This window comes from Manis pentadactyla, chromosome 4 (genome assembly GCF_030020395.1).
Source record: "Manis pentadactyla isolate mManPen7 chromosome 4, mManPen7.hap1, whole genome shotgun sequence".
Lineage (NCBI taxonomy): Eukaryota > Metazoa > Chordata > Mammalia > Pholidota > Manidae > Manis > Manis pentadactyla.
This window is the reverse complement of record NC_080022.1, coordinates 179,200,074-179,266,472: the sequence shown is the minus strand read 5'-3', so window position 1 is coordinate 179,266,472 and position 66,399 is coordinate 179,200,074. Positions and strand designations below refer to the sequence as shown.

Below are 66,399 nucleotides of genomic sequence, written 5' to 3'. Positions count from 1 at the left end.
CAATTTTGAAGTGATGCTGGGAAGCAGATCATTTAAATATTAAAATAATTCATGTATATGAGCCATTGAATTGGGCCTGCATATGGTCAATGTTAAAACCTCACACTGAAATTCAACAGCATGAAACCAGGGAGGTGAGGTATTGTTTCTAAGTGTATGTGGTTGCTGAGTTGGTTTTGCCTATCTTTTTGTGGTATTTTGGGTTTTTTAAATTTGTTTTGCATATATGTTGGGACAAGATAAGACAGTTAAACATATTCATCAAAGGAGATTGTATCTTTTTTGAGCATAGTGACACACACATTAAGCACATTGAGCATATATCCCTTTGTAGCTGATAGTATTTTACTGGTTTTCACCATACATTAAGAAACAGGTCACTCATGCAAACATGAATAACACTCATCTCAACGTGAATAACATTCTCTTGTGGTTGGCGGCACTTTCTAGCTCAGCATCCTGCACGTTCCCTCTGACATGCTCTTCCCATTTTTTGTCTTCTTGCTGCTCAGTGATCTTTTTGCTTGCTTGTCCCCTGCCTTAAGGAAATATGCAAAATACTTTCAGTCTGGTTCTGGAAGACTCACAGACTCTTCTTGAGAGCACCCTGGGTCATCATGACACACCTTTTGTTCCATTCTTTGATAAGCTGAGCACCTCAGCTTTCTAGGTCACGTGGCCAGTTGTCTCTTCTCTCACAGTGGCACTGTGGCCAGTAACAGCCACTATGGTTGGTGGTGTATTTCTAGTCTCCTGGGCTCCTCTTTGGACTCAAACTGCCCTTCCCAGCCTATTTTAGTCAACAAGTCAAAGCATTAACCCAGGTAGGGACAAACTGCAATGGTTTCTGGAAGCAGACCTGCAAGGGTATCTGCTCCCTAGAAAACCATAGGCATTTGTTACTATAATCTTCTAACACTTCCGTCTTCAAACATCTCATCCCCACTGCAGCTTCCTGTGGCTGTGCTGAATCTGCTAACAGCAAGTCATGTACAGGCAGGGAGCCTTCTAAGCATTGTTTCCTCCCTTTGAGTTCAGAGGTCATGAACTATGCCACATGTAAGCACTTTTTGTCTTCTCAAACATAAGCAAACTCTTTGGTATATTTTAACCCCTGACACACTCAGTCCCTGAATGTTTAGTACCTTATATTGTTCATTCAAGATACTTTTGTATTTGTTACTTGTTCTTTGTTGATTTTGCAGACCATCTGGATCTGAAAATGTGTGAACCCTTCAAACAAGTGCACCCTTTTGCAGTCAGAACGTCATCCTGGAGGAGGACACCTCTTGCAGTCCACCCTGGAGCATGAGGGTTGTATTTTGGTGATTAGACAACAGTATGTGAAAGTGATTGGTCAATAAAGCGTCTTCTTCCTACTCACGTGGCACTTTAGGAGGTTGCACAACATCCCTCGCTGTTTATTCCTTTCCCCTCTTTCGGGTTTTCCTGGGGCTCTCCAAAGAAAGAGGAGCTGGACTTAGATGACTCTGATGAGGAAACTGATCACCGAGTGACGTGGCTGCTCCTGCAGGGATGGCTGGCAAGCCCAAAGACCCTAGGATTGTTTAAGCCTCTTCTGCTTTGTAAGGGAATTATTTTTGTAGCTTTAATATTATGCCTTAATATTTAATAACCATACAAATTATTTGGTATAAGCTATTGTGGAACTCATGTTATAATTTTGCATAGAAATGCTGAAATGAGTCTTCATGCCAGAAGTACAAGTGCTGGGGTGGAGTCAGTGATGGCATTGCCAGAGATCGTCCAGTGAGAGCCCACACGGGGAGGGAGATGGATAGGGGGGTAGATGCAGGGGATGGATGGGTGGATGGACAGTTAGACAGGTGATTGACAGATGGATGACAGATAGATAGATGATGGATAGATGATATAGATAGATAGATGGATAGATAGATAGATAGATAGATAGATAGATAGATAGATAGATAGATAGATAATTGATAGATAATAAAAACAGTGGATATACAGATAGGTAGGTAGGTTGATAATAGACAGCAGATAGTTATTTTTGATAACAGATCAAACTGGTAAATATACAGATATTAGATATAGATTCTGGATGTTAAAAACATTGCAATTCTCACTTAGGCCAGCGTTGGATGTTGGATGTTGGCCTGATTCCTAAATTATCTCCCAATATAAAAAGTAAATACTAATTCCAATTATTTTCTGGACTCCTTTTAGGTTTATGATAAAAAATAAAACCAAACCAAAAAACATAAGACAGGCAGTCTGTATAGAGTATAGTCCTCCACTATCTATTTGCGAATATAGAAGGCTAAACATCTAATTTGCCTTGTGTTATTTGAGGAAGAGGTGGGAATTTGGAAGTCAGGTCATCTGAGACTGGACTGGCATCTTGCCTTTTTTTTTTTTTTTCGTTCTTAAGGGGCAGGTGTTTATAGGCAAAGTGGAAGTACACTCCTGAGAAGGATGGAGAGCAGGCTGTCTGGAAATCAGAGGCAGTCCCACCATCAGGGTTAAGGTTCGTTTTTAAAATGGTGGAAACTGGACTGGCTTCTTTCTAGCTACATGGTTGAGAGTAAACCTCGTGGCTTACTGAGCCTGGCATCCTCTTAATCCCACTTATCCACCAGGTCGTTTGGGACTCAAGGGAGAAACTGCAGGTAGGAGCTTTTGTAAACTGTAAGGCTCTTTATGCAGATTATCTTTAGAAGCAGACTGCCCTGAGTAACACTGTTACAATGTGCAAGGTTGATTAAGCAAAGTGATTTTCTACTTATTCCTAAACTCTTAATTGGTAAAGGGGTCATAGCCTGATGAGTAGCTGATCTGTTCCTCAAGGACAGAAAGCCCACACAATGAACAGCATTTTCCCACCGTTGACACCACTTCTACCATCGGGTCTGCAGATCATATCCCTCAAGCACACTCTGGGCCTGCTGGACAGCCCCTTCCGACTCCCTCACCTGAAGGGGGCATCCTTCCCTCTCACGCAGTTTATGAGTTGGAGCAGTATTACTAGATGCTGAATGTGTTGCCTCCAGGTTCAAAGAGACATCCAGGTACCATTCTTCTCATTGGTAGGGGATGCAAGATGTGGCAATTTGTCTTTTACTTGGAGGAGGTCTGCAGAGAGTCCCTGACCACTGGACTCATGAAACCTTTACTGAAGTGATAGGTTCCCAGATCGTCACAGGATTTATCTCCTTCTCTCTGGAGAATGTAGGTCTTACCAAGTCACCAAGTATACTAGTCATCTGTCATCCCCCACTTGTCCTGATTGAGCAGCATGATGTTGTCGGCATATCAGTGTGATGCTCTGTGAGATGTCCAGGTGCTCCAGATGTCTTAAGACTGTGAGAGAAGCAGGAGGGTTAACATAACCCTGAGGCAAAACCATAAAGGAGTGTTATAGTGTAACTCGCCTGAATATCAACTTCTTGAATACTGTTTTCTAATCAAAGTAAAAAAGAAGGCATCTAGCTAATCCACGGGTGAATCCCATGGACCTGCTTTAGGAAGAGATGCCATGTCTGACGAGGCATCGGTGACTGGGACCACTACCTGTTTGCACTCACAATAGTCTCGTCATCCTCCAGGAACCATGTGGTTTCTAGAGGGAGAAGACCGGCAAATTAAATGAAGATGTGTAGCCCCCACTCTTTGTATCCTTTATGTCATCAATGCTCTATGCTTTCCGCCTCCTCAAGATGCAATATCATTCCTAATTAACTCTTTTGTCTTGGGGTGGGGTTGAGGAAATCATAAGAGGTGTCCACTTACCCTTCCTATTTATAAGAGTTCTTACCCAAAGGCCAAGGACACAGTAGGAGGTTGGGATGGGTGGGAAGGGGATTATTCCAACTGTCAAACATATCAATTCTAATGATATACTTGTGTTAGAGAAATAACCACTGGATGTGTTCATAGACCCAGTGGGATCACATAAAGACAGAGTTTACTCAGAACCCTATTTATTACCTTGGCACCTTACCCCCATTCTAGCAGTGGGGCCATGGTGACGTTTTGGTTTTTCAGGTATAAGTGTTCACTTAGACCCTATGCCCAATAGCCCTTGAGATGACTGAGAATTTCTTTCTCCAAACACAGTCATCCAAGTAAATGGCTATACGTTCCTGCGAGTAAGGACTGGGGGATTCATCAGACTATACGCTTGTCAGAATGTTGCAGGATCCTTCCTTCTGGCTACTTCTTCGGACAATAGATTCTGAATCTGAAAATTAGCTCAGGACTGGTCACTAGGCAAGAGATAATAACTTTTATTGGCTCAGTGGTGAACTGCCCTTAGCCTCTTACTCTCTATTTTGTGACTCTTTCTGGCTGTAGCTATTAAGCAGCTCCCTGTTGGCTGCCTACCTATTTTGCTGCATATGATGGAAAGGTTTCTACATTCCACTTAAAGTGATAAAATATTGCTTCCAAGTAGACTATGTAAGGTTAATGTTTCTTTGTAATCCCCAGGGTAATCACTAATATACAAACATGTGTAGTTTAAAAATACATAGGTAAATGAAAGTGAATGCTAAAAAATGTTCAAATAGTGCAAAAGAAGCCAGGAAATGGGAAACAGAAGAATGAAAACCAGAGAGGACAAGCAGAAAACAGCAAAATGGCCGATCTGAATCTGAAAATATCAGTAGTTAGATTAAATGTAACTTATCTAAACACATCAATTAAAAGACATATATTGTCAGATTGGATTTTGGATGAACAAATGAACAAATAAAAAATGACTACACTATAGGCTGTCTTCTGAGGCTCACTTCAAATATAATAACAGATATCTGAAAATTAAAGAATGGAAAAATATACTATAAAAACACCAATTAAAAAGAGGGGAACTACCTATATTAATGTCAGACAAAGTAGACTTCAGAGCACAGAAAATTATTAGAGGTAAAGATGGACATCAATCACATCATGACAAAAAGGGGAATTCACAAAGTATACACGTAACACCGTAGCTTCAAATGATGTGAGGCAAAACCTGCTGGATCTGGAAGGAAAAACAGAAATATTCCTAATTTTTGTGACTATTTTCTATACTCCTCTCTCATTCACAACAGAACTAGTAGACAGAAAATCAGCAAAAATATAGAAAAAGTGAACATCATCAACCAGCTAGCTCTAGTAGATATTTATGTAATACTCCACTCACTCAATCAGAATACACTTCTTTTCAAATGCCTATTGAATATTCACCAAGATAGATTATATCCTGGGTCTTAAAAGAGGTCTAACAAATTTGATGCAAAAAATTAATTTGCTGAGTGTAATAGAATTGAGCTAAGAATCAATAACTACACGATAACAAGAAAATCTGCAGGCACTTGGAAATTAAACAACATACTTTTAAATAATTCATGGATCAAAGAGTAGGTCTTGAGGGAGACAGAAATATTCTGAACTGAATGAAAATGGGAAACAGAGATGAAAAACCCTGATTATCTGAGTGAAGATTTCAGTCAGGCAGTCCAGATATCTGTGTAGAGAGAGCTTTTCTCCCATTTAACTGTTTACTTCCTGGTAGTCTTTTGATACATTGAAAGATAGTGCGTTAAATTTTTATATTGGCCACAATCATCTTGGATGCAATATAGAAAAGCTTACAAATACCAGGTTTCCTCTGTAAGATGGCTCTTTATTATACAAAACAGCCAGGCAGCCAAGTATGAATGCCCTTGGGCAGCAGGAGCTGGCTGAACATCAGTTGAAAAGACAAACAGGCCTGGAGTGATCACGTGAACGTGATGTTTGGGAGGGCCGGCAGAACTGAGATCGCAACTGCCCTGCGAACAATCTTCACAGGAACTTGCACAGAAGTGAAATAGTTAAAGCAAATTCTAGGGATGTGGTAAAGACCACACAAAAAAATGCGAATCATTGTCTTCTAAATGAGACCAGTGGATAAATGGTGTTTCTAGATTCCTTGCTTCAGAGTTCTCAAAAGTAAGTGCATTGTATGTTTTTCTGTTTTATGTGTTTGGGGGGTTTCTTTTTTACTCTCTCTCATTTTTCATTTTTTCCTATCATCAATTTATAAATAAGGCTTTGGGAACTGAGTGTCAACCATCTGGGGAGAAATTACTTTGAAAATTAATGAGCTATTTTGATGTTTTTGAATATCTGGTGTTTAATATTATGTACATGAAAGCATTGAGTTAAAAATAGAAGTTTTCTTTTAAAAAAAATAGGCAACTAGTATATGGTTTTAAACCAGTAACTGAGTGTGAGAATAAGCTGAAATTTGCAAACAAATTGATAGTGAATAATTAAGAATCTTGAGAATCGATTTATAAACCTGGATTGTTTTTGAAATTATAGTTATTTACTTTTATTGCACAATGATTTGGGAGCCTTTTGGATAAACTGTTTTTCTGACTTTGAGGCTGTTTACCAAAAGCATGTGCAGAAATATTTTTATTGTCCCTTTCTCTCTCAAGCTATAGGAATTTTAGAAATGTAAGATGCTTTTCAGTATGTTTCACTTAGTGGACACAAATCAAACTTTATTTGATTTATTTTAATCAAAATAAATTTGATTTATTAAATAATAAATTTAAGTGTTTCCCTATCACAATATTATTTCAAATGCACACTATTTTCAGTAAATAGAACTTTCATGCTCTTATAGTGTAAGCATTTTGTTCTGAATTTAACAACAACTGTGGCACAGGAAGAAGAATCAAAGTTTTTACCATTGGAAGGTAGGTACTTCATGCATTGTTGGCCTTTTGATAAATTACAGAACGTACATGAATTGGGGAAAAATAAAGTAAATAATACTACTTGACAGTGGAAAATTTAAGGGGCTGCAGCCAGACTGAGGTTTCTATGCTACACTGGGCTGTGGTTGACAGCAATGAGGAGACCACTCTGGGCCAGTTTACCCTCCTGCACAGCCCTGCACAGTCCACTTCAAAACATCCACACTGAATTCTCTGCATTAAGAACAACCTATGGGGATCCTCAGCCCCTTCTTATTGGACACCTTACCTAATGCTTTTCTCTGGAAATTCGCATCCTCCCTCCAAATGTCATCTCCTGGCTTTGTAACCTCTATACCCAGTCCGCTTCTCCTCAGACTTGCCTCTCAGCCTCCTCAGGCCGCCATGTGGAGGCTCTTCCCCTTGGCAATGCTCTCTGCAGCTGTCTTGGCTAATATGCCTCCCAGTGGACCTGCCCCTGTACATCCTACCCGAGCTTTGCCTCTGGGATATGGCGCAGCCCTGGACGTTGTCCTGCTCTGGATGGAGTGAGGGCCTCGGGTGGGGGGCATACCCTCTCCTTATCACTACAGAGAGATCAAGGCAGCCGTGTGGGCAACATGGCACACACATAAGAGGAGCAGACTGCTTGCTCCAAATTCAGGATTTAGGAGCCAAATTCAGGGTGAAGCTATGCTCAAAAGTCCTGACCTGTTCTTCCAAGTCAGGTCTCTGTCATGCTGCCCAGGAAACTGGTGGTCATTCCACAATCTCTTTACTTTCTGTAATTCAGCTTAGATACTGCTTCTCCCTACAGCGAAGTCCTTTTGAGAACACTCCAGTCCCACAGGAAAGCCTCAGCAAGCTCAACGTGTATAGTATTGGTTGGTTGGGGCTATGGAATGATGGGCTATTATTATGTACTGAGGCATCTCCTGGGAGGTATTTTGGGTCCCTGTTGCACAAAAAGGTATGTGTAAGTGCCCCTACCTGATCCTCACCACCACCACCACCACCAGCACCACACACCCACACACTCATACATGCTCTCTGCTTAGGGTTGCTAAAACTGAGGCTTGCTGCTTCTGTCAGGGGAAGAGTGTGGTCTACTCAACTCCTGCTCTCTGGTTGCTGGTGCGGTGTCTCTTGAAGAATAATGCTGCTCTCTGTAGGCCATTTTAGGTCGAGTCCATGGGATGTTTCACAGTGAACTAGCCTACACACGAGTCCTGGGACCCTGGGTTCTTAATCCAGCTAAAGCCTGGCTGAGCCAGTTCCGGTGGAGTTTCTACCCTCCACTCAAGCACAAGATTAGGTACATCACAGTCTCCCCATAGTGTCATGTAAAAGCCATTGCCAAAGCTAATTAGCTATAGGTGGTAAAGGCAAATCTATTTTGTGTACACTTTAAATTAAAGTTTCAACCAAATTTCTATATAGTAACCAAAATGACCAGGATTGGAATTCAGCAGAGAGCTAAAGTATCTAGAAAGTCTTTGTAAGAAGAAGATAAGTATAATAAATGATGCGATATTTCCGTTAAAAAAAAGAAAGTTTCCTAGGAAACATAAATATATTCTCAGAGATGGGAACAAGAATGTCATTTAAGATGTCATTTTAAAATACAATCCTCTTTATAGTCTGCCAGGTTCTAAACCCTGATGACTTTCCTATCTTAATGTTCTAATTCTGTGCAGAAGGAAAGTAAAAATTAAGAGGTTTTTCAGAGGGAAAAGGAAATGAAGTCTTCTCACAACAAATCAGTATAAATTGTAGTGACTTCTAGAAATAACAACCATCCTATTGAATCATCTTAGATAAGTTCCTAAAACTGATCATTTACTCATGTTCTTAAGTAAGTATTACAGAGATGTGAAGTTAGGTGTGTAAGGATGTACTCGTGGAAGCTAAGAGGTGTGCATATATGCATTGCTCTGAGTGCAGTCAGAAACCACACAGTAATTTAAACAAGGTGGGATTTAATACAGAGAATAATTACACAGCTATAGGAGAAGAGGTGTACAGATGGACTGAGAACTCTAAAGGGCATTCGAAGGCTGAGGGAAGAACAAATCTGAATGGGGAGGTAGTGTGTGGAATAAGGCAGGTTTGGAGCAGGTGTGCTTGCAGCCCAGCAGATGGCAGGGAAGCCTGACATCCCGCGACGAGGATGAAGACTGGAGGGCCTTGTCTTGGCAATAGGAGCCTCATGAAAGCAGAGCTCTGGGGACAGGCTTTGCTGTCTTGGGCTCCCAGATACACTACTGCTCCTGAGTCAAAGACTATTGAAAACGCACAGTAAAACCTGCACAGTCCAGGCACTTTGTATGGGAGAAAACCATTCAATCTGAGCATGGAGAGAGAGAGAACAAAAACAAAAAGTGTTTCCTAGAAACCAGGAGAGTGAACCACACTGACACGAGGGGTGCCTCTTCTTCAATGTCCTCTTGCAATGTCCCTCCCAGTGGGACTCCCTCCAGCGTCCCTCCAGTCCTCTTTACCAACAAAGTTTTACACCATGTCAGCTGGCAATGGAATACAGCCAAAGGGCCCGTATCCATTCTCACAGGGCAGGCTGCAAAGGCTGAATTTGGAGCTGAGAGGCAAGAAATACATTGACTACTGACACAATGCATAACCAGAAACTGATGGAGTAAAGAGTTTGGAAGTGGAGAGAAAAGGGAAGCAGGGGAGTCGTAAAATGCTAACGTGGGAGCACTCAGATTCTAAGCACTCCTCTGGAACTTGAGTCACCTGGCTGCTCTTGTTGTATATTTGTTTGTTTATTTGCAGAGTATTTCTTCTCATTAAGATCTTCACATGTACTGAATCTTCTCCCATTCTTATCAAACAGGCAAAATGACTGAGAGAGAGATAAGTGTGTGTCAGCAAACATGGGCCTTATTATGCAAGAACTTTCTTAAAAAATGGAGAATGAAAAGAGAGTCTTCAATGGTATGATTCAATATCTATGTCACTTTGTATTTATGATAGGAAAATGTACATTCCTCCAGTGGTATCACTGCTTTGTTTATCTCTCAAAAAAAATAAATAACTATACAACAGAAGAAGTTGTTCTTTGAACCACAGATCTGTCTGAGGACATTTCATTTGACGCACCTATTAACTGAGGTTTAAGACGCTGAAGCTGGTCTGCAGTGGAGAATCCTATGAAAGTTTTGAAAGTCAGTAGTCATACATTTTGCTAGTGTTCCCACAAATAGATGCTCAGGTGAAGATACTGGTACTCTGAAGGTGCAGATAAACAAATCAGCCCACAGAAATAGGTAACTGGCATCTTCTCTTCGAATCTCTTTCTCTTTTTAAAAATAAATCATTCTCTTCAAAAACAGTAGAAAATTTGGAAATGTAATCAGATCCAAGAAAAAAGTAGCATAAGCTCCTATGATCTTACCACATAATAAAAAGTCCTGGTTAAACTTTGATGTCTTCTAAATATTCAGACTGCTGAATCTTGTACTGAACATATTTTCAATGGTTCATGATGTGGGATATGATGAAATTTAAAAAGTGAACAATGAGACAAACTGTATGAACAAATGATTGTGGATGACTAATTTGAAAAAATGTAATGATTTTCTTATTCTTTTGGATTGTGTAGGAATGGTTGAACTCATTGCTCCTACTGCTCTGCTTATACCTCTATCCTAATAATCATGAAGTGAATGATTTTTCTTCACTTCCTATCATGGACCTGGGACGGGTAGATTCCTTCAGAGACTCTTCGTTTGTTATTGCTTACACACCTGTCACCAATATGACCCAGAAGATAATGACGAAAGTAGCCTCTGCCTCCTTCATGAAAGGTGAGCCAAAACTGTGCATGTATTTCTTGCCAAGCAAAGGATTACCCCTTGGAGCACCCAGTCTCTTAACAGAGAAATCTGCTGAGCTTCTGTAGGGTTTGGAGAAGCATGAAGTACTCTGACTGGCAGGCTTTGAAAAGCAGAAGTGTTGAGGGATTTGTTGACATGTAGCTGAAGAAGCATTGTTACTTGAATGAGCTTGTTGCTCTGGTATTTTTTTCACTTGCAATTATAGACCAAAAACAGGCAATTTTTTCTTTTCTTGCATTTTGTTATAGACATTTTATCCCCATCTTTTACTACCAAAAAGATTGTCTTACCATATTTGAAGCTTCTATTGATGAATATTCTGTGTTTCAAATTTTCACTCTTCAATGTGAAGGCACCCATCAATGAAAACTAAGAAGAGCATTATTGTTGTTCAGATCACTTCTGAACAATTTCCTGAAATTAGAGGAGAAGCCATCTAGGGCTTCTCAAGAGAACTGGACTTGGGGTCAGAGAGCATTTGACAAAGTACTTCTGCTATTGTGCTTATAGTATATTTTGCAAGTCATCCGCTTCTCTGTACCTCATTATTACCACGTTCAAAATAAGATGAACAATATTCTATTTTTCATGAATATTTCACTTGGGAGTGAGAGAATCTCAATTCCTCTTACCCCAAGGAAAAAATTTTGCCTAGCTGAAAGGAAAAGAGTATGAATAGAGGTGTGTTCATAACAGATGAAGAAATCCATCTGCAACTTCTCAGGACTATGGTATTGTGTGCTGACTTCATTCAGAGGCTGCCTCTCCCCAGACAGAGGCAGAGTTGGTTGGTAGAATCTCCAGGTTTAAGCCCTACCACATAAGCAGCTCCAGAGAAGGGTGTACAGATCTTTCCCAACAGTTCAAATTGATGTCAGAGATTATACTCATTGAGACAAATGGTCTACCTTGGGTTAGTGTTGGTTTTGGTCCACCAAGACCTAACCTCACTGGCTAGGGGAGGTTAGTATATCAGGGGAGGTTAATGTATCATAATTGCCCACTAATTGGGTTCCTAGGTCATCCCGTGAACCACATCCAAACCACACTGCTGTGTAAATGAAGACAGGCAGTATCCCAGCTGAGTTTTAGGGTGTCTGCCAGAAGGAGGACTAGATGTCAGGCAAGTAAAAACAATAGCTGTTCTTTGCAAATACAAATGCATGCCTTAAAGGGAAATCTCTGGTGACTGCCCCAAAAGGGGGTTGAGTTATAATTTAAAAAGCAGCTTAGAGCTTGCACAGCTTTGTGAATGTACTGAAAACCATGACATTTAGCATTTAAAAGGATGAATTTTATAGTATGCAAGTTATATCTCAGTTTTTAAAAAGAATATTAAAATGTCACTTAGGCGGTTCTCAGTTTTAATTTTAAACACCACAATTCCCCACCAAGAGTGTTATTGTAAGGGAAACCTGTGGATCTTGCTCCATGCAGTCACTGGAATTCTATACAATTCTCTTTGTCAACCTCTGTCTGTAATTTACTACAGCTTAGGTGACCATTAATTTCACGCTTGGATTCTGACCTCTCAACTGGATTTGTTATCCACAAGTCCACGGCTGTTGTCTATATTCAGGTGCTTGCTATTTGGAGTTTCTGTGGCCACAGTTGCCAGATTAGGTTGGACTTTTCCTTCCTGTGCATGGTTCACTGTGCACTGCCAGGCTAGGTGGATGTAAATCATCCCAAACTTGCCCTGTCATGGCACCTCACCAACCATTACACCATTACTTCCTCCTGAATCTGAACGTCTGCCCTGTGGATCTTGACTACACACACTGAATCCAACTCTGATTCAAGACGGCAACCTGATCTGAGCTGTTCCCCAAAGGCCCAGTCTCCGATCTATCCTGGGACATGGAGGCTCTTGCCCTGTTCCACAGATGTCCCCCTGATGTTCCTAATGCCACAAACATGTGCTTTGCCACACCAACCTGATTCAAAATCACAAGCAATTGTGATAATGAATATTTATTAAATGACTGCGGTGTGTAAGGTCCTTACATCAAGTTTAGCATTGCAATAAACATGTTATTATCGTTATTTTATAAATAATCTAATTATAATTATGATAATAAGTATTCATTAAATGTGTTCATGTGCTAGATTTGTATAGATAATTCATTTGGTACTTAAAGAATATTATTCTGCTTTAATAATATGATTATTCTGTATTGTACTTTTCTGTATTCTGTATTAATATTCTGTACTACTATTAGATATCATGGACTACTAACAAGATCCACAGGTTCCCCTCGCAATAATACTCTTGTTGGGGAATTGTGGTGCTTAAAATTAAAGCTGAATTCCCCCTAAGTGACATTTTAATATTATTTTTAAAAAATGAGATATAACTCACATACTATAAAATTCATCCTTTTAAATGCTACAATTTCATAGTATACTCACAAAGTTGTGCAAGCTGTAAGCTGTTTTTAAATTACAACTCAACTCACATTTCTGGGCAATCACCATAGAGTTCCCTTTGAGGCACGCATTTATATCTGCAAAGAACAACTGCTGTTTTTATTTTCCTGACACCTAGTCCTATTAATACTCTGTAGTATTAGATATTCTGTACTACTATTAAAATTATGGACTACTATTAGATATTAAGTTTATTTTATAAACATGGAAATTTAGTAACAAAGATGAGGAGATTTACTCATGATCACACAGATTTAAGGACAAGATTCCACAGGGAAAAAAAATTCTATCAAAATATGTGCTGCCTGCTTCCACCACTTGGATATCTTGAATGCTCCTATCCCAGTCCAGAACTTTTCTTATATCCCTTTTCATTATTTGGTCATAATATGGCATGGAACACAATACATGCAGGAAATAGGGTTTATTTTAGTGATGTCAAACATAGTCATTTGACATGTTTTTAAATTTTTCACTTTTCTTTCCAGCATATTAACCATACTGTTGGGGCTGTTGAAGGAAATATAAATTATATAGTCATTTCTGCTTGCTAGAAAACAGTGCCTAATTGTGATTTTCATTATATATATTTTTGCTACTATTGTAGATTTATTATAATGTTAATTCTTCTATGAATCGTTGAATTAGTATGGTATGATATTTTATGTGATTGAAATTGGTTCAGTAGCTACAACATGTGAAAATAAAGTAACTAATTTTCATGTATTCCTCCTGATTGGATCTAGATGCTATTTTAGCAGTGTCTCTCCCTAACCTTTTCTTTACTCTGCCTGACTTGATTGATGTTAATACTTGATTTCACTTTATTTCCATAAAGAACTCTAATAAAAGCATCCTGAAGTTGGTCTGCTAGTCAGTTACTAATGATAATATTCCCTTCTTGTAATGGCAGGTAAAGAAGTCTTGGGACTGCCCGATGAAGAAAGTTTTAAAAAATTAAGGGAAAATCATGCTGAGGAAGTAGTACAAGTCATCTTTACTAATACTTTCTCATATCATTTGAAATTCTTGCTGGGACACAGAATCCCAACAAGGAAGGAATTCAGGGCCCACACAGGTAACTTTCCAGCTACACAAGGCCACTGCTCTGTACTTCACTTATGGTATAAGCCATATGTAGGAATAGATGTTAGTACGGTAAATTTAAAAACCCTACCTGCAACGTGATGTCAAAGGCCAATCAACACATATAAAAAAGGTACATTGGTTTTTGGGTGTATTAACATATTGTATTAGAGGGATGTTTTATATGGTATATATTTACACATGTGCACATATATATGTATTATATATATGTAAATGAGGTTACAATGTATTATTGTTAAAGTAAAATGAAGTTGTTTTTGGATAAAACAGAATAAACTTCCCTTTAAACGTCAAAGTATGGGAAATTTCCAAGGCCCTAAAATGAAGAGGGCACCAAATCTAAAGTGATTGACTACTCTTAATGCTATAGGATTTTGCCAGTCATGGTAACCTAGAAGTTTGGGTTTGAGTAGGTATGTGAGGGCAGATGAGATGATCTAGGTTTTACATGAGGTGAAGACTCCTGTATTAATTTGGAACCTGGAGAGTTCTAGGCGAAAGGGTAGACAAGAAGAAAAAAATCACCTCTAGGCAAAAGAGCAGGAGCTATTTGTTTATCTCACCATGCATGACAAGGAGAGAACTCCCCTCTGAGAATTTGTAGCTTGCAGCCTATCTTCCTTTCAGTTTGGGTTCTTATTTACCTCACCCACTTGGTCTGGGAAACCCCAAGAGCAAATATAAATAAAGTGGTCCTGGGTTGGTCAGGCACTTGAGAGCAGAAGAGATTATAAATCTTTTTTTTTTTGAAGAGATTATAAATCTATAGAAAAGGGCAGCCACAAAGATAAAATATCTCTGAAAATAAGTTTACAGTCTAATATGGAAGATAAGTCATCATAAGTGAGAATCAGAAGACCCAACAAAGGAGAATACATCTTTCCCAGTGGAATTATAAAACTGAGAATATAAAATAAGCCTATCTAAAACATTTAAAAAAATAAAAGAATCAAAAACATAAAAAAGGAAAAAAGATATAAAAAACAGGAAATGCTAGTAATGATTAGTTGGAAAACAGAATTTTTTAAAAGATACAATCAACCAACTGATTCAATAATCTATAGATAACAGCAGCTAATAATTTACCTGGGAGGAAAAAACATTCTGAGAAAGATAAGATTACTATTATGAAAAAAGTATAAAACTTCAATTTAGAAAGACTCAAATAAATGGGAGTCTATACAACATCCTAGAGCCTTATATGTTATCAGATGTTACATTATGTTATATATGTTATAGATCTTACATTAGTTTCCCACTACTGTACAACAAATTATCACAAATGCTCCTTTAAAACAATAGTCACTGGTGAGTTCACAGTTCTATAGGTGAGGCGTATGGACAGGCTTGACTCTGCTTAGAGTCTCACAAAGCTAAAATAAGGTTATTGACCAGGCTGAATTCTGATCTTGAGACTTGTGAAAAGAATCCACTTCAAGCTCATTCATGTTGTTGACAGAATCAATTCCTTGCGGCTGTAGGACTGAGGTTCCTCATTTCTTTCCTGACCGTCAGGAAGAGGTCACCCTCAGTAATCAGAGACCACCCTTTGGTTTTTGCATGTGAACTGCTCCATCTTCAAAGCCAACAATGGCACCATGAGTCTCATTCTGCTTTCAAATTTTTCAGTTCCCCTTTTGCTACCAGCTGGAGAAAATTGTTTTTAAGGAGTTTATGTGATTGGATTAGCCCACTTGGATTATCTTCCTCTCTAAGGTCAATTGTACCTTAGGGCATAACATAATCATGGGAGAGATATATCACCATATTCACAGGTTCCACCCACACACAAAGGAGGGGGGATTACACAAGGGTAAGAGTCAGTCAGGGTTATTTTTAGAACTCTGCCTGCTACAGATATGAATGTGGCCCAGATTTCTTCAGGGATTGATTAGAATTCCAATCAAAATCATAAAAAGCTTCTCATATAAATTGATACATTCATTCTAAAATTTTCCCTGAAAAGGGGCACAGAATAGTCAAGATGCTCTTTATTTTATTTATTTGCTTATTTATTTATTTATTTAGGGGGCAAAATACAACAAAAGCAGTTCTAAGAGGGAAGTTTAGCAATACAGGCCTACCTCAACAAACAAGAAAAATCTCAAAAACTGTCTAAGCTGACACCAAAAGCAACTAGAGAAAGAAGAACAAACAAAATCCAGCATTAGTAGAGGGAAGGAAATGATGAATATCAGAGAGGAAATAAATGAAATAGAGATTAAGAGAAATAGAAAAGGTTAGTGAAACTGAGAACTGTTTCTTAGAAAAGAAACAAACTTGATAAACTTTTGTCTAGACTCATCAAAACAGAGAGTGAAAGGACTCAAATAAAAGAAAATCAGAAATGAATGAGGAAAATTTTAACTGACACCACAGAAATACAAAGGATTGTAAGAGACTACTATAAAAAATGTTATGCCAATAAATTGGACAACTTAGGAGAAATGGATAATTCCTAGAAACGTGCAAGATGCCCTTTAGAAAGGATGAAGTTATAAGTAATTAAGACAGTGTGCTATTTTCATAGTGATAGATGGGTAGTCCAATGAAGCAGAAGAAAGAAATATAGAAACCTCTTACCTAAACAAGAAAACTAACTATGACTGAGAAGACATTACAGGTCAGTGCTCAGAACATTGTCTCCATAAAGAATCAAATGAAATTATCTCACACTAAACAACCAATTCTAGGTAGAGTTAAGTAAGAAGAACAAGCCTCTAAACCTTGAGAAGTCAATATAGGAGAATATCTTTTTAACTGTACAATAGAAAAAAATTCCTTAAACAAAACAAAACAAAAAAACATGTAAACTATAAAAGACTGATAAATTCAGCTATGTCAAAATAAAGGTATCTTTATCAAAAGACACCACAGGCATAGAGAAAAATAAAAACAATACCTGTGGTGAGATATTTCTAAAAAAACTGACAAAAGGTTAATATCCAGAATATATAAAGATTTCCTTTGAATAGGAAAATAATGAAGAAATATAAGTAGGAATTTCATAAAAGGAAAAACATTGATCAAAGAATAAACACATGGAGAGATACCTACTTGCATTAGCAATCAGGGAAATGCATTTTGAAACCACATAGAATATTTCACACTTACCAGACTGGCAAAAAAAACAATAAATAGAGCAAAGTATGCATAAGGATATGAAAGAGAATGTAATATTACAAAATATTTTAAATTCCACAAAAGCTGAGAAAATTTATTTTTAAGTTGAAGATGTGTATAAGCTATAACCCAGCGTCATAGGAATCTTATTAGTGAAAGTCTCACGTCTGTGTTAGACTTGCAGCCTATTCTCCTCTCCTTCCTGAGGGCACTCATTAAGTTTGTAGCTATAATCAGATACCCAAACTCAATGCATTAAAGAGCAGAAGTGAGTTCTCTACAACTTTTCCTCACCTGCATCCCTGAGCTAGGTAGTTATGCCTAACAGATAATGCAGCTACGAGGTGGAGGGAACTCCATCATCCCTGGACTCTTAGTTGGATGTGGAACAGGGGACCCCCTACCTTCCTTCCAAAGACCTATGCTGAATCTATAGTCTGAGTGAGAAACTTTTGCTGTGATAAACCATCAAAATTTGGGGGATGTTTGTTGCTAGAGCATATTGTAGACTATCCTGACTGATACACATGTATGCACGAGAAGACATACATAAAGACGTTCATAGTAGTAGCTTAATTTTTTTGTAATAATAAAAAGAAAAAGAGAACTAACCAAAATATCATCAATGGGAGAATGGATAAATACACAGAATCATATTCTTTCAATGTGATTTTGTACAATTATAAGAAGAAAAAATGGGGCCATTCATATAAATTTCAAAATAATAATATAGAACAAATGAAGCAAAATGCAGGATGATGATGTAATGATATAATGACATATAGGATTTAAACAAAGCTTAACAACTTTTTTAAATTACATGTGCAGTTTGGAGATACATATAAAAATTCAAAGGCATACAAATAAAAACAAAGTTCAGGAAAACAGCCAGTTAGGGGCTTGGTGCTCAGAAAAAATAAGATCATAGACAGTATACAGAGGATTCCAATTTAAAGTTATTTATTTATTTTTAAAATTTGGCCACAGGTACATAGGTGTTTATTATATTGTCTTGTATCATTTGTACATGTGAAAAATTTCAAAATGAGTTTTCAAATATTTAAAATTTTAATGGAGCATGCATTTGATTCCGGTACTCAACTTTAATTTTTCATATTAAATATATTTTTTATGTGATTTAATACTCAATGGGCTGGTAGGTCTTTTTTTAAGTAAACTTTTTTCTTCAAGAGATGTTCTGATTGACATTATTTAAGCACAGTAAATTATCTCATCTGAACTACCATTTGCCCATTACTCCTGTGTTATATCCGATTTAGACAAAGCTTTAGTTTAGTGTTTCTCAATCTATATTAGACCCTACCAACTTTTGAAAATCATAAAAAGGTATTGCTTTCACAATACAAAATCAGAAAAGAGAACTCTCAACAAAATTCTTGATTGGTGAAGAAGCACAGAAGATAGTGTGAAAAAGCTTAGAGAATGTATTATAATTTAATGTAGAACATTCTCTAGGAGTGCTTTGCCTGCCTGACTCTGAGAATTATTACTCTAATTAATGTTTTCATAGGCTTTGAATCAAAATGAGAACACTTGGAATTTGGAGCCATTGTAAAATCCACTGTTTCTTATAACCACGACTGCAACAATCCATAATGATAATTATGGCTCTTTTTTTCTTAAAGCTCATTGTTATGAAATGACTGAAGGTGTTAACTGTGGAGTTTCTGAATTTTGGGAGAAAGGTTTTGTGGCTTTTCAAGCTTCCATTAATGCTGCTATTATAGAAGTGAGTATAAAACATCCAAAACAAACTCATGTTCAATGCAGATTAACAGTATTAGAGGCATCAAAAGTTTTGTGGAAGAAAATTTAAATGGAGAGCCTTGCTCTTTCATGTACTCAGCATAAAGTTAACTTAAGAACGAAGTTTACTTAAGTTGCTATATGCTATGGGGGATATAGGCATAAATAGAAGAGAAATTTTCTCATCCAAGGATTCAACTTGTCAAGAAGCCAGGCATATAATAAGAAAATTGTTAGAATAGGAGAAATAGGCTGTCATGGAGGTATAAATAGAGTCCCTGTAAGAAAATGAGCAAAAGCTTCTCAGCCTAGAATACCATGAAAGAATCCCTAATTGAATAAAATTTAAACCTGAAGCTTGAGGATTTGCTGAGCATTTCAGGTCATAAGGCATTTCAGACACATTGCAAGGCAGGCGATAAGAAGCACAGTAAATTTTGAGAACAATAAGCAGCTCAGCATGCCTGGAGTCAAGTCTTCAAGTGGACCAGTGGCAGAACACAAAAATGAGTAGCTAGGCTAGCCTCAGATGTAGACAAGCCCGTTATGTGTCTGAATCTGAGAAAAAGAGATGATGGAAAGAAAACAGAGCATCCAAACCATTAATACACAAATTGTGTTTGTTAATATCTTCAGATCACAACGAATCGTTCAGTGATGGAGGAATTGATGTCAGTTACCGGAAAAAATATGAAGATATATCCCTTCATTAGTCAAGGAGGAATTATAACTGATTTTTTCATTTTCTTCTGCATTATTTCCTTTTCCCCACTTATATACTATGCATCTGTTAATGTTAAAAGAGAGAGAAAGAAGATGAAGGGCTTGATGACAATGATGGGTCTGCGAGACTCAGCGTTCTGGTGAGCAGAGTGCAGCACAATGACATAAATGTAGGAACTCAGGAAAAGAGGGCTTCCAACCATCATTATTCAAACCTAAGGATTCTCTAACTTTTCCCTATGAGTGGAACAAATTGCTGGTGTAGTGCTTGCCAGGCTAAGGCAAGCTGGGAGTTATTCTTGCTTCTCTGACTAAAGAAAGAACATCAGGTTTGGGTTTTCTGGGTGATTGTGAGGCAACAGGAATGGGAATGGCCATCGAGTGTCTGGTGGAGTATGGTAGGTATGGTAGAGTTGGGTGTCTAAGCCAGACTGAAGAGGAATTCCAGCCAGGGTGGGATGGAAAGGGAGAAAAGGAGGCCATGAGTCAGGAGCTCTTGGGACCCCAGGTCAGGAATGATGGGTATAATCAGGGAAACAAGCTGGCAGAACGGTGTGAAAAATGGCTGGGTAGTTTGAATTGAAAGTCTCAGAGGCTGAGTAATTCTAAAGATGGACAAGGTCCTGTGTGAGAACTTGTGAATGTTCTCAGGCCATGGAGGTGATGTGTCTAGTAAGCAGGAAGTAAAATAACAAAGAGGCTAGGGAGACACGTGGAATACGCACGAGGTCAAAAATTAGCAGTCTGGAAGACAATCCTGTAAACTGCTATTGACCTCTTCACTGAGTTCGTATTGGAGGGAAGTATAGAAGAGCAGTGAAATCTAAGGGCTCTAGAGCAAAAATGCTTGACTTGAAACATAGTTACTTAAATTAACATCCTTCTAAAGACAAAAGTGACAGAATTACAGTAAGGAAGAATTTGTTTAGATCCAAGGAAATTCATGGAGCTCCTCATCCCCAGAAAGCCCCCAGAGAGGGGGAAAATTTCTGAGATTCATAGAGGGGTTACCATGTGCAAGGACAGGATCCCACACAGTCATGATCTCATTGAGTCCTTTCTGGAGTATCGGTTCTATCGTCCAGAGCAATCAAAGAACTTGAAGAACTTGCAGATTATGCTCAAGCTCACAGACAAAGAACAAAGCAGGGACAATGTTTAAATCAAAATATATCAGATTAGAAGCCTATGTTTTCCTTTTTTTCACAATGATATGCGTATGCATGTGTGTGTGTTTTTGGAATTAGTTTTAGGAAAACAAATGCTAGTTCCAAAAGAATTCATTCCCAAAAATATTGTCCTTGTATTTACATATCCTAAACACTAAATAAATACCTCCTGAATGAATGAATGATGTTGGAATCCATTCTAGGTCCTCCTTTTCAGTTGAACGTGAAATACTAAAACAACGTTTTCTTTCCACCTTAGGCTCTCCTGGGGTTTGTTCTATGCTGGTTTCATCTTTGTTATGGCTCTTCTCTTGGCTCATGTTATAAAAACAGTCCAGTTTGTCATTCTGACTGGCTTCCTGGTGGTCTTCACCCTCTTTCTGCTATATGGATTGTCTTTGGTGAGTTGGTGGATTCAATTTCTTTCCATACAGCTCTTACACTAAGGACCACTCACTGGTTTCCAACACGTTACTACTCCTTTTCTTCATTGTCTGCTGGGTTTACATGAGGAAATCTGCAGACGGGTACCATTGGATCTGTAATGTTTTGTGATGACAATTCACAGTGCGACTTGCAGAACATGGTATTTTGTATTATAGACAAAATAACAATTGAACCCTAATTTTGTAAATTAAGTCCCTTGTTTTATTATGCTAAAAATAATTCTTAGAAAACAAACCAACTGGATCTTCTCTCATTTCAGATAGCTTTGGCTTTCCTAATGAGCGTCTTGGTCAAGAAATCCTTCCTCACTGGCCTGGTGGTGTTCCTTCTCACTGTCTTTTGGGGGAGTCTGGGATTCACGGCCTTGTATAGGCATCTTCCTGCATCATTGGAGTGGACTTTAAGTATTCTTAGCCCCTTTGCCTTCACTCTTGGAATGGCCCAGGTGAGAAGCAATCTAATTGTTTATTAATGACATTTCTGAAACACCTCCCCTCTCTGGAATTCAGTTGTCTGTGCTCATTCCTATGCTCAGTGTTATGAGGTTTAAACCCCGAATGCAGACTATTGTAAGGTTGCAAAGATGAACTTTTAAAAGCTTTAGAAGCATTTAACCCAGCAAAATAAGCCATTTGGTGAGTGAAAAAAAAAATGGAAGACTTAATATTCAATTCTTTAGAGACAAGGTAAACTGTTTTTTTTTGGTTGCCAATTAAATTTGGACTTGATGTTGCAAATCTGATAATAAGTAACGATTCGGTTTGTATTTTGTCTTAGTAATTGAACAGCACACATGATTGTAAAACCCACAAACTGAAAGGAAATTAAAAGCTAAAAACTCCCAAAACACATTGATTGGTAAATTACATTTCAGTTCATCAGATGTCATTTCTCTTTATCTGATTCTCACATTGAACTCACTTTGCCATTCCTCCAATTAAATGATAATGTCTATCATTACGTATACATTATTTAGCACTTAATAAAAAGATTATTAATTATAAAGTACTCATTAACTTGAATATTATAGACCAGGCTTCTTTTCTACTGGTTCTCCTTAAACCAGTGTTTTTTCCCAAGAAAATAAATTCTCTCTCATGCAGCCATTTTCAAGGAGGACCTTACCTTTTTCCTGGGTCCTTTTTGGTAAATATTTTTCTAAGATTGAGCTCAAATATCATCTTTTCACATACTTCTCTACCTCTTCCTAAATGCTCCAGTTTCATTTGGAACTTATTTTAATCATATAAGTTACTAAATTTCAGTATAATTGGTCACATGTCCACGCCTTCCATAGATCTGAGGATTGTGAAGTAGGCAGTTTCACTCAATTTTGTATTACCAGTATAAGTAAATAAAAAGTAGTTATTTTATTTTTATGCTAAACCTAACTATTTAAAATTTATCATAAACCTCACTTCCTTTAATTACTTCTCAATTTTCAGCTTTTACACTTGGACTACGATTTGAATTCTAATGCGCTCCCTGATACGTCAAACTGCTCAAATCTACTAATAGCAACGAATTTCATGCTAGGTCTTGATATCTTCCTCTACCTGGCATTGGCGATTTATTTTGAAAAAATTTTACCGGGTGAGTAGTGGTACCATTAAAATCAAATATCATTTTAATTGTTTTATCTCCAAAATAGAAAGGAAAGAGTGAGGGCAAAGATTGTGGAGCAACATCTTGAATACATGAATCAAACATGTTTTAGATGATCCCTTAAAAATAACTCTCTCTGCTTTTAGAAGAGTCAAGAATAACAGATACCAAGATCGACAATTCTAGGTGAATGCATTTGTTACACAATTGGAATTGCAGTATTTTATCAGCCATTCCTCAAGCCTGAACTGAAGTCTGAATTTGAACAAGATGACTTTTTTCAAAATTCTTTTAAAGATGAGAAATCTGAATGACAGGAAAATTAACTGGGTATATGACAGAATTGTGTAATATTAAATCTGGTTGTAGAATGTATCTAATACAGCTACATGTTTTTATTTGCTTGATTTCCTAACCAAAGGGAAGAGGTGAATACTAACTAATAATATACCATATGCAAGGTACACAGAGAGTGTTCAGTAAATATTTACTGCATGAATGAATGAATGAGCATGTGAAAACCTATAAATTTTACCATGGAGGTCAGTTACAGAATATTAGAGAAATATAATTTTTCCATTTCATAATGTTCCCTAACATGTAGGAAAACAGAGGTGGCAATTCAGTACAGATAAACTGTGAATGAATTTCCAGAAAGAGATTCCTGGATACTAGGTTCTTAAAACAGATAATAAATTTGCTTCAGAGGAATGTTATTATTTGAGGATGAGGTGCTATAAAGTAGATTCTTGAAAAGTTCCACTCTGTTAAGTTTCAATAAATTCTTTTGCCCCATTTTCTCCCTTTCTTACGATGTTACTTATTTTTATTAAATCCTATTCTATCCTCTCTTGGAATATTTGTTTTATATACCTAGCAGTCATTTCTCAATCTCTTCTTCCTCTGCCTGTGTAATGACCCCTGGACCACTGACAGAATTTGGCATGCCTGACACATCTTTCATTTGTGTTCCAATATCTAGCTTTCTTGAAGTTACCAAAAGTTTCAATATTTGTTCAAATTCCTCCTGAATATTTTAAAATCACACAATCTCATGTCTTCCTACAGGAACAGTTACTATCATAGAGACATCTCAGTGATTTTTTTTCTCCTTATGAAGCTGCACATACCAAACCAAACATTGGTTGCCTTGTGTCTACTATGTGTTCAGGTTTATCGGCAAAAGGGGGTGACATTGCTATGCTGCATTAGGGCTATGCTCTCCCTTACCATGGTGACTGACCCGATATTTAATTGTCTCCTGGTCATGTAGATGAATATGGACATCGGTATCCACCCTTGTTTTTCCTAAAGTCCTCCTTTTGGTCCCGACAACGAAAGGCTGATCATGTAGTCCTTGAAGATGAAATGGACTCCAGTCCATTTAATGACTCTTTTGAACCTGTGTCTCCAGAATTCCACAGAAAAGATGCCATCAGGTAACAAGGATGCAAATGAGAGCAGGCCAAAGACTGAGAAGCTAACAGAAGCTACAGCAAGCAAAGTTCTCCTTTGTGCCCTGTACACCGCTCCTACCTAACGGCCACGCCATACCCGTCACTTCTCCCTCCAAGTTTAAGGAAAATTCCTTGAGCCCTCCTTGTCTTACACTGCTGACATGTACATTACATGCAAACTCAGATTCAACCAACAAAGACAATTGAACAAAACCCTTCCTGGATTCTCAGTCTTCTTTGTTTCTCTTTTCCACCCTCAGCCTCACTTACTTCTTTTTCGAGCCTCATTTGCTCACACCTTGCCCACCCACCTCCTTTACGATCTTTTTCTCTCAGTGTTTGGAACTTCTCTTTCCTCTTCTGTTTATTGCCTTTTCAAAGAGGGTGAGAGAGTAAGAAAGAGAAAAGCAGAAAAGTCTTAGAAATGGACACAAAGGGAATTGAGGGAGATGCACCTTTTAGAGTGCGTTCACACAAAGCTTTATTCTGTCTGACAACAAAACGTGTTGTTTTGGTGCTGGTAACTTTTATTTCCAGATAGGAAAACAGGAAGAAAATCCTCAAGGTCCCTGACTCTTCAGATCTTACCTGTCCGAGAGTGACCCCACACGTGAGTCCCCCGTGAGCTTCCTCAGATCATTCCATCCTCCTGAGCCTCTAGAACCTGTTTCAACTTTTATTGGAGCCTCCTTCGTATTTATTTTCCAGGCTTATATTTGTCCTATGACCTGAGCTCGATCTGACCCCTAGCAGAGCAGCTTGGAGCAAAACAATGGCTTTATTTGATGTGTTTATGTGTCTCTTTTTCTTTTCTTCTATCTCTTCAGCACCTCACCAGCTGTTAAGTACTATGAAATGATAGTAAAGTGGTATTAAAACAGAGATGAGAAAATCTAATTAAACAGTTCAGTAGGAATGGAGCTTGAATCATCTGATGAATAGTAGATGACAAAATAAGAAGCATAAATTTGATTCAGATTATAGGTCATCTATTTACCCATCAGAAAAAAACAATGAAGTGCCTAGGACTCTGGATCCTCAGTAGTGCCCAGGCTATGCTAATGGAAGTTCCTTCTCTTCCATTACCATCTTCCATTACCATCGTCATCACACCCCAGCCAGTATCGTCTTAACATTTGTTGAATATTGGCCATGAACCAAGCACGATGCATGCAAGATGAAACATTTTACTTACCCTTCAACAAACCCTATAACCCTCCAAATTTTCTCCAAAATTTCAGGTTGCAAAAGCTGAAAGTTACCAGGAATAAGTACATTGGTTAAGGTCATAGAGCTACCAACTGCATAGATGGGATGAGCTCAGTTAGGTAGGCCTGTACAAACCCCTGCTCTCATTATTACGACCTTTGCCTCTCTTCCTTACACCGCCCTTGTACCTCTTAAGCAACCTCTGGAGACCATGATTCAGAATAGCCAAAGATACCCCCTAGCAGTGAGGCTGTGAGCAGCCTTCACTAGCAGTTCACAGTGAGCCTTTCAGTATTGAATGCCCATGTTACCTCTTGGTCCAGTTTCTTGGGCGTTGCAGTTAAGAGCAGATCCCAGTTCTCAATACCAGTGTCATGCCACAGCCCAGTCTTCGGAATCAGAAGATAGGTGCCAGGCACAGGAAAATGTTTCAAACTCCTCAGGTAATGCTGATGTGCAGCCAGGGCTGGGAAGCAGTTTTCTAGCTGATTCTCTCACACAAGCATGACTGCAGGAGAATGAAATCTCCCAGTTCTTCCCATACCCTGGAGATAAGATTCATCTTATCCTGTGAACCAAACCTAGAATTACAAACTAATGAAAATTGACATATCATGAAGGATTTTTTCTCTTTTTCAGAATCAGAAATGTTACCAAAGAATATAAAGGAAAGCCTTATAAAATTGAAGCTTTGAAAGGTAAAAAAGGAAAAGAACATTTAGTTACTATATTGATGTTGGTCTCCTGATTTCAATTCAGTTTTTTTTTTGCTCTTGGTGAGCAATTACTGGCAGTATTTCAAATTTAAAACAAACTATTTGAGCCACATAATGAACTTGCCCTTCCAATACATTACTTCTGTCACATAAAGGTTACAAACTGTTGACTAAGTTTTAGAATTATATGTATTTGAAAGATACATGGTGTAATACAGAGGTGACCTAAAAATATTCATTTTTTTTCTATAAACTCAATTTTTTCTTCTGTGATTCCAAAGCTGTTGTAGATTGTTGTAGATATCATATATTTTTCTTTTGTTCAAATAAGTCAGTTACCTCAAAAGATTTTCAACACATGATAATTTACTGAACTATTAATCTTTCCTTCCAGTCAATAAATATCAACATCCATCCACCATATGCCAGACAATTTCAATGAACCTGAATATAAGACATGTTTCCTGCCTTTAAGCCAAGTAATTTCAAATTTTCAAAACAGGATGAACATATAAATTTTAAAAAGAGTATTCTATTATTTTTATTTTGAATTTAGCATCCCAGGATATTCACATTTAGAAAACATGGCCATTTAAAGAAATAAAAACTTGGTTCATTAGCTCCTTAACAAAACTTCATTTGTAGCTTTCTTTTCCTTCCTTTCTTTCTCCCATTTTTTTTTCCTTTCCTTTTTTCTTCCTAGATCTGGTATTTGATATATATGAAGGGCAAATCACTGCAATACTTGGTCACAGTGGAGCTGGAAAATCAACACTGTTAAACATTCTTAGTGGATTATCTGTTCCCACCAAAGGTAAGAGGTTTTTCTTTCCCAAAGTCAGGTTGAAATCAGCTGTTAATATAAAGTCCTTCTGATCATTAACACAAACGCAGATAACTAGGGAAAACTGGAAGTTAATTTATAGTGTTAGTCTATACAGATAGGTAACATTTAAATTGGTATATACTTGTATCTGTTAGCTTTTGCTGCATAACAAGCATCCCCAAAAATTAGAGGCTTAAAATAAAAGTGTTTTATTATTTGTCGTGGTTCTGTGGGTTGACCAGTTTTTCTGTCTGGACAAACATGGCTGATGCTGGATGTTCCACAGAGCATCAGTCTCAGGTATGGGATTTCAATTAGGACTGCTGTACCTGTCTTCCTACATGGGTTTTCATCTTCCTGGAGGCTTCTGGGATTCCTCTGTCAGTGTATCACATTTGTTAAGATTCCATTTTTTTCTATAACCAAGCCTAATGTAAGGGTTGGGTAAGTAGACTGCATCTTAATGTGAAAAACTGAAGATGGGACTTTTTTTTTCCTAATATACCATGCAAGTGAAATGGAAGTTCATAATGCCTGAATTGTATAAACCTTGAAGGTAAAATCATATATCTAAAACATAATTAATGAATATATAGTGATTTTTCATGTAGGAAAGATCTTAACTTAAGCATTATCCTGATGTTAACTTTTAATCTTTGTTATAGGTTCAGTCACCATGTATAATAATAAACTTTCAGAAATGGCTGACCTAGAAAATATCAGCAAGCTCACTGGTGTTTGTCCACAATCTAATGTGCAATTTGACTTCCTTACTGTAAAAGAAAATCTCAGGCTGTTTGCTAAAATAAAAGGGATTCAGCCACGTGAAGTGGATAAAGAGGTACATAAATACATTAGAACTAATGAATTGGTCAAAATGAGATCTAACTCTTCACACTAAGTTTTTGTGTTTTCATTAAATTTTCTTTGTGCAAATCATTATATAAATGTTGAGCAAAAAAAAAATCAATTATAGATAACATCTAACATTTATGTATAATGTACAATGGGCCAGGCATTATCCTTGACTTTAAATGTAATATCACTTATTCCACACAATAATCATGCAAGGCAGGTAATATTATTATTCCCATTTTACACATGTGGAAACTGAGGTTCAAGAGAGCAAGTAACTCGATCAAGATTATGCAGCTAGTTAACATGGAATGATATTCAAATCCAGGCAATGTGGCTCAGTACCCATGCTTTTAACCTTTACACTTCACAGCTTTATATTTATAAATTTGAAAATAAAAAAAGAAATCTTGGTTCATGACATAATTGTTGTCATTTGGTTAGATACAAAGAGTTTTGCTGGAGTTGGAAATGAAAAATATTCAGAACATCCTTGCTCAAAACTTAAGTGGTGGACAGAAAAGAAAGCTAACCTTTGGGATTGCCATTTTAGGAGATCCTCAGGTGAGTCACACAAAATTTAGAGATGAATTCAAATTTTTTTAAATGAAACTTTCTATAGTAGTTCAAATCTTTTGTTTGCAAACGACTTCTGTAATAAAATATTCATGACAGAACATTCATTAGAAGACCATATCCTAACCACAATGCCCTCTTAAACATGAGTAATGTGGTTTCTACATGTTTTCTGGAAAAACTGCACCTTACTAGAAAAGCCTGCTGTATGCATCCCTCCTCTGTAGATTTTCCTATTGGATGAACCAACTGCTGGATTGGATCCCTTGTCAAGGCACCAGGTTTGGAACTTCCTAAAGGAGCGGAGAACAGACCGTGTGATCCTCCTTAGTACCCAGTTCATGGATGAGGCTGACATCCTGGCTGGTACCGCTGGCTTCCTTTCTGGGTCATGATGAGGACTGTATGAGGTTTGGGAAATAAGGTTTGGTATTCTGAGCAGCTGTACTTTTTAATCTGGACATTTAGCTGGATCTGGCAATCTGAACAGCTGGTAATGATATGAGCTGTGCCCAGAGAGTTTTACTTCCAACCATTTACATGAATTTTCCATGAATTCTCCTGGAATTTTGTATCATTTGATTACACAGGGGCATGATCTGCCAGGAAACTCACTGTGAAATGAGAGCCTAAATTCCAAGACATCAACCCTTTCACTCAAAATTGAGGTATATCAACTTGATATACTCAAGTAATTTTGATGTCTGGTCTATTAAAATATGTAATCTGGTGATTCTCTATATTAGGAGATATACCCACATAACTTCCCTGACTGGTGGATGGATAGCCTAAAGTATATAAATAAGATTATTTGTATGTGTCTGTTTTTATGTGTCTGTTTCAGTGAGTCTTCCTTAAACCCTGTATTTGAAAATGTAGATGCTCCTGAGTTAGACTTGGGTCACATAGACAGTTACGGGTCTTTTCTTGGAAAAGAATGGGCAACTCGTTAACAAACTTTCTTCTTTGCTCCTTCCTTTTCAGATAGGAAAGTATTTCTCTCCAAAGGGAAGCTGAAGTGTGCAGGCTCCTCTTTGTTTCTAAAGAAGAAATGGGGGATTGGCTATCACTTAAGGTACAGCCACTTAAGGATACTGGGAAAATGAGAAATCCACTGGAGGAAGGCATGAGGCTTGAAGCAACACATCACAGCACACAAAGACACCTGTTAATACTACATACAGATGTTGTGTATACATATACACACACATGGAGATATATGTATCCATATGTATGTATATGGAATTAGTGTGTGTATATGAGAGATATTGATTGGTAGATTTTAGAGATTGGGAGTACAAGATAACCTAACAAAAAAGTTTAGATAAATGTGATAGTAGAAAATATTTCCCCAGCACATTTTTTTGTGAAGGAAGGTATCTATTAAAGGAACTTTCTCAGCTGACACATTGTGCTTCATGCTGTCATCACCTCTCACCCAGGGTTATAACATATTTTATGTAGGCTCCTTGTGTCTACTCCTTCTAACAACTCTCTCCTGTGCTTCCTCTCCTTTCCATCCTCTTCATTTATTTTTATCATTATTTTGAGGAGCAGCATATTTTAGCTGCTATGTCTTGTGTGATTCAGAGAAAGAATGTTTAATGTTATTTAAATTCCTCTATTTTTTGAGATAGAAACTGTTGTTACCTTTACTCTACAAGTGAAATTATAGGCTTCCTAGGTTAATAAATGGTACAGCCAGGAATTGAACCTGGGTATTTTTAACATCAATGGCTAATGTCCAAATCCATATTGTAAATTACTTTTTAATTTGTATGTGTATCAGTCAGTTTGTTAAAAGAGTAGCTCTGACAAGGGGAAAAATTAATGAGGATGTTTGGTATCTTGATCAGGGTGATGGTTACATGAATTTATACACATGTCAAAATTCATCAAGCTGGACACTAAGATTGGTGCATTTTATTGCATGTACCTCAATTGTAAAAAAGGATACAGGAAATAGTATAGTTAATATCAAAAAACTAAAAGCATATGACAAGACAAAGCAAACCAAAAAACTTCAATGATTCCATTTTACCTCCCAAGACCAAACTATGTAACCAAGTAATGCTGGTTTGAACCCACCCAATCATGAGTCCTGTTCTGTTCACCCATACCCAATTCAATACCCTCTAGTTAAAATCAAATTAATATTCTTTGTTCCTTCTACACGGCCAACATTTCCCATATTGTTTGAGGTTATTTCCTGAGGCTGGCAGTTTCCTTGAACCCATTTCCCCCTGTTCAAGTCCCAGAGGTTTACTTGAATAGCACCTCATGCAGCCTTTATTAATCTTCCAGCTCTGTGTATTGCCCCAATATTCAGATTTCCTAAGGCCCATTGTTTGGATTTCTTCTTGAAAATTAAATGGACTCTTTGAAATTCAGTTTTCTCACAAAGTAGGCTTAATAATTCCTATGCAAGTAAATGTAGTAGAACACTAAATCACATGCTACTTAGCACATTGCATGGCAACCTAACACGGTCCCGAAATAAAAATTGCTAGTCGGGATCCCTGCCCAATTCATGAGCCTCTTTATGGGCCCCTGTGATATGTGTAGTTGCCTTATTTCTTCTTCTGAGTTGGGGTCAGCAAACTCTGTATGGCACGTAAGCCAAATCCAGCTCACTTCCTGTTCATATAAGTGAAATTTGATCAGAACTCATCCGTCCCCGTCTGTTCAGGTACTGGCTATGGCTGCTTCATGCTGCAACAGCACATTCAATAGGGGCACAAGGCATCTACTGGCTCACAAAGCCTAAAATGTTTACTATCTAGCCATTTACTGTAAAAGTTTGCTGACCTCCACTTCCAAGCTGTGAAGTCTTCGAGGCAGGACATGTTCTGCTCATGCGGTCCTCTCTGAGGTCCTGGACAAGTTCTTGTGAGTGGCCCAGAAATATTTCTTGTATTTCAGGGGGCAGCACATTAGAGAGCAGTTCTATTTTTTGCTTCATTCCTTCAGTGAGTTTCACTGCTTCTAAAAATGCCATATATCCTTGTATTCTTGTTCTTAATACCTTATGAATAAGTACAATAATTTTGATAGAAGCATTTGATCAAACAGTCGTTTTTTGGGGGCTTGCAAGTGCAAACATCACTATTTAGTTCTTAGAAAACCCTAGATGTTAAAAATCACTATTCCATTTTACTAATGAGGAAATTGTTCAGAGATTAAATAACACACTTCAAATGGCAAAAGCAAGTTTCAAGGCTAAGTCACTAATGACATTTTATCTACTGTATATATTATAACCTTGAATAGTAGATTTTTTTCTACATTGAGGAAGTATCTGCAGTATATTTTAGATGGATGGGCTGATTTTATCAATGACACTTTGCTCTTAGTCGAAGTTCTAGGGTTAGCACTACAGAGAAAGCAAAAATTAGTGATCCCACTATCATCAACTCACATTCATCCATGATCAGTTTCTGTAAATCCCTTTTCTTCATAGCATACTATTGGTAATTATTTTATTTACCTGTTTGTGTACTGTTCATTTCTTCCTGCCTCCCGTAGTAGTCAGTCACCTCCATGGAATAGGACAATGCTGTTGTATTCACCATTGTACTCAGCATTTAGGATATTTTTTGTCACTTAATATGTTTGCATTGGATGTCTAAATTGAAAAAAGAACTTAATATGTTTGCATTGGATGTCTAAATTGAAAAACTAAGCCTGTTTGTGCCTGTGCCCATCAAAACTTCTTGCCCAATACAACAATCTTACTTAACCAATTTAAACTCCCTTTGAAAAATATTCAACATTTTCTATTCTGCATAGACTTGATCTTTGCTATGTCATGTACTTGTGATCTCTATTCTATAGCTATCTTCCCCGTAGGACCTCAGTCAATATCAAGTTTCTCTGGCATAATCGCCAAATAACCTGACTAGTAATTCTGATGAACTCCTTCTTTGCTTTCCCCAATCACATTTATATGATCGGCTTCTTTTGCGCTCTTCTTTCATGTTTAGAAGAGTTATTTCTTGCATTACATTTTAATTGATTCTTCTTTGTCCCATAGAAGCTAGTACTTTTCTTCATGCTGTTGAAGACTATGTCAAATAACATCTTTGTTTTTTTTTTTTTTGGAACACCAGTTTGCAGTTGAATGAAATGTGTGTTCAAGAAAAAATAACATCGCTTGTTAAACAGCACATCCCTGATGCCAAATTATCGGCAGAAAGTGAAGGAAAACTTGTCTATACATTGCCATTAGAAAGAACAAATAAATTTCCAGGTAATGTACATGAGCACTGTGAAACGAAATACATGAATATTCATAATAGCAATAAAATAATAATAATAATGGTAATTATTATAACTAACATTGATGAAGAGCTTACAGTGTGTCCAGGTATTTGAAACATGATACAAAAATAGTATACTAACTAGATTATTTTATTTACAGTGGGAAATATTATAGTTAATTTTATAACTAATAGTTACATTATAATGCCTGGGTATTCATGGGGGCTTTTTCAGTCCTTCATTCCTTTCAGAGTGTGTCACAGAATATTCTGGTATGCATAATGATGGATGAACACAAATGTTTGAAAACCTCTGGCTTACCCATCATGTTAAACAGCCCTGTGATAATGGCTGTTTCTTCTTTTGACAAGACTTTTGTGTTAACTCTTGGTTTTTCAGGCCAATACATAAAAGTTTATTTTGTGACAGCTAATTTGAATTCTCTGTCTGATAAATCACAAAGTTCCATCTCATTAGGGTCAGTTTCTGAAGGTTTATCTTGTTCCTCTTTTTGGAACATTTGGAACTGAATTTTCCCTCTTCATGATGCCCAGTGGTGATGTCTGTCCACTAGATAAAGCAGGCACCTCTCCAGTCTTCCCATACTGACACTGTACAGGAGACCCCCACAGATCAGCCCGGTCAGAGTTTCTGGGGGCCTCTTCAGCTCTTTTGCTCCCCAGAAGAAGCAGGCAGCTGTGGTTTCTGCCAGGTCACTCTGGGATGAGCCAGGGGAGTGAGTTACAGCATTATGCAGCCTATAATAATCAAGATTGTGTGGTGCTGGCAGTGATAGACACATAAGTAGAACAGAATAGAGAATCCAGAAATAGACCCACACAAATATGCTTAATTGATTTTTGACAAAGGTGGAAAAGCAATTCAATGGAGGAAAAATAGCCTTTTCAACAAATGGTACTGGAGCAAGTTGATCCATAGGCATAAAATGAATCTTTACCTTAGTTGTATGCCTTCTACTGATATTAACTCAATGTAAATCATGGACTTAAATATAAAATTTTAAACTATAAAATTTTTTACAATAAACAGGAGAAAATCTTCAGGATCTACAACTGGTATATGCCATACAACTGAGTAATTGCCCTACTGGGCATTTACCCTAGATTGAAAACATGTTCACACAAGAGCATGTACATGAATGTGTAGAGCAGCTTTATTTGGAATACACAAAAACTGAACTCCTCCCAGTTGCCCTTTAAAAATAAAAAGTGAATGGTTATCTTAAGAGAAATTAAAGAGGACACTACTAAATGGAAATTCATCCCATGCTCTTGGCTAGGAAAAATCAATATTGTCAAAATAGCTATCCTGCCTAACGCAATCTACATATTCAATGCAATCCCTATCAAAATACCTACAGCATTCTTCAATGAACTAGAGAAAATAGTTCTAAAATTCATATGGAATGACAAAATACCCTGAAGAGCCAAAGCTATCCTGAGAAGGAAGAATAAAGCAGGGGGAATTACGCTCCTTGACTTCAAGCTCTACTACAAAGCCACAGTAATCAAGACAATTTGGTACTGGCACAAGAACAGACCCATAGACCAGTGGAAAAGAATAGAGATCCCAGATATTAACCCAAGCAAATATGGTCAATTAATATATGATAAAGGAGCCATGGACATACAATGAGGAAATGACAGCCCCTTCAACAGTTGGTGTTGGCAAAACTGGACAGCTACATGTAAGAGAATGAAACTGGATTATTGTCTAACCCCATACACAAAAGTAAACTCAAAATGGATCAGACCTGAATGTAAGCCATGAAACCATAAAACTCTTAGAAAAAAATATAGGCAAAAATCTCTTGGACATAAACATGAGCAACTTTTCCATGAACATATCTCCCCAGGCAAAGGAAACAAAAGCAAAAATGAACAAGTGGGACTATATCAAACTAAAAAGCTTCTGTACAGCAAAGGACATCATCAGTAGAACAAAAAGGCATCCTACAGTATGGGAGAATATATTCATAAATGACATATCCGATAAGGGGTTGACATCCAAATTATATAAAGAGCTCATGCACCTCAACAAACAAAAAGCAAATAAGCCAATTAAAAAATGGGCAAAGGAGCTGAACAGACACTTCTCCAAAGAAGAAATTCAGATGGCCAACAGACACATGAAAAGATGCTCCACATTGCTAATCATCAGAGAAATGCAAATTAAAACCACAATGAGATATCACCTCACACCAGTTAGGATGGCCAACATCCAAAAGACAAACAACAACAAATGTTGGCGAGGATGTGGAGAAAGGGGAACCCTCCTACACTGCTGGTGGGAATGTAAACTAGTTTTACCATTGTGGAAAGCAGTATGAAGGTTCCTCAAAAAACTCAAAATAGAAATACCATTTGACCCAGAAATTCCACTCATAGGAATTTCCCCTAAGAATGCAAGATACCAGATTCAAAAAGACATATGCACCTCTACGTCTATCAGAGCACCATTTACAATAGTCAAGAAATGGAAGCAACCTAAGTGTCCATCAGTAGATGAATGGATAAAGATGTGGTACATATACACAATATAATATTATTCAGCCTTAAGAAGAAAACAAATCCTACCATTTGCAACAACATGGATGGAGCTAGAGGGTATTATGCTCACTGAAATAAGCCAGGCAGAGAAATACAAGTATCAAATGATTTCACTCATCTGTCGAGTAAAAGAACAAAGAAAAAACTGAAGGAACAAAACAGCAGTAGACTCACAGAACCCAAAAATGGACTAACAGTTACCAAAGGGAAAGGGACTGGGGAGGATGGGTGGGAAGGGAGGGATAAGGGCTTTATGATTAGCACACAGAATGTAGCAGTTGGGGGGAACATGGGAAAGGCAGTACATACAGAGAAGACAAGTAATGATTCAATAGCACCTTACTAAACTGATGGATAGTGACTGTAATGGGGTATGTGATGGGGACTTGAGAATAGGGGGAATCTAGTAACCATAATGTTGTTCAAGTAATTGTACATTAATGATATTAATGATACCAAAATAAAATAAAATAAGTGAATGGTTAAATAAATTGTGGTACATGCATGACATGCAACATGCAGAGGTCTTAAGCTTGATACCAAAATTATAATACATAAAAGGGAAAAAGTTATAATTGTCCATAAAGATAAAAAAAACTCTTGCTTTGAGAAAGACCCTGTTAAGACAATGCAAAACCAAGACTGGGAAAAAATATTTGCAAACTATGTATCTAAAAAAAGGACTAGTATGCAGAATATATAAAGAGCTCTGAAAACTCAACTATAAGAAACAATCCAATTTGAAAATAAGCAAAGGCTACGAGGAGACATTTCTCTGCAGAAGATATATAGATGGCAAACAAGTACATGAAAACGTGTTCAACATCATATGTCATTCGGGAAATGCATTAGATTAGAACCTCTGTGAGGTATCACTGCATAGTTATCAGAATGTCTAAAAATTTTTTTAAAATAATGATAGTATCAAATGCTGCTGGGATGTAGAGAAAATGGATCACAGATACATTGCAGGTGAGAATGTAAAATGGCACAGCCACTCTGAGAAAGAGTTTGCAATTTCTTTAAAACACTACACCTGCACCTGCCATACAACTGAGTCATTGCACTATTGGGCATTTACCCTAGAGATAGGAGAACATATTCACTCAAGAACATACATGAATGTGTAGAGCAGCTCTATTTGGGATAGACAAAAACTGAAACCACCACCCAGATGCCCTTTAACAAGTGAATGGTTAAATAAATTGTGGCGCATGTGACATGCAATACCACTCAATAAAAAGGAACAGTCTACTGGCTGGTACATGTGACAACCTGTATGAATATTCACATAACCATGCTCAGTGGAAAAAGCCAGTCCCAAAAGGTTACATACGTATGGTTCAATTTATATCCTTCTTGAAATAAAAGTATAGAAAGAGAGAACTGATTAATAGTCACCGTGAGTTAGGAGATGGGATCAGGAGAGATCTAAGTGTGGCTATAAATGGGTAGCATGATCTTGTGATGGAAATGTCTATACCTTGATTGTATTTCTGTCAAAACTGTGGTTATGATATTGCACTGTGGCTTTTAAAGATATTACCAGTGTGGAAAACGAATGCAAATCTCTCTGTATTATTTTTTTACAACTACCTGTGAAGCTAAAATCATCTCAATACAAAAAGTTTAATTAAAAAAAGAGAGAGAACATTTACTAATTATTTTTATCTTTCAGAGATTCTGCTCCTTCATAATAAGTCCTGATGAGGGCCTGCACTGGGTGGCTGAAACAACTAACTTTACCATATGTGTTGTTAACAAAAACATAAGTTACCCCCCAAAGTCACGTTAATATATATTTTATGGTGACAACACAACTACTCCTCAGAGCCATTAGACAAAGTGTTCACTGAGCCCTAGTTAATATGCTTTATAATAACTACAACTTAGAGAAAGTTTGTAAAATTTTTGGTAAAATGAAGGATGACACGTAATACTCTTTAGCAATTTATATCTTATTTTTCTGTTTTTCTGTATGCGATACCCCAATCAAGACATTAAACTTCTAGGCTGAAACCTGAGGACTTCTATAAACATAGTAGGATTTAAAATCAGGTTTTTACTTAAGCTTCATTTAATTAACCATTATAATTCAAATCCATCCAGGCAGGGCCATTGATTAATGTTTTAAGAACAATGACTGATGCAAAAGTATTTTTGGCAAAAGAACTAAAGAATAACTGGATACAGAATTGCTAGAGGAAGTACTGTCATAATTTCACTATTCTGAAAATTCTGTGAGTCAATTCTCATTCTCTGTCTATGACATCCTGTGAACTTTTTAAATCCATAGTCAAGAGTCAGTAAAAAAAAGAAAATGAAATTTTAATAAAAATATAAATGAAAATACATTAATAATTGAGCAAAAGAAATTAATATATGGGCTGTAACACAATATAAAATTAAAAAATAATCTATAGAATTTGAAAAATTAGGTTACTTACGAGAGTTAGTTTAAAAATGTCTGACATGTCATAAGTATAATGTCATACATTTGCACATTTTAGTTTGGAGCATTGCCCTCAGTTCACTTGTGATTTTTGTTGTTTTCATTTGCTACTGTGTATGTGTTCTTTAGGACTTTACCAGGATCTTGATAGTTGTCCTGATCTGGGAATTGAGAATTACGGTGTTTCCATGACAACCTTGAATGAGGTATTCCTGAAATTAGAAGGAAAATCAACCATTGACGAAGCAGGTAAATGAAATGCATGAAAATTATGTAAAGGTATTCACAACATCTGGGGTAGTATATATTTCAATAAGACACTGTTTAAAAGATATGGTTGCCAAATGTGGGGTTCCATGATTAAGGCCATTCTTAGACAAATGTAAATAAAGATGAAGTGCACCCCTGTCACTTTTCTTCACCTCTATAGTCAATATTGTCTTGTTATTGAAGATGGCCTATTTTTCTATCCAAGACTTACTGTCTACATCCTGTTTTCCAAGAGCAATTTCACACAAACCACACATTTATCGAAACCTCTCTCTTCAAGCACTTTGAATATATCATCTCACCTCCTACTAGTCCATGGCTCCTAATGAGAAGTTGGCTTTGAGAACTTCCTGTTTGATTAGTTTTCTCATGCTGCTTTCAAGATTCTCTTTTTGCTTCTGACTTTTGATAGTTTGACTATGATACTTTGACTAAGGTGTTGATATCCTCGCATTTGTCCTGCTTAGGGTTTGTCGAGCTTCTTATATGTGTTGGTCAGGTTTTTGTCAAGTTTGATAAGTTATTAGCCATTATTTCTTTGACTATACTTTCTGACCCTTTTCCTCTCTATTCTCGTGTAGCTTCCATTATTGTATGTGATAATGTATATTAGTACGCTTGACAGTGTCCACATCTCTCTGACACTTCATTTCTCTTTGCTCCTTTTTTTTGTCTATTGCTCAGACTTTATAATCTCAACTTATCTTTTGACAGGTTCACTGATTCTTCCACCAGATGAAATCTGTTGACTTTTTCTGTTTCAGTGAAATTTTTTTCAGTTATTGTAATTTTAACTCCAAAATTACTACTCGCTTACTTAAAATAATTTTTACATCCTTAATGATATGCCCTATTTGATGAGACATTATTGTCATTCTTGGTGATTTACAAATGTGTTGTTTAATGTACAAATATTTGTGGATTTCAAAGATGTTATTGCTATTTACATTAAAATTTTTAGTGTGATCATAAAACAGCCATGGTTTAAAATCTTTTAAACTTATTGAGAGTTGTTGAACCAGCATTTGTCTATTTGGTGAATATTTTTGTCAATTTAAAAGTATCTATACATATACACATGCATAATGCAAACATACATATAAATGCATGTATATGTATGTACGTGTGTGTATGTATTTCTAGAACTATATGTGTATATGTGTATATATACATATATAGCATATGTATTTATATATATAACCTCAGTTATTGTGTGGAGAATTGTATAAATGTGGATTTTTGGTCAAGTTGGATGATAATATTGTTCAAATATTCTATTGCTTGCTGTTTTTTTTCCTACATTTTCTATCAGTTATAAGTGAGGAATAGTAAAATCTCTAACCATAGTTCTAGATGTATCTAGGTTTGCCTTTTTCTCCTTCAGTTAGGGAAGTTTTTATTTCATATACTTCCCATCTCTGGTATTAAGCACATGCACATTGAGGATCAGCATGTGTTTCTATGAATTGCCTCCATTATCATTATGAAAGGTCCCTTTTAAGTCCTGGTAATGGCAGTTATACTGGAGCCCAGTTTGTCTAGTACTACAGATGCTTCCATTTTAACGTGATTTGTGTTTGCCACTTTAAAAAAATTTTTCAATTCTTCTTGTGCCTTTAAATCAAAATGCATTTCTTATAAATAGCATATAGCTGAATCTTGCTTTTTACTATATTTTACAATATGTATTACGTAAATGGCATGTTTAGTCCATTTTTAATGTAGTTATTGCTCTAGTTATGCACAAATCTGTCTTTATGGTTCCATCTGTTCTTCACTGCTCTGTTCCTACCATCTTTTGTTTATTATTAATAAACCATTTTATTTTCATATTGCCTTTTTAGCTGTAGTTATTCTATTATTATTTTTCATATTCACTACATAAATTACAATAGGAATTCTTATAATAATTTATATTCCAACATTATTATACTACACACAACAATGCAAATACCTTCAAATGAATACACTTCTATTTTCCTCTTTTCTTTTTTGTAAGTTTGTTATCATGTGTTTTACTTCTATATATATTATATATATGTTATTCATTATAATTGTATGTTCTCTATATATATATTCCACTTCTTCTAGGCTCCATCTATTCTGATATGCTGTTACACATTATCCACATCATTATTCTCATTATTCTCCTGAATATAATGTGTCTTCTTCTCTGTTCTTAACATTTTCTTCTTTAATACTGGTTTACAGGACTGTGTAGTTTCATGGTTTTTTTCTGATTATTTCTTGGAGTTCCTCAAATTTTTCTATCATGGATTTAATATTTTTTATCAGTTTTGGACAATTTTTTTCTAAATATTTGTCCTTCTGTCTCATTGCTTTCACCTCTGTTTCTGGGACTCCAGTTATACTTTTGTTAGACATATAATACTGTCCCACAGTTCTCAGATACTCTATTCAGGTTTTTCATTCCTTCTCTTTGTGTTAGAAATTGCATAATGTCTATTTATGTATCTTCATGGTCATAGATACCTTTTCTCTTGTGTTTAGATAGTTTTTTAGTCCAACAAATAAGCTCATTTCTGATAACTTATTTTTCCATTCTGGTATTACTGTTTGTTCTTTTTTATAGTTTCCATTTCTCCATTGAAATTCTCCATCTGCTCATTCATAGTGCCCATACTTCCCACAAGATATTTTAATGTATTTATCATATTTTAATGCCTGTGTGTTAATTCCAACATTTGAGCCATGTGACAGATGATACATATGAGTGACTGATTTTTCCTTCATCCCTATGAGCTGCATTTTCCTACTTCTTTACATGTCCAGTAATTTTTGCTATATGCTGAGCATTGTTGTAAAAAAAAAAAAAAAGAATCAGTGAACACTGAAATAAACACTGCCTGAAAAATGGCATGACTCTTACTTTGTCAAGTTGCTGATAAAGATATCTGATTTGGTCTAGTTTGTATTGGCAACGGTCTGGGATTTGCACAGCTTTTATTAGATTTAGTTCACACCCAGGTCCAGATGTTTTGAAGGAAGAATCAGCTCTTTTCCTTCAGCCTGACTTCATTCTAGCACAGCAAAATTCTAGTGACCTCACTGTGTTATACAGCCCTGCTGCCAAATTTCTGAACAATAGGAGACACCTCCCTGATTTTCAGCTTGCTATCATTTTTATGTTTTAGGGGCATTTGGTTTTTTTTTTTACATATTGGGGAGTTAACTGACTCTCCATCCTTGACCAAGGCTTACTGGTCACATCCTGGATCCTTGGGAAACCTCTCTACCCTACCACCCTACACCCAGAACTTCAGCATGTGAGTGAATTATAGTGAGCCAAGGCCCACTCTACCCCAGCAAATCTCTCTGCTTCCTTGTCCAGTGACCAGCCCTTGGTGGACTTCTTTCACAAAGGAAAGCTCCATGTGCCTTGATGGTGTCTTGTACAAGTGAAGACTCTGTTCACCTTAGCGTGGTTCTTGCTCAGCTTTTCCTTCCTGTCTCTAGCCTTTGATAAACTGTTTTCATGCACTTAGTGAAGTTCTCATGGGAAAGAATTGTAAACTCATTTTGTGACGTGGATATTACGTGGCTATAGTCAGTCATCCCAGCCCAAATGTGAGAAGAAAGGGTTTGTTTAATCTGGGATGCTGTCTCTTTATTTACATCTAAAGTTGTTCTTTCCTCCTTCTGCCATGTTTCTAAAGATGCAAGCAGGCGTAGGTATCACCTTCCCTAGGAATAACTCATCCCTTTAAGAAAGTTACGCTTTTTAGCTTCCTTCGTACCCTCATCTATCTGATGGATGAAAAAATAGCTTTTCTCCTCTTGGTGAAAAGGGTGACAGTCTCTTTCAAGTAGGTGCACACAGAAAATATCTGAATTATTCTTTTAACATTCTGTTAACCATTATCTTGAATAAGATCTTTACAATTTTATTAATAAGTGGAATGGTGTGTTTCTGTGTCTGTGGTTCAGTGTGCACATGTATAGGTGTATCCTTTTTGAGGTTTAAAATCAGGCTTATTTTAACATCATACAAAGGACAACATCCTGGGTACCCAGAGGTTACAGAGAATAAACAGCAGTGCAGCGCCAAATAGTATGAATAGATTTGAAATCCCTCTAGTAACAACAATTTACAGTGAACCCCCAGTTTGTTGCATGTCAATTTGTACTACGTCTCTAACACCTGAGAAAACTGTTTCCTTTAAAGTTTCTAAGTCACACCTAGGCACTATAATGATTATATTTTTCTTAACCTCTTTAATGCATTGTCTGTATCCAGATTATCTAAGATCTCCTTTCCAGTCCTTTGTTCAAGAGCTGAGTCTTTCATCTATGTTTCTAGTTTATGGTGGCAGCCAATAATGCCACATAATGCCCACAGTTATGCAAAGACTCTAACTTCAGTATCCTTGGTCAAACAAGCTCTTGCAGTAATCCATAAAGTACATCCAAAGTGGGATTTTATGCATTACTTATTTTGTGTTTTGCAGATATCGCCAATTTGGGAGAATTAGAAGTGGAAAGAGCTGGAGACACAGAAAGGCTTGTTGACATGGAGCAGTTTCTCTCTTCACTTAATGAGACAAAAAATATCAGAGGTGGCATAGGCCTCTGGGGACAGCAAATTTGCGCAATTGCAAGGGTTCGCTTACTAAAGTTAAAGCATGAAAGAAGAGCTCTTCTATCACTGTGAGTATCAGAGTGTCTTAGTTTTTCTTTCTCAGAATGCATTAAGAAACAAATAAGGTGCATAAACAAGAAAAAACAACAAATAAAAAATAATTTCTGCACCTACAAATGGCATACAGTATAATACCCATTCTAGTCGGTGGTCTTAATGATTATCTATTAGTGGACTAGCAGGTGAGATGTATATATAACATTTCGGAGCCAATTTTTGAGGAAAAGTTGATGTAGGTTCTCTTGTAATATTTTCTCTCTTTCAAATTTTCTACTATGGCAGGTGACAGAAACAATGGGATGTGGATCTTTTTTCCCAGCATCCATACACCAGTGCCCTTTTTAGATGCAATATAGTTAGGCTACTGACTCTTCCCTGAATATTCTGACTTTTGTGTTATATGCTACTTGCTTTTACGTAGATGCCATGGCTTCCCTCCAGCCATGGCAAGTGATGGTAGCCACTCTCCTTACCTACTGTGTGGACGATGGGCACTGTCACTGCCCCTAAGAATCATATCACCTCGTAGCTCTCTGGTGTCCATAGTGCTGTGGCTGTCAGTCAGTGCCTTGTCTATGAATACTGTAATTAAGTATCAATGAGATAGGTGGCTTGGCACATAATAGGGTCTCAGCAAATATTCACTAAACAAATAAGTAATGAGAATTCATTGAGAATCTCTGACAAGGAGATTAGAGTGATTTCAGAAAAATCTTTAGTATCTGGCAATGTTGCATAATAGAGTTTTGAGACATGCCAGCCATTTGGCAAGAATTCAGACAAGATGTAATGTTGTAAAATTAGAAATTAGGAATAGGAATAAAGAGATTTCTTCTTGGAAAGTAACAAATAATGAAGGTATCATAAAAAATTTCAACTTATTTGAAATGAAGAATAAAGAGTAAAAAATAAAAATTGGAAGTTTAAGCCTAGAGACCAAAGAAATCCTACAGTCACTATCAGAAATAGGGGCTATGTGAAGAGGAGCAGACAGGACGAAAATTGAGAATAAGTGTTGCCGAACTAACCAGCAGAAAGGGAGAGCATCACTCTGGAATCTCAGGAGGGGGGCAGAACCCGGACTCAGAGTTCAAGGACACACAGCATATGAAATTGTGTGTGATATGCAATGGCCAGAGAGCAAATAGAGACATGAACCAAGGATAAATCTACATTCTATCATCTCTGCTTTAGTGGTAGGAAAAGGACAGAATATTCCAGAAATGCCTCGGAAAGCTATATATTTAATTTTCATAATTTCTTGATCTCATTCCATTATAACTGGCTCAGCCAGTTTCAAAAGGTGAGGAAATGACTGTGCACTCACATTGGCCATTTTCTTCTGTCTAGGCTGTTAATTCTAGGAATTGGTTTTTTCCCTCTTATTTTGGAGTATATCATCATAAAAATATATCAAAAGAGTTACACTTGGGAACTTTCTCCTCATTTATACTTCCTTGCTCCTGGACAACCACCACGTGATCCTCTCACTCAATTATTAATTATCAACCAAACAGGTAATAGTGTGGTGAATACGCCATTTCCAAATATATCCACTCTTTAGGGCATTCCCTATGAAACATAAACATGAGAGAGAAAAATGAGCTTTTGACTTCTTCAGAGTATATTAAAAATAATTTATGAGGCTTGGCAATGAGGAATACAAACCCCAAATGGAGCAGGAATTAGGAAAGTATTTGCCAAAGAGAAATAAATCATCTGGCGGCAGTTTGTAAAATGAAAGAGTTTGTACCAAAAATCGAATAATAGTGAAGTAAGATTTAGCAGATTTGGTGATAAGCTGGTAGAAATTGTTTGTATCATTAAAGCCTTATTGGTTATGGCCACTCATTGCAAGATTCTAGGGAGAAAATGTCTGTTCCAAATACCATATGGTGCTTAAAAAGACTTTTACATTAGTAGTAATCATTAAATAAGCAAGTAAACCTACTGTAAAGTAAACTCCATGAGAAGTGTATAGACTTAATTCATAGTAGCAAGTATGTTATCATGTGGGAAAATATCCTGACAGTCCATATTATGATAAGTATTATATAATGCCATTAATTATAAATTCACTCCACAACATGATACTGTTCATTTTGTGTCCACAACTGTGTTTTCCACCCCCAGCTTAGTTTTGTGTTACCTAATATATTTAACTACAACCTAGGGGCCAGCATTGGTGAGTTCATACATTCTGTGGCGCATCAGAACATAGCTTTGGAAGTGGATGAATTTGGAACTAAAAATGGCCTAGATGACCCATCTTACAATGGAGCCATCATAGTGTCTGGTAATGAAAAGGTATGCTGGTATCTCTTTAATAATTTTTCCCAAAGATGTGGAAGCTAATATAATGTCAGTATGCTGAGTTCTCCAATTTAGGGAACAAAATGAAAAGCAAATACTGCTCTCATTTATTACTTAGTGAATTGTAGCTATTAGTATATGATAAATAATTCATATATCCATCTTTGTGTACCAACACAGACTGTGTGTTAGCAAAATAAATACTATACAATATCACTGTTGAGTGCATATTTAAGTCCAAAGAATCCATATTTCCTCTCAAGGATTTTGTAATACATATTGGAAACTTCTGTTTTGTTCTTAAACAATATTAGCACTCAGTACTGGCCTTCAGCTAGACATCTAGTGTCCTGAAAATCACATACAGTCTGTATACAGGTTTTGTTTTACATTACACAGGGGTTTTTTTTCCTCTATTACTTGACACCATCTTAAAAAACAGGATTTTAATAAAAATATTGAATTTTGACCTCTTTAGAAGAAAATTGCAGATCCTTGAGAATTTATAACCTTGCTTTCTATATTTTAGAATTATAGCTTTTCATTAGCATGTAACACCAAAAGACTGAATTGCTTCCCAGTTCTCATGGATATTGTTAGTAACGGGCTACTTGGAATGTATAAACCATCAGCACATATCCAAACTGACAGAAGCACATTTTCAGAGGTAGGTATACAATCTATGGACTCATCAGGAATCTTCCAGATCATTCTTTCAAGTCCTGGAATCTTATTCTTATTGAGTAAACCACTGCAAAATAAATTTTCATTTGGGATTCTTGCAAGCTCTGTGGCTTTGAAAAATCAATACACTTTTCAGAGCTTCAGCTTTTTAAATACAAAATAGAAATAACAATATTTTTCAAAGAGAATGTGAGGGAATGACAGTGGAATCATTCAGCGCTGTGACCCGCACAAAAATAACAAAAGAGAGAAGAGAAGGAAAGAAGGAAAGGGGAGGAAGGGATGGAGGATGGTCAGAAGGAAGGATGGAGGGAGGGAGGGTGGGAGGAAGAAGGGAGGGAGAAAAATAGAAACCTTATTATTTCTTTTAGAAATGCTTCAAAAGCATAAATTTTTGACAAAGTTCAGGCTGGAATAGCGGACAGGCTACATCAGAATTGTTCTAGTTCCTTGTCAAAAATATTAATTCCTTAGGTCTATCCTAGACCCTCCAAACTAGCTTTTCCATACATGGGGCAAAAAAGTCCTATTTCTTAAAAAAGGACCAGGTGATTGAAATGTATACAGCCTTTTAGGTTTGGAAGCCATAATACCTATCAGAGTTTGTAATTCTTCCTTTCTGATTATTTCCTAGATACATTTCTCCTTCTTAGAGAGTTATTTGAACACAGGGATGTATTTTTAACATTATGTAATACCCTATACATAAGCTAGGGCCTGGAACATGATAAGCATTAAATAACTCACTTGCTAAATACATAGACGAATGCCAGAGGTCAGCAAATTATCTATATCCCACTCAACTATAAGATTTTATGGTAATATATCTGGCTACTGTCTACCCATGTGTATATAAAATGGACCTTGTATCCATCATTATTTTCATATGCTCCAGCAAGATCTTGAGTTACCTTCTCACAACATACCTCATTCTGTGCTCAGGAAATAAAAATTCCTTCCAGGAAGGGTGAATGAGGAACTTAATTATTAAAGAAAATGTTTTACCTGTCTACCCAATATTAATTAATTTTAGAATATATGCTATGGTTCATGTAATTAACCTCCTATATGACTCTGAAGGCCTTTTCAATTGTCTGGTTTCTGAGGGAAGATACAGTAATTGAGCAAATTGCTTTGGGTTTCCATCTTAAAAAACATCCTGTTTTAGTGATTGTGAGTCTGATACCAACCAGCTTGCTTGACCTTATGTTTATGTGCCCAACATTGTAACTTTACCATCCTCAACAACCAATTTTATCCTCTGTTTGGATCTACCTGCCATTGCTCAAGAGTTTTCTATAGTTTTAGACCTTGCTTCCGTCCTGCCCAAAGTCCGTGGATTTACCACTGAGTACTGACCCTATCTGGCGTGCAGTGTGTTCTGGAAAGATTCCAACAATAAGCTTAAATCCTAACTTTTCTGTAGTTGGCAAGTGTGTCTCTGATAGGCAGGCTGAAGATGACTAGGCTCTGGCTTTGACTTTTGTCAGTAACATGCTTGTTCAAATAATATACACACAAGTCATGAAAGTAACACAGGGACTGATTTTAAGACAGTTTGTCCATCTTCCGTCCTTAAAGATTGTTACAAACAGGAGCAACAATATGTGTAACTATGAGCAAAGGGGTTTGGAGATCTCACTTCCCCTTCTAGGACTTTATCTCTACCTTTGAATCTTCAACCAATATTTATCTGGGCTCATGGTGCACCTAACAAGATCACTTATCAGTGCTGTGCCATTAAACACCCAATATGATTTTTGAGTCATGCTACCACATCTGAAATAATGAAGCATCAGTTAGGAAATGGGATAGTTCAGGTGTGGATTGTCATTATTTAGTATTTAGCATCAGGATGAATTTTAGAATCATAAAGGAAGAAAATGAAAAATCTCACTCTTCTTACTTTCCTGCCTTGTAAACTATCAATACATTCACCTTCTCTGAATCACTTTACTTATCCATAAATTTGGGTATAAAATCCAGAGTCAAGCTTCAGAACTGGATGAATAGTGAAAGAGTTTGGGAATCTCAAAAGGCACTTAAAGAGGATTATATATATAATCAGTTTAATATTTTTCAAAACATATTCCAGAAAATCAATTTTGGATTTGTTCATTCACTTTACTGTATTCTTGGCATTTGCAGGAGGAACAGAATAATCCATTTGAATTTGTGGGATATACCTTGTTCTGGTTGATTCTGGTATCATCTTGTGCTCCTTACATTGCCATGAGCAGCATCGATGATTATAAGGTAAAAATGAGTAACTGACACTTTCATTGCTTTGTGTGATTAGAAGCCGAAGTAATATAATTACAGAATATTTCATGAGGCTATTTACACATGTTTAATTGAGTAGCCAATTCAGTAATAAATCCTGAATTCATAATTAAAAGAAAGTTTTATAAATGGGAATACAAATACATAGCTAAATAAATAGATTATAGGTAGAAGATGATTCTAATATTTATATGGCTATGCAAAGAACCTAGAATAGACTAAATAAATTTGAAAAAGAAAAATGAAGTTGGAAGATAAGCTTCTGACTTCAAGTCTTACTACAAAGTTATAGTGACTAAAAATGTATCATATTAATTTAGGATAATCATATAGACATGTGAAACAGAGTAGATAATTCATATATAAACTTACACATGTTTCATCCATTGATATTCAATAAAACTGCCAAGGAATTCAAAAGGGAGAAAATTGGCCTTTTCAGCAAATTGTACTGAAACAGTTTGATACTGGTATGAAAAACATTTTTTCTCAACACTCATCTTGCACCATACATGAAATTATGTTGAAATGAATCACAGATCCTGTGGTAGGCAAATATTTCTTAGATGGAGCATCAGAAGAAGCAAACACTATAAAAGAAAATGAGATCTTGAACTTCATTGAAGTTAAAACTTTTTGCTCTTTATAAAATACCAATAAGAGAATTAAAAACTACAGCCTGGGAGAAAAATATTCACAATACATTTACATCTAACAAGATTTGTATCAAGAATATAAAGAACTCTTACACTTCAATAGTAGAAAATAGCATAATTTTGAAGATGGGGAAAATATCTGAACAGATACTTCACCAAAGAAGATACACAGAAGGAAAATACTCCCATGAAATGATGGCTAATATCATGTGTATTCAGGAAAATAACCCTAACAAGAGGCTTCTACACCCAAAATAAAGTGGACAACGTTAATAACTGATAACATCAAGCATTTGTGAGGATATGGAGAAACTGGAATTCTCACACATTGTGGTAGGAATGTAAACTGCACAATCACTTCGCAGAACAATTTGGTTCTTTCTTATAACATTAAAAATACACTCATTTCATGACTCAGAAATTTCTCTCTTGACTATTTCCCCAAGAGAAAAGAAAACATCTCTCTACATATAAACTTGTACATTAATGTTCTTAGCAACTTTACTCATAATAACCAATAATCTGAAACTACCCAAATGTCCATCAAGCTGTGAACTGGTAACAACAAATTCCGGTATAGCCATTTGATGGAATACTACGCAGCAATACAAGAAGGAGTGACTAATAAATGCATCAACATAGATGAGGCTCTTACCTTTAAACTGCAGAAATGAAGGTCAACACAAAAGAGTAATTACTGACTGATTTCATTTATATGATACTCTCAGAAAGGTAAAACAAATCCATAGTGACAGAAAGTAGTTCTGTGATTTCTTATAACCAGTGATAAAGGCTACTGACTGCAAAGGAGCATGGGAAATATGGGGAGGTGATGAAAATGCTCTATACCTTGATCATGACTGTAATGCAGGAATACATGTATTCATTCAAACTCATGCAACGGTATACTAAATAGGGATACTTCTTATTTATTTGAAAATTATATTTCAAAAAAATTTAATTAGAGATTGTTGAAAGAAAAGGAAAAGATATTTTGAAAACATGAGGACTCAGAGATAAAAATGTTTTCTTTTTATCTCTCAATGTTTAATTGATCATCTATTTATACATTTTAATTCAGAGATACTCTCATTAATAACAAATGAGTGTTTAATGTGTCTACAAACTATTGGAGCATCTAGTTAAAAAGAAGATTCTGATTCAGTAGCTCTGGAATGGGGACACTTTTGAATGTCAATCATAGGGTAATGATTTGTATGACTGATCAATTCAAACCAACCCTCATCAGCTTTACATAAAAATTTCAGTGGAATATCTTTTAATGGCTCCAGTTTTATAATTTTATTGCACAAAAGCCAGGAAACCTTGCACAAACATCTGTTAATTCAGAACCATCTTCATCTGTTTCACTTCCTCCCTCTTCAAGTAATTCTGTTGCCCAAGGGAAGCAATATTGCCTTTCTAGTGTAGAACTTCCAGGACTCTTGGCAAAATGCTGTTTTACGGGCCTGACGTAACTGTCAGTCATTCTGGTGTTAACACAGAGTTAAAATGTCTGCCATAGGAAACATGCACACTTCTTCTCTGGCCTGATTGATACCACAATTTCACCACGTTTCTCCTAACACTTTGGCCACTGTTTCTCTGTCTCCTTTGAACTTTCCTATTCCTCTGTATTGTCTTTAAATTTTGGAAATCCTCAAATCTTAACCCTGGGCCCTCCTTTCATGTTAGATGTCATTCTCTTCCGGGCAAGCTCGTCTAACCCTACAGCTTCAGATTCTTTTTACATATTGATCACTCACAGATTGTATAATTTCTCATTTCACCTCCAGCACTGACCAAACTCCCTATCGGCATTTCTGCTGGAGGAATCATAGATTTTCAAACTTGATGCCTTCAAAACTGACCTTACAATAGTCTTAAACGTGTCCCCCCTTTCATGTTTTCTGTCTCCACAAATGGCAGCACTATGCACTCAGTTATCCTGTCGGTAACCTAATACTACCCTTCATTCCTCACAGAGCTTCACCCGCACATCTAGTCGGTCACCAGATCCCTGTTGAGTGATTTTGATATGACACCTTGGCCAGACTGCATCTCAGAGAGGAGCAACATTTATGTAGCTCATCAGAGACCATCAACAAATGAACGATTCTTAAAAGAAAAAATAGGTTCAAAATTATTAGAGTTGTTGAATGTACAATTTGTGCCAAAAACATGCCTTAATATGTAGTTTTAAAGTATGTGATTTAGTTTATTGAGAGCATGACAAGAATTCAAAATACATTTATATTTATGAACATATTACATATATGTGCATATACATAAATGGAAGCGTAATAAATATTTGAATGTGTGTTATGCCAAAACGACCCTAATGCATCATTTACTTCTATTAAAAGGATAAAGCATTTTATGTCTGTAATATAGATATAGAGAGAAAACAAGAGAGAGAGATCTTCATACTGAGTCGAAGGAGAAGCACCCTGATGGGAAGTTAGCTGTTCGGATAAGCTGTCCATCCCCAACCCCATAAACCATTGATGGCCATTTTTCTTTACTGCAGTGTCAATGCCTTGATTATTCTGAGATCTTCTCTTACTTTTCTTCTACCTACCAGATGTGTGATGAGCATTCATATTGTTCATTAAAGCAGCAAACCAATCATTTATGTTTGGATCTATCCATATCCCTTGGTCCAGGCAATATTTGGTAGCTATGATGCACAAGTATGACAAATAAAAATTTTCTTTGAATATTTCTTTACATAATCCACATTTTCTTAAACCTCCAATTGAAATACCATTTTGTATCTTTGCTGTTTCCTCATCAGAACAAAACTCGGTCCCAGCTACGGATTTCAGGACTCTTTCCTTCTGCTTATTGGTTTGGGCAGGCTCTGGTGGATGTCCCGATGTACTGCTTGATTTTTCTTTTTATGTACTTAATGGACTACAGTTTAAGTCTCCAAGAGACTATATTTAAGATTGTAAATCAAGTTATACAAGTAAGTAACATTATTCATAGAACAAATATCATTGTATGATTTAATTAGAAAATTTGGGCAAACTGTTTTCATGGATATTTAAATTGTCATAAAATAAATAACTTATTATAAAACCCTTTGCTATAACAATGTATTGGATCCTAATGTTTTCTTACATTGTGCTTGTTTTTAATTAAACTTAACATCGCTGTTGATTTCAGATCCCGTGTGCTGTTGGTTATGCCACATCTCTTATCTTCTTGATGTATGTGATTTCCTTCATTTTTCGCAAGGGGAGAAAAAATAGTGACATTTGGTCTTTTTGCTTCTATATTGTAAGTATGTTTCTTGTGAACATTTAGTTACATTTAATGTACAATTATATTTAATATATAATTCTGAGCAAATACTTTAGAATTTGCCTGAGTAGTATGATAAATTAATATTATAGTCTAAAATAGTTAATTTCTGATATACTATCCTTTTCAAAATATGCATCCTTTTCTCTGTCTATTTCTATGCTTGTCTTTCTTTAAAAGTGGCCAAATTGTTTCTAAGAACCATAAAATATTTGCTAGAAGGAAACCATCTGTATCTTCTTTTCACTGAAAAAGAAATAAGTCCCAAGACCTCCATGAAGTTATACAAGATTACAAATACTGTTATTAGCGTAGTTAAGACTAGAAACTACTTCTCCAAACTCTCTGCTAAGAATTAATTCCATAAAGCAACACTTATTATATCTAAATTAGGAGGAAAAAAATATGCGTAATCTACAAATATCTATTCTTATTTCCTGTCATTTCAGGATGCCAAAAAAGCAGATTATTAATTCAACAAATGTTTGTTCACTTCCAACAAGTCACAAACTAAGACTGGTAATGCAGAAAAAATAGACAGTTTCAACCCTAAAAGCACACTTAGAGGATAAACAGATAAGTAAACAGTCACTTGTTAAAACAGAGTGATAGGGAGAAGATGATCTCTTGATCTATTGATCTTTAAAAGTTTATTATACAACTGGGTAATAAAGAGGTCAATGAAAACCAGAGAGAGATTAATTCATAAAAATGAAGCACAGATTTCCTTTAGGACATGAACCTGAGGAAGAGTAAGATTTCAGTAGCTAGAGAGGACTCAGTGGCCAGGGATGAACAGAAACCCAGAGGACAGGAAGCCGAGGCTTATCCTAGGAAGTGGTGATAATCTGGCACAGATGTGCGTAGCCAGCAAGGTGCATCCTGGGCCTGGTAATGGCTGGAACCATGCTGGCCTTAAATAATGTGCTCAAGGATTTATTCTATAGGCTGTGGGAAGCCATGGGCACTTACAATACAGAAAAGAAATATGATCAGAGATACACTTTTAGGAAAAATATTCTGAAAGCCATAAAAACGATGGTTTGTAATACAAAGAAGTTAGAAGTACAGAAACGTGTAGGAAGTCATTGCAATCGTTTATGAGAAAAAGTCTGAGAGCTTCAGGCATGCCTACAATTTTCTCTTATCCCTGAATTTTGTATTGTAGTGTTTCTACTAAGCCACTCTGGGTTGTTTAATGCTTCTATTTCTACACTGGTATAATTAACAAAAGTCTCCTTTCATTGTTGTTGCTTTATTCCAATTAGATATCAATTTCAATTTTCCCTATGATTCTAGCTTATCTACCATTTTGCATTTTACCTCCCAAAGCGATTATATGCCAACTCTTTTCCTTTTCCGTAATGAAAATATCCTATATATTCAATCCTAGACTTATCCAATCATGTCTCATTCATGATACACCAGGCCGAAGGAATTTGACTAATTCACTAAAAGAAAATGTCAATGGAAAATATGCTGGGTTCAACTGGATTTTGGAGGTTGGAGTTGAAATTAGGAATATCTCTAAGATGAGCCATCTCAATTTGGAACATATATTGAAATTCAGAGTGGTTAACATGTATATTTATATTTTCTTTAGATCACCATCTTCTCTGTGGTTATATTTTTCTTGGATGACTACGGACATGGTGCGGTGTATGGCATTACCTTTTTAATACCACAGGCCACATTAATTGGCTGCATGTTCTTAGTTTTTCAAGTAAGTAATACATTTTTATGTATAAAATTTACAAAACAAAACAAAACTTCCCATTCGACCATTGTCTTTCCTTTTGCAGCTCTTCTTGTTGAATCTTGATGGAGAATCGAGAAGTGTAGAGCCATTTCTGGTATTCCTAATTGTAAGGACACACCTTTCTTTAATATTATTGTGCCTTTTATGATACCAAACTACCTTAGTATTCCTATACACATGGTGAAACTTTTTATTATGCTGGATATGTAGATATCTGTAGCCCATGGAGATAAAATATTTGTGAAGTAGAGAACACACTTTTCAAATTGAGCAGATATTATGCTTTCTGACTTTTAAGAACACTGTGCACGCTCTTAGAGGAAATGACATAAAATCATGGTGTCACATAATTCTGTTTGTTTCCAGGGTTTCTGTAAATAAGATTGAAAGTGATTATGATAGTTTCACAATTTGACAAATAAATCATTGAAAATTTGTAATGATTTTAACCAGTGTACCTTGTAGAAGACCAATTATTCCTAATTCACTTCTGATGTGAAACAGTCTTGTTTTAGCGTTTCTAACAGTGCATCTCTCTCTTTATCCCCAGCCTTTCCTTCATTTTTTCATCTTTCTGTTTATTCTTCGATGTCTGGAATGGAAGTTTGGAAAGAAATCAATGAGAAAGGATCCCTTCTTTAGGTTGGAAGAAAACAAATTGGATTCTTCTATTTCAGGGATCAGTATTTTAAAACATTATTTTTTCATGCATAAAATAACCCATTAACAAAAAAGTGCTAAGTGCTATGATAGGTTGGGATAGGAACCGTGTGCTAATGCAAATGACAGAGATCTAGGTACCAAATCAAAGAAGATTATAAACAGCGGAGGAAACAGACCTAAAACATTGAAACATAGTGAGTGCTCTGCCCGACACTGTGCGCAGAGGAACACCAGGGAAAGTCACATGTGCCTAGTTCAGTTCAAATAACAATCAGTCTGAATACATGGGCAGCGGATCCAGGAAGGAAGAATGCAAAATGGCCAACAGGCCACAGACAGCAATAGCTATATTCCTCCTATGGTAGTAAGAAGCCCAACTAGTAGATCATAGACTGCTTCAGTTATGAACGGGAATGGAAAACTGACACCTTTTTTTTTTTGTACCATGCAAGCATGCAACCATAAGTAGCTTATTCCCTCTTGTAACTGCCGTACCACATCAGTTTCAAGATGTGGTAGAAGATGAAAGAAGACTTTTAAGAGCATTATGGGGCATTAGGTGTAGGAAGAGAATGGAATGAGATACATTATGGGTACGAAGGGCCAGACTTAAAGTGGAAGAGAAAGAGTGAAAATGATATATATGTTAAAGAAATAGCCAGGCTTAATAGGAGATCAACTTTGAACTTGTATTTTCTGAGACTATTCCGACTTCAAATACTCTGAGAGCTCATTGTCCCCATGAAAGTATAATAATACCAACATGCTGGTGTCAAAACTGGGGTTCCCAGAAAAATTCCATCATTAAGCTAGGGTATAAAAATACTTTGTCAGATAATAGGTACGAAGTTACCCGTTGATATTGAAAAATAATGCTTCCATGGATCAGTAGAATAAAAGACACATAAGAAGCGATGGTCACTAGATATGTAGGAGCAAGGAGTTGGGAAGGGAGGTGGCGTGAGTGCCCTGACAGGAGAGTAGGATGGTTTATTAATTTGCCCATCTACTCAAGTTATAAGACTTGAAGAATGCAGTATTTTTGGTACAAGGATGAAAACCCAAAATCAATTAATAATGGATGGTTTCAACTCTAGAATTTCTCCAAGAAGCAGCAGTGTGTGTCAAAATCCAGAAGAACCAGAAGGAGAGGATGAAGATGTCCAGATGGAAAGAGCGAGAACAGCAAATGCCTTGAATTCCACAAACCCAGATGAGGTAAACATGCAAAGCAGTTACTTCCTCAGGTCACACAGACGTTCGTGGGTTAAAGTGGCCAGGTCTGCAGTTCTAATTCCCAAGTGAATTTGGCTTTCAATCCCTACAAATGAAGATCACTGCTTTATCTCAGTAGGTGGCCCATTTTTACATCTAAATGAGCAAATTAAGTGATGCTGATTTGGTTTGTCCTTCTTAGAATAAAAAATAAAAGGGAAGTGCAACTGAAATTGCGAGAAAGCCGAGAAAGAACTTGTGATAGAAACTGAACAAAGCCAACCCCACCGCCGCTTCTTGGGGAAAGTGCACTGTCCAAATTTCAAGGCAGTCCCGTCCACTGCACAGCGTGCCATTTTGTCCTGGAAGCATGGTTCCGTGTTTCTCTAAGTCTCTGCTCTTGTTCAGAGGGACGGCAGGCAGCATAAAATAATGTGTCCCTGAGTATCTGCCTTTGTGGGAGAGGAAATGGCAGTGTCTTCTGTCCAAAAATAAATGCAGGGCTGGGGAACGGGCAAGAACTGTGTCACCCCACAGAAGGTCTTCTCTGATGCACGGCCTGTTCAGTGAGGGCCCAACCCAGCGGGAGGGTAAGAGCTGCTTCAAAGTTAATGGAGAGAATTAAGGTCTGACATGTATACTTGTCATTTACAGAAACCAGTCATTATTGCCAGCTGTCTGCGCAAGGAGTATTCAGGGAAGAGGAAAAGCTGCTTTTCCAAGAAGAAGAATAAAATAGCCACAAGAAATGTCTCTTTCTGTGTCAGAAAAGGTTGGGCACAGAAACTTTTCCACTGTTGACTCAGGGGCAGGGATGGGGGGCCCTCATTAAGCTTTAGGGTTCTTGATGAAAATTGTGCTCTGTGTCACCTCTCGGTTTCACACACACACCCATCAGCAGGTGGCCCTGACAGCTCCTTTTGCACGTCTCATCTGTACATAAAATTAACTCACCCTCTGGATAGGGGTGTAGTCACATGGAAATCAAAAGTACTCTATCAAAATGAACCACTGAAAGCATGAAATTTCTATTTAATGAACACGATTGACTTCGTAATGTTCATTGTTTTCCACAAAGAACTAACTGGGGACTAACTGGGGATGTGCCAGCACATTCTGAAGCCTTGACCAGCAGGTGTTAGATGACCTCATTTTGTGTCATTATTGCACAGTACTTAGGATCAGAGGAGACAGAGGCTGACACACTGGCTAACAAGAGTGGCTTTGCCGTTTCCCGTCTATGTGACTTGGGTAACTAACCTCATCTCTAAGAGCCTCTGTCCCCAAATACCTAAGAAGGGACAGTGGCAGTTTCTCAGGGCAGTGCTGCCAGTTAAATGAGATATTCCATATAAAGCACATAGAACAACGCTTGCCACACAGTGAGACTTCAGACTGTTTTACACTTAATTTTACTCTTAAAATCAATAGTATTAAGGATTAATATTAAGTATGACCTTTTTTTCCCTTTTTTTTTGCCAGGTGAGGTTTTAGGATTATTAGGACACAATGGAGCTGGTAAAAGTACGTCCATTAAGGTGATAACTGGAGACACAAAACCAACTGCTGGACAGGTAAGAGAATTATATGGAAAATATGTTATCTAGTGGTGCTCAAAATAAAATTGATGTTAATACTTTGTAAATAGGAACGTCTCATTTAATCATTAGATGATTGAAGTGATTAAAGCAGCAGAATAATACATCACAAATTAAGATATTAATACATGAGAAAATTAATGACTGCAAGGGGATAATTATTCGTGCCTTCAAAGGCATTTCTGGGAATGTTCACTATCAGATCAGAAATCAGTATCAGAATCCATACAAATCCTACCTGTAGTACCATAAAACACATGGATTTGTGCTTTCAGTAAGCATTGTCAGCCCAATATGTAATGCTTTAATCTTGAATAAAAGTGTTTTAAAAAACCTTTATTAAACAGTTATACTCATTGTCCTTAAGAAAGTATTTAGTTACTGAAACATAAAGCTTTGTACAAATAGCTCTTCCTTGGGAGTGTTTCCAAGGAATGTTGAAATTGAGCAGCAAGGATATGAAGTCGACCTGAATTATACATGCAGTTTAACTTTGTGAGGTGAAGGAACTGCTGAGATTTATCAGAGAGCCGGGCGTGAGGTTAGAGGAAACACACTTTTCCCAAATTCTATGGCAGAAGGTAGAAAACCTTAAGCTCTCATTTGGAAAAGTATGCCCAGGGATAGTGGAAAAGGGAAGATAAGGCAGAGATCTGTAGAACTACACCATGCAAAAGGGGGTTGGTGGTCAAACCCAGAAGGAAAGACCACCGGGAATGTGACTGACAAATATCCTACTAAAGAGGGAGGGGAAAGCAGAGATTCACAGTCCCTCTGAAGCGGAGGTGAGAGCAGGTGGTCACGAAGTGGGACACCTAGGGATGTTGGGGGATTGACCAACCCTAACGGGACCCCTTTCTTTAGTTGGGACCACCCTCCAATTCAGTCACTAACCTGATCCCTAAATCAATACTTCATTTCTAAGCCGGGGCAAAAAGGAGGTAACTGCTCACTGATACACTGGATTGAAATAATTTAGAAGGTAAGAAAAATGAGTTATAAAGCCAACTCTCCCGATGTCACCAGATCAGCTTCAATCCATTCAGCCAGTGTGATCCTTATTAACAGTTGTCTTGCTTAAATACTTTAAGGACCCCTCGCTGCACCGGCTGGAAGGAAGCCTCCCCTTCTAGTCCTGGTGGCAGCTGCCGGAGCTGGTGCCCCGTCCCTCCTGCCGCGTCTGTCACGCCTCGCTCTGCCCCCAGCCTCCTGCCTTTGCCTTGAGTCAAGAACACACTGCATTTTATTCCTCCCCGGGGCTTTTCTCGGGCTCTTTGCTTTGGCCCGGATTCCTCTCCTCTGGGCTCCTCCATGGCAGGCGCCTTCTAGCTCCTCTGCTGAGCCGGCCCCGCAGCAGACAGGCTTTCTCTCGTCACCCTACCTAAAACCCCTTCCCTGTTGTTCCCCGCCCAGCCTCCCGAGCACTTCCATTGCAGCACCACTTAGGGTCTGTCCGCATTCTAGTCACTCATTCCCCTACTTGTTTATGGCTTGATTCCCTTAGTAGAATAAAAACTCCCGGTAACTGGGTTGCTGGCTATTCCATTCCTCGTTGTATCCCAAGCAGGCGGCGCACCATTTGTTACATAGGTGGTTCTCAAAAACATTTGATCAGTGAGTGAAGTTCAATAGTGAGTACTTGAAATCTTATACTTCTTTTTGACAATAATGAAAAAATGGGCTATGAACTGTTGGCCATGAATGGCAACACATTTGTGAGAAACTTGGTTTGTGAGCATACATAGGTTGTACACACACTTGTTTTCACTTATTTACTCTCTGACAAACTTTCTCCAGGACCAAATGATTACAGATGATTAAAGCTGGTGAGAGCCCAGAGAGTCTCTAGTTTTTCTAGGTTTGCAAGTTGAGAGATGCACTGACATATGCAAACAATCAAACAAACAAAAACCCAGCGTGTTCGCTCTGATAGTGAATTTCCTCTGCAGGTGCTGCTAATGGGGAGCAGCGGGGCGGACGCCCTTGGGTTCCTGGGCTACTGTCCTCAGGAGAACGCGCTGTGGCCCAGCCTGCCCGTGCAGGTGCACCTGGAGGTGTTCGCCGCTGTGAAGGGGCTGAGGAAGGCGGACGCCGCAGCCGCCATCGCACGGTACCTGGGGGGCCCACACCTGGTCTCCACCTGCAGGCGGGGAGTGATGCCCTTCACAGGGAGCTCGGGACAGGAGACTGAACACCGACCCAGACCACACTGGGTAGACTTGGAGCTAAACACTGGTTTCCCAGATTTCAGAATGTTGTTACCTGTTTTCTCATATTAAATAGGGGAGGGTGGAGAGGGAGAACCATTGGGAAACTTTACCAAAAACACTAAAACCTAAGTATAAACTAGTATAGAATAGTTATTTGGATGTCACGAAATGGGCTTATAGTCTTTTCAAAGGAAAAACTGTATTTTCACGGGGCGTCAGAACAGCCAGTTTTAAGATGGCCTGGCAGTGTATTTTCAGAACTATGTTTCTGAGCGCTGCTCCCCCTGTATGTCCTACATGGCTGTTCTCCCACCAGCTTTCGTTGTTGTCAAGAAACCTGTAATGTCCCATCATGTTTCCATCAGGTTGGTGGATGCGCTCAAGCTGCAGGACCAGCTGAAGCTTCCCGTGAAGGCCCTGTCCGAGGGAATAAAGAGGAAGGTACGGGCGGGGCTCAGTGTTACTCTGAGCACCCCACAGGTCCGTGCCAGATGCTGTTCCTCTCGTTCTAGCTGTGCTTCGCGCTGAGCATCCTGGGAAACCCATTGGTGGTGCTTCTGGACGAGCCGTCCACGGGCATGGACCCCGAGGGGCAGCAGCAGATGTGGTGAGGGGCACCACCCCATCAGGGCCAGAGCCAGTGCCTTGCAGGAAATCTGTGAATTGTTGTACTCCTGTAAAAGTTGTCCCTGAACTGTTTCTTCATGTGGGGGGGAAAAAAAAAAGAACCTCTTGATGTCATTAGTAAAAAACAATACTTTGCAAAAAATAAAAACAAAATAACTCTCTGATGATATTTTACCATTTCTCCCTGAAGGAAACATAAGTATTTTCAGGCCCAAATTACTTATTCTGAGTATGTAAGTACCTTGGAGGTAGCCATGGTGCATCTCTACCACAATCACAGTGTCCAGTACTCTGCTTGAGAATGGTAATTCTCACTGGATTGTAAGGTGGGGGCAGGTTCCGGATGTTGTCATGTGTTACCTACCGTGCCTTTATTTTCTTCTGCAAGGTTGTGACATTCTGTTGTTGAATCTTGTGTCATTCTGTTCCTTTCTGCACAAGCATAAGCAATCTTCCTCTCATAAACAATCTCCTGCTCAGCATTTATCTTTCAATACAACCTGGTCATAAATATTGCATCCCCAAAACACCCCTATTCCAGTATCTGCCTCCAGTTTACCAGCTCTCACCTGGCCCACCTGCCCTCTTAAGAGTCTTCCCTGACTTAATGTCTTTCTGCTGATTATTCACATTCATGCCATTTAAAAGCTCTTTTCTCTGTCCTTTTCAGATTAATTAGAAGGCCTAATTGCAAAATTCTCTTGAAAAATTTAGGCAGGCGATTCGGGCCACCTTTAAAAACACGGAGAGGGGTGCCCTCCTGACCACCCACTACATGGCAGAGGCTGAAGCCGTGTGCGACCGCGTGGCCATCATGGTGTCCGGAAAGCTGAGGTGGGTGCTCGCCCAAGTCCAGATTTGACCGCCAAGAGCACAGCTGGAAGAGTTTGTGGAGACAGAGAGATCCCTGTGGGCAGCTGGACTCCTGTCCCTGACTCTGTCGGTGACAATGTGCGCAGCAAATCAAGCCTCAAAATTGTGTTCTGTGTCCTTTTGCCCTTTCTGTTATGACCGCACCCTCCTCCTACCTCCAGGTGTATCGGTTCCATCCAACACCTGAAGAGCAAGTTTGGCAAGGATTACCTGCTGGAGATGAAGGTGAAGTGCCCTGCCCAAGTGGAGCCGCTCCACAGAGAAATTCTGAGGCATTTCCCCCAGGCTGCTCGGCAGGAGAGGTAAAGATGGCTGCTGGTCTTGATCTGATACCACATGTAGGTTTTCCTTGTGAGTTTCATTAATTTATAGTCATTCAAGTGCACATTTAACCCAAAAGGAAAGCCAAAAGAAAGACCATTCATTGGGTACTGCAAAAAGTAAACTAGAAAAGAGACTCTCTGATGTAAAAACTGGTGTAACATGTGCTGTGGGCCTCCTGTGTGCCAGATACTGTTCTGGTCCTGTGTTATATAAAGTGAGAAAAATAACATGATTTCAAAAAAGCATTGTGAGGGACCTAAATAAATGAAACTGATCATTACCTTTAAGAACAGGAAATGGATTGGCTAGCTAGCAGGACAGAGATAATGACTCAGAATTAGGATGGAAAGCTGATGATTTTATTTCAAATCTATTAGTACTTCCAATTTTATATCACGTCTGGTAAGGCGCAGTGCTCATGAAAGTAACACAGTAAAAATAAAAGATTAACTTCAAGGTTATTTTTAATACCTAGAATTTACTGCAGAAAATGGATGATTTAGATCTTAGGGGAGAAAACAGATGATAAAACTTAATGACAAGGTGGGAAAATATAGTTCTACAATGAAGTATAAATATAAAAGCAAGGCTATAACTCAATGTGCAGCCCATGACAGAGCAGAAAAATGTCATAAAGACGCAGAGAATGAGCAAAATGGATGAGAATGATTGCCCCATAAATATATGAAATAATATCTTACGGAATGAAATCTAAATCTTCCTGATTTTCAAATGATAAGAAGACAAGCATTAATCTGAGAACTTATTATTTAAAAATTGTTGCTGCTGAACCTTATTTGGTGCCGAATTCCCAGAGATTTTCTACTGAGGTATATTATCCTATATTAGGAAAGCAATTTAAGATGGGGGAAGGTGAAAAGGTCTGCGCTCTCTGCCGAGTAGACCTGGACATCCATCTGAGTTGGGAGACTTTGAGAAAGTATATGGTGCCAGTGCCTAGTTGGAAGATCAAGTTGAAGAACAAGTGTTCAGCTTAGAAAACAAGGTGAAAAGTGGCTGGCAAATCTCGAAATTTCGCTTGCACTGCACCTGATCACCTCCATCCAAGAAGCCCAGGACACTGAACTGTCTGAGTCTTGTTCTCCTGTCGCCAGTTCTTGTGAATAGCATCTTTTTTTTTTTCTTTTACCATGGATTCACCCTCGGCACTCCACCTACACCAAACTGACTCTTACGTACAGTAAAGACTGGAGAGATGGTTGCATTCAGTTGACAATGGCCACAAGTAACATCAGCCTCCTCCCCTTCTCCCCCCAGGTATTCTTCTCTGATGGTCTACAAGTTGCCAGTACAAGATGTACGACCTTTAGCCCAGGCTTTCTTCGTATTAGAGAAAGGTAAGAGTGGTTAGCTTTGAAATAAGATCCTAGAAAACAGGTAACTCCAAATCATGAGATAACCCCTCAGTGTCACGGAAATAGAATGTGACATGATGTGTTCAATTTAAAGTCAAAATTTCCAGTGGAAGTTGGGAAGCAAAAATCAAGGAGGTGGAGGGATTTGGTGAGTGCTGGGAACACAGGGGATGAATGGGAATGACTTTATTTTTGCTTTGTGGGTTTTTCTGCCTATTTTTGTATGTATATTAGTACAATCTAAATCAAAACTGTTATATATGCATTTAAGGAGAATACTTTCTTTTGGAGCACTGGTACAGACATTGTAAATTAAATTTCATGTGGGCTTGCATATTATTTCTTTAGGCTGCATATGAAGAAACCAGCCTCTTGTCTGGTCCTTTGAACAAACGTTGTGCCTTTTGCCCGTTAAAGCTGACACACTGCATCGGCCATCACGTGTCTCCCTCACCTCCGCTGTTCTGAACCGGGCAGCCCCAGTGTCCTCCCTGTACTCTTCACTGTCTCTACTCAGTGATTTTTTGCTTGCTTGTCACCTTACCTAAGGAGGAGCTCTGAGTCTCCAGGTTCTAGAAGACTCTTCTTACTTATGTTGATAGCATCCATGGCCCCAATGACACCTCTTCTTTCCATTGTCTGAGCTGAGCACCCCAGCTTTTGGGGCCATGGGGTCATTCGCCACACCTCCCAAGTGGGTACTGTGGCCAATACCAACCTGTTACTGTTGGTGACATTCTCCAGTCTGCTGGGCTCCTATCAGGGCTGTAAGTCCCCTTTCTAGTCTATTTTGGTCAAGGAGGAGGGTTTTCAACTCAATGAGGGGCAAACTGCAATGGTGGAAAGAGACCCACGAAGAATCTGCTCCCTAAAACCCTCAGACATATTTCTCTATTACCTTCTGATGCTTCCCTTTTCAAAATGTGTCTTCCTTCCACCTCATCCTGCACTGAATGTGCAGCAGTGCTGGCTCACATGCAGGTAGGACATGGACAGGTGGGAAGCCTTCTCTGCACCATTTCCTCCCTTGAACTCAGGCCTCAAAAACTGTGCAATATATGAGCATAACACAAGCACCTTTTCCCCCAAATCCAAGTGACTGTTCAGTGTATTTTTAACAGAATGCTGGACTTAAACCATGAACAATTATTGTCTTAACCGTTTTATTTAAGATTTTAAAAAAACTGTTATTTGTACTATATGGTGACTTCTAAGACCACGTGGATAAAAAAAATAAATGAGCCCCTAATGTGCATCCATCCTCCTGCAGTTAAACAGAGCTTCGACCTGGAGGAGTACAGCCTCTCGCAGTCCACCCTGGAGCAGGTGGGTCGGTTTTAGTGATTTCATATCATCCCTGGATACAAATGTACAATGTGTGCATAGGCTTTGCACTCAGTTGGAGCTCCAGGAGGCAGTGTGACATCAGTGTGACATTCCCCCTATCTCCTTATTTTTCCTCCCTTGCAGGTTTTCCTGGAGCTCTCCAAGGAGCAGGAACTGGATGACTTTGATGAGGAACTGCACCCCTCAGTGAAATGGAAACTCCTCCCCAAGGAAGACCCTTAAGGCCTCTCCTATCCTATGTTTCTATTCAAGCTGGTGGTGGTTTTTTAAGACATTTATTTTTATAGCATCAATATCATATTTTTAGAAACTATATTATAAACACTGACATGGTTCATCATGTGGCAGACAAAGGAATGCTGGGCAAACACAGTGACCACGTGGACGGGGGCACTTGACCGAGCACCGTCCCCCTGCCCCCGCCCAGTCACAGTCTCCAAATCTCTGCAGATCACTATTTATCTGTATAATACTGAGCAAATAAATTTACATTTATAAGACTGTTTCAGTTTCTGAGTGTGATAAACACATTTTAATTTTTTTTTAATCAAGACTTTAAAGCACTTTTTTCTCGCCTAGACTGAGAAGTCCATATTACTCTTCTGCAAATTGAATGCTTTGTAAAGTGGATATTTTAATAAGAATTTCAGTGACCATGTCGAAAAATATACTTCTTGAAATAGATTTTAATGTATTTTCTTGTGGTTAAAATTATTAAAACATCATTCCTGTTATTATCTGATATCAATATATTTGATAACATATCCACTGATAACATGACTAATAATAAAAAACATAGTCTGCAAAACTAAAAACTTGCTATTAGGAATTTATTATACTTCTATTTCTGTAAACCAATGGAACCTGTTTTCACTGGGGTTTTTTTTTTTTTTTAATCTAGGCTATAGAGATGCCTATACTGTAACTGACCTTTTGTGGCTATTTCCCACTTGGTCTCAGAAAGGTGATAAATGTAGTAACAGGTCAAATGACCAAGTAAGTGGAAAAATATAAAATAAATCTCATATGTATCATTTTGAAATGTTTCCTATTTCATGTGTTTCATGTCTTTTTCTTGACCCAGTGGCCCCCTATTTACAGTCATTGAAATCTAATTGAAAATAATTTCTGATATGTGAGCTAGGTGGCTTTTGAATCAATGTGCCATCAAAATGCAAAGAAAGAGACCTCCACACCACGCTGAAGGAAGGAAGAGGTGGGGATGAGCACAGACATTTCCCAGGACAGTGATCTAAAAATACTGGTTATAGCTACCATGCTTAAAATGTTGTTAGATTTTCTGAGTTGTGAACCTGATTCTCTGAGCTTTCCCTGCCAGTATTTTTGGATATCGTTCCCTTCTGGAATCCCTGATGCCCTCAGATAATTCTTAGCAGCACAGAAAATTCTGCTCTGGAGAAGCTCAGATGCCTGTGAGGTCTGTTTCTTTGTGCTGGGAACAAGAAGATGAAAAAACTCAGCTCCTGCCTTCAGTGAATGCTGCTATGCTGCACAGTGATTTAGAGGTGGGTCGAATTTCACTCCTGGATCCACCATTTACTCTCTGTGCAGACCTTGTTTCCTGCTGTAAAATAGAATCAGTACCTGCGTCAGCTTTCACCGGAGTCCAGTGACTCCAAGAAGCTCCTCCGTGCCCTGGGCAGCTCTCTGCCTGTTCATAGCCCCTCAAAACCCGCCTGCTTCACGTCATTCCCCAAGGGCCAACTGCGGTGTCTGTGAATAACACACTGCACAGACCTACGCTATTAGAGGACGTCACATCGACACCCAAAGAAATAGTACAAACTAGCTCAGTTGTTTGTTTTTTATTTGAAGCCATTTGACAGGTCGGCAGGAGAGAGATCCCAAGGCAAGCAGAATTTTAGCACCCAAGTGGCTTTTCACTCATCCAATGAGTTGAACCAGCCTTGATAGCATAGACAACCAGGCCTTTCAAGAAATGAAACTGACAACTGTGTCAAACTTGAGCTTGAGTTTTGCACCTGCCCTTCAGCAAGGAAAAGCCCGCCCAGTTCTTCTCAAGGCTTCAGGTGAGACCCAAGTCTGGTGCTGGCATCACCTGATATATCTGCAAAGGAAAAATCCGTTATCCCAAAAATCTGGTACTAACCCAGGGCATGGTGAACTATGAAATGTTCGATGACCACATGGCAGATGTTGACATTTCTGAGGCCAATGAGAGAAACTGGAACTAAAAGTACACACAAGCTTTGCAGATGTTACCCCAATATATCACAGCCAGTTACATTTAAGGACCACAGAAGACAGGAAACATTGCCCTGGAAAAGATCATTCATTTTACTCTGTGTGGTCACTCTCGCTCTGCTTATCCCTGTCATTCTCCTC

The 66,399-nt window shown here is 37.7% G+C and overlaps 1 protein-coding gene across 2 annotated transcripts; it reads left to right on the top strand.

The window, feature by feature from the left end:
• Nucleotides 1-5,735: 5,735 nt before the first annotated feature.
• LOC118919741 (ABC-type organic anion transporter ABCA8) lies at nt 5,736-65,083 on the top strand. Of its 2 annotated transcripts, XM_036899948.2 has the most exons (39): nt 5,736-5,958; nt 9,571-9,671; nt 10,339-10,543; nt 13,917-14,081; nt 18,880-18,983; nt 19,637-19,863; nt 21,152-21,293; nt 21,599-21,784; nt 22,785-22,932; nt 24,218-24,383; nt 26,250-26,308; nt 27,030-27,140; nt 27,818-27,993; nt 28,452-28,571; nt 28,811-28,949; nt 29,568-29,658; nt 32,693-32,832; nt 37,995-38,114; nt 42,605-42,803; nt 44,146-44,312; nt 44,969-45,102; nt 45,638-45,775; nt 47,941-48,048; nt 51,529-51,702; nt 51,903-52,016; nt 53,644-53,763; nt 53,843-53,905; nt 54,350-54,441; nt 55,560-55,680; nt 56,332-56,449; nt 57,160-57,251; nt 59,225-59,385; nt 59,851-59,926; nt 59,998-60,092; nt 60,827-60,946; nt 61,147-61,287; nt 62,588-62,667; nt 63,956-64,011; nt 64,156-65,083. In XM_036899948.2, exons 2-39 carry the CDS (start codon nt 9,576-9,578, stop codon nt 64,252-64,254), a joined length of 4,863 nt encoding a protein of 1,620 aa, XP_036755843.2. In that variant the 5' UTR covers nt 5,736-5,958; nt 9,571-9,575; the 3' UTR covers nt 64,255-65,083. The 2 variants fall into 2 exon arrangements, with proteins under 2 accessions (XP_036755843.2, XP_036755844.2); XM_036899949.2 differs by lacking the exons at nt 5,736-5,958; nt 9,571-9,671; nt 10,339-10,543; ... (5 more) ...; nt 22,785-22,932; nt 26,250-26,308 and having other exon boundaries at nt 24,308-24,383.
• The last annotated feature ends 1,316 nt before the right edge of the window (nt 65,084-66,399 follow it).

What these genes read in the sequence shown, in the direction of transcription:
- LOC118919741 (XM_036899948.2), top strand. Translation starts at nt 9,576, where the DNA reads ATGACTGAGAGAGAGATAAGTGTGTGTCAGCAAACATGGGCCTTATTA. An exon ending in CCGAGGGAATAAAGAGGAAG is followed by an intron (nt 59,927 to 59,997) that starts GTACGGGCGGGG and finishes CTCTCGTTCTAG; the next exon opens with CTGTGCTTCGCGCTGAGCAT. An exon ending in TTTCTTCGTATTAGAGAAAG is followed by an intron (nt 62,668 to 63,955) that starts GTAAGAGTGGTT and finishes ATCCTCCTGCAG; the next exon opens with TTAAACAGAGCTTCGACCTG.